This window comes from Bufo bufo, chromosome 11 (genome assembly GCF_905171765.1).
Source record: "Bufo bufo chromosome 11, aBufBuf1.1, whole genome shotgun sequence".
NCBI lineage: Eukaryota > Metazoa > Chordata > Amphibia > Anura > Bufonidae > Bufo > Bufo bufo.
In genome coordinates this window covers 99,040,481-99,105,547 of record NC_053399.1, presented here as the reverse complement: position 1 = coordinate 99,105,547, position 65,067 = coordinate 99,040,481, and the positions used below count along the sequence as shown (strand labels likewise).

The 65,067-nt window shown below is 44.9% G+C and overlaps 1 protein-coding gene across 3 annotated transcripts; it reads right to left on the bottom strand.

Moving 5' to 3' along the window:
- Nucleotides 1-8,082: 8,082 nt before the first annotated feature.
- Nucleotides 8,083-39,048, bottom strand: LOC120982344 (toll-like receptor 2). Of its 3 annotated transcripts, XM_040412411.1 has the most exons (5): nt 38,969-39,003; nt 38,593-38,728; nt 38,341-38,507; nt 13,294-13,400; nt 8,083-11,976 (listed from the first exon to the last, which is right to left on the bottom strand). In XM_040412411.1, the coding sequence occupies exon 5, from the start codon at nt 11,957-11,959 to the stop codon at nt 9,500-9,502; it is 2,460 nt and encodes an 819-aa protein (XP_040268345.1). In that variant the 5' UTR covers nt 11,960-11,976; nt 13,294-13,400; nt 38,341-38,507; nt 38,593-38,728; nt 38,969-39,003; the 3' UTR covers nt 8,083-9,499. The 3 variants fall into 3 exon arrangements, with proteins under 3 accessions (XP_040268345.1, XP_040268347.1, XP_040268348.1); XM_040412413.1 differs by lacking the exon at nt 38,341-38,507; XM_040412414.1 differs by lacking the exons at nt 38,341-38,507; nt 38,593-38,728 and having other exon boundaries at nt 38,969-39,048.
- Between the last annotated feature and the right edge of the window lie 26,019 nt (nt 39,049-65,067).

The following is a 65,067-nucleotide window of genomic DNA, read 5'->3' as shown; positions in this document are numbered from 1 at the left end:
TTTACTGCACATGTAACGCATTTCAGGGGCGTGCAGCCCCCTTCATCAGATGCAATCAATGCATGGAAAGGAGCAGAATTTATACAAGCATGGATAACATACAAAACCTAGACTGGACAATAATACAAAATGTAATAAAACACATAGAAATGTAAAACCGTACAGAAATAATTAAAATAAACTGTAACCAGGAGAAAAGAGTAAATACAGCAAAGTAACGTATTGTCTGACTCCTTCATTAGTCTCATCGAGACCCTCCGGCATCCAAGTGCACAGTCAGAAGGTCCAAAAGGCCTCCATATTGACGAGCCTTATATGATTCCTGCCGATTTCTGGGATCTTTTCAAGAATTGTTAATCTTAATGAAGATGGATCCTTATTATGGACATTTGCAGAATGTTTTGAGACACTGTGATTGATTTTCCCTATATGAGTATTGCTGCAATGTCTTTTCTTCATAGGTGTGTGTCCAATGTATTGTAATGTCCATGAATAGGAGATAAATGGTATGAGCAGACGAGCAGTTCCCATGTCCTCTAATCTTTTACATTTTTCTGCTTCATGCATTGATTGTGCCTGATGAAAGGGGCAGCACAGCCCTGAAACGCACTACATATGCAATAAAGAAATTAGAAAGTAACTGTCACGTCCTGGAGGACCGGGCAGACCTCCGGAACGTCATGCAAACAGGACAAAGGCAGATAACAGACCAGAATCCAACAGAATACTTTATCACACATGTAATAAATGAACATGACAGTAATGCAGGACAAGCAGGTTAGGCAATAGTGGTAGCACTACCACTGAACCAAGTGCACCGGTAAGCTACAGGCAAACACCAGAGGGCGAAGAGCCAATGAGAACCGTTCTACACAGAGCCCCTGCTGGTGGGGATGAACTTGGCTGAAGGCTCCCTGGTCGCACCTACAGGATGGTCCCAGTACACTTGGCCACTACCTGTAAAGAACCATGCTGGTGCAAGCACCAGCGGAACAGGCAACGACAGAAGAACTGAAACCCAAACAAACTCAGGACATGGATCAGACAAGACAAACAGGAACCAGGACATAAGCAGATGGAACGGAAGCATGACGGTCACAGGCAGAGCTGCACTCAGACTAGATGTCCTCCCTCCGGAGAACGCAGGAGCCCTCTCATGAAGGCAGGACATACACAGGACAGGAACTGAAGCAGTAAGGCACTGCCAGGCAAGACTTGGAGCAGACAGGATCAGAGGCCGTAGAGCACTGGAGCAGACAGGATCAGATTCAGTGGAGCACTGGAGCAGACAGGATCAGAAGCAGTGGAGCACTGCCAGGCTATACATGGAGCAGACAGGATCAGAAGCAGTGGAGCACTGCCAGGCTATACATGGAACAGACAGGATCAGAAGCAGTGGAGCACTGCCAGGCTATACATGGAGCAGACAGGATCAGAAGCAGTGGAGCACTGCCAGGCTATACATGGAACAGACAGGATCAGAAGCAGTGGAGCATTGCCAGGCTATACATGGAACAGACAGGATCAGAAGCAGTGGAGCACTGCCAGGCTATACATGGAACACACAGGATCAGAAGCAGTGGAGCACTGCCAGGCTATACATGGAACAGACAGGATCAGAAGCAGTGGAGCACTGCCAGGCCATACATGGAACACACAGGATCAGAAGCAGTGGAGCACTGCCAGGCTATACATGGAACAGACAGGATCAGAAGCAGTGGAGCACTGCTAGGCCATACATGGAACACACAGGATCAGAAGCAGTGGAGCACTGCCAGGCCATACATGGAACACACAGGATCAGAAGCAGTGGAGCACTGCCAGGCTATACATGGAACACACAGGATCAGAAGCAGTGGAGCACTGCCAGGCTATACATGGAACAGACAGGATCAGAATCAGTGGAGCACTGCCAGGCTATACATGGAACAGACAGGATCAGAATCAGTGGAGCACTGCCAGGCTATACATGGAACAGACAGGATCAGAATCAGTGGAGCACTGCCAGGCTATACATGGAGCAGACAGGATCAGAAGCAGTGGAGCATTGCCAGGCTATACATGGAACACACAGGATCAGAAGCAGTGGAGCACTGCCAGGCTATACATGGAACACACAGGATCAGAAGCAGTGGAGCATTGCCAGGCTATACATGGAACAGACAGGATCAGAAGCAGTGGAGCACTGCCAGGCTATACATGGAACAGACAGGATCAGAAGCAGTGGAGCACTGCCAGGCCATACATGGAACAGACAAGATCAGAAGCAGTGGAGCACTGCCAGGCTATACATGGAACAGACAGGATCAGAAGCAGTGGAGCACTGCCAGGCCATACATGGAACAGACAGGATCAGAAGCAGTGGAGCATTGCCAGGATATACATGGAACAGACAGGATCAGAAGCAGTAGAGCACTGCCAGGCTATACATGGAGCAGACAGGATCAGAAGCAGTGGAGCATTGCCAGGATATACATGGAACAGACAGGATCAGAAGCAGTTGAGCACTGCCAGGCTATACATGGAGCAGACAGGATCAGAAGCAGTAGAGCACTGCCAGGCTATACATGGAACAGACAGGATCAGAAGCAGTGGAGCACTGCCAGGCCATACATGGAACAGACAGGATCAGAAGCAGTGGAGCACTGCCAGGCTATACATGGAACAAGACACAGAGCAGGTACAGAAGATCAGGTAAGGCTTGGACAAGGATACATCAACACTTTACCAGGCGACACCACACATAAGGACAGATGGCAAAACCCCCTGAGTCAGCAGCAAGGGGCTACACCCAGCAAAGCACAAGACAAGCCCCACAGCTCACTGATAGAAATAGCTGCATCACAGAACCAGCATACATGGAACACACACAGCTAGTACGGCACCGGTGACAGGAACCACAGAGATATGGATGTGGAGAGACACAAACACAAGCAACAGTTCACACACAACACCGCAGCCAGCATACAGCCCTAAGCAACCAGCAGACACAGGAGTCAGCCTGCAGCCAGTACGCAAGAGAGCATGCAGCCAGCCTACACGGCCACTCCTGTCAAAGTGAGCTGCACTATGACAGTAACCCACGGCCCTCAAGCCTGCATCTTTCTGGTTTTATCTACGCTGACTTTGGGTACAAGATAATGATATAGACACTTGGGTACAGGATAATGACACTCTGGGTACAGGATAATGACACTGACACTTGGGGTACAGGACAATGACACTGACACTCGGGGTACAGGATAATGACACTGACACTCGGGGTACAGGATAATAACGCTGACACTCGGGGTACAGGATAATGACACTCGGGGTACAGGATAATGACACTGACACTCGGGGTACAGGATAATGACACTGACACTCGGGGTACAGGATAATGACACTCTGGGTACAGGATAATGACACTCGGGGTACAGGATAATGACACTGACACTCGGGGTACAGGATAATGACACTGACACTCGGGGTACAGGATAATGACACTCGGGGTACAGGATAATGACACGGACACTCGGGGTACAGGATAATGACACTGACACTTGGGGTACAGGATAATGACACTGACACTCGGGGTACAGGATAATGACACTGAGACTGGGGGTACAGGATAATGACACTGACACTTGGGGTACAGGATAATGACACTGACACTCGGGGTACAGGATAATGACACTGACTCTCGGGGTACAGGATAATGACACTGACACTCGGGGTAAAGGATAATGACACTGACACTCGGGGTACAGGATAATGACACTCGGGGTACAGGATAATGACACTGACACTTGGGGTACAGGATAATGACACTGACACTTGGGGTACAGGATAATGACACTGACACTTGGGGTACAGGATAATGACACACTGACACTCGGGGTAAAGGATAATGACACTGACTCTCGGGGTACAGGATAATGACGCTGACACTTGGGGTACAGGATAATGACGCTGACACTTGGGGTACAGGATAATGACACACTGACACTCGGGGTAAAGGATACTGACACTGACACTGGGGGTACAGGATAATGACGCTGACACTTGGGGTACAGGATAATGACACACTGACACTTGGGGTACAGGATAATGACACTGACACTTGGGGTACAGGATAATGACACACTGACACTTGGGGTACAGGATAATGACACTGACACTTGGGGTACAGGATAATGACACACTGACACTTGGGGTACAGGATAATGACACTGACACTTGGGGTACAGGATAATGACGCTGACACTGGGGGTACAGGATAATGACACTGACACTGGGGGTACAGGATAATGACGCTGACACGGGGTACAGGATAATGACGCTGACACTGGGGGTACAGGATAATGACACTGACACTTGGGTACAGGATAATGACACTCGGGTACAGGATAATGACACTGACTCTCGGGGTACAGGATAATGACGCTGACACTGGGGGTACAGGATAATGACGCTGACACTGGGGGTACAGGATAATGACGCTGACACTGGGGGTACAGGATAATGACGCTGACACTCGGGGTACAGGATAATGACGCTGACACTCGGGGTACAGGATAATGACGCTGACACTGGGGGTACAGGATAATGACGCTGACACTTGGGGTACAGGATAATGACGCTGACACTCGGGGTACAGGATAATGACGCTGACACTGGGGGTACAGGATAATGACGCTGACACTTGGGGTACAGGATAATGACACTGACACTGGGGGTACAGGATAATGACACTGACACTCGGGGTACAGGATAATGACACTGACACTCGGGGTACAGGATAATGACACTGACACTCGGGGTACAGGATAATGACACTGACTCTCGGGGTACAGGATAATGACACTGACACTTGGGGTACAGGATAATGACACTGACACTCGGGGTACAGGACTGAGGGTAGCAGTGGTTTTCTCGGCAGTATTCTCTGCTTCCTCTTGTTTGTCACATTATTTCGCCGGCGTGTTACGTAGAGAGTGCAGATAAGCTTGTTTACCTTAGGAGTGGTGGGAATGAACAGCATCGCCTCTCTCTATGGGACCCAGAAAGGCTCTGCACAATGGGGTACTGATAAGGAGCAATATTGCATTAATTGAAACCGAGCGGAGATGTATACTGAAGACCGTCAGCTTGACTACACTTCCTGAATTCCTGGTCGGAGTTGTCACCTTCCAGGAGGCTGCTCGAGGAGCCAACTATCCACTGCAGACACGGAGGGGAGGCCCCTGCTCACCACAACCTTTTCCTTGTTTATCTGTCTCCTGCTCACAAAAGAAAAGCTCTGACGCAGCGACTCTGCCGGGCTCTGCCCAATCTCCTAGTATCTGGCAACAGACTCCATCTTAAAACACAATCCTCAAATGTTATCACTGAGGCGATGATGTGTGCTCACTGCAGCATCCATTAGCCTGGTCCACAGATTGAGGTGTGAAGCTCCAGCTGTGACACCCCAGACACTCAGGCCGGGAATTGTAGTCTTGTAACCGCTGGAGGGGCCACAGGTTGGAGATCACTGTTCCACAGATGCAAGCGTACATCTCAGACCAGGCTAATCTATTCTGTAGATCCCATAATCATCTCCTTTAAAATTTAACAGCTGAAAATTTCACAATTTTACCAACAAATTTTTAGACAATGTACGAGGACGCAGGGGTGGAGGATTTTACAAATTTTTTAAATAAAAGATAAATATACTTACAAACATGTAACAGCAGATAATTTATACGTTATACACAGAACTAGAAGATGTGTCCTTCATATCACCGCGCTGTAATACTGGGCATTAACCATCTTATGTGGGAGGGGAGTAGGGGTCACCCAACTTCCCAGATACAAAAAAACATACCACTCCAGGACAGAGATGTCGGAATGAAGCTTTATCTGTTTGAATGTAATGATGATACATGTACGGCCTCTAGCCTAGATACAAGTTGAGATACCGCCTCCAGCTTGGATACAATATGAGATACAGCCACTAGCCTGGATACACGATGAGATACAGCCTCTAGCCTGGATACAAGATGAGATATGACCTCTAGTCTGGATGCAGGATGAGATACGGCTTCTAGCCTCGATACAAGATGGGATACAGCCTCTAGCCTGGATACAAGATGAGATACAGCCTCTAGCCTGGATACAAGATGAGATACGGCCTCTATCCTGGATACAAGATGAGATACAGCCTCTAGCCTGGATACAAGATGAGATACAGCCTCTAGCCTGGATGCAGGATGAGATACGGTTTCTAGCCTGGATACACGATGAGATACAGCCTCTAGCCTGGATACAAGATGAGATACGGCCTCTAGCCTGGATGCAGGATGAGATACGGCTTCTAGCCTGGATACAATATAAGATACGACCTCTAGCCTGAATACAAGATGAGATACGACCTCTAGCCTGGATACAAGATGAGATACGACCTCTAGCCTGGATACAAGATGAGATACGGTTAGGCATGGAGGTATACAGGTTCCTGGTATCCTGCAGCACATTTGCCCACAGATGTTGAAACTGGGCCTGTAGATCCTGCAGACTCTTAGGTTTCTGAAGCTGGTCCCCTAAATGCTCATTTGTGATAAATCTGGTGACCGGGCAGCCGAGGAAGTGTAATCTGGAGGAGACATTCCTGGAAACCCCATGCTGTGTGCGGGTGAGCATTATCCGGCTGATAAATGGAGACCCTGCCATGAGAGGACACATGTGTCAGCAGGATGTCCTGCATATATCACTAAGCTGTTAGTGTCTCCTCGTATCAGTACTAGGTTGACTGACTGTCGTATGTAATGCCTCCCCAGATCAGGGGTGTAACGAAGGTGCCACTTGTGTCTGGATGGTGGACAACGAAACTGTGGGAGCTGCTCGTGCTTGTCAGTGATCAAACAATCCTCTCTACTGGTGGTTTGTCTGGGCCGTCCAGAGACTGTTAACTGTGTGTGCATGCCCCCAGGTAACCACTGCTCACAACACCTCTAAGCTAAGTCAGAATGAGCAGCCAGCGCTCTCTCACCAAGAGGTACACTACTCAAAAGTAGCTTCTGAGAGCCTTTTAATAGGGCAGTGATGGAAGCACTTTTACACCCTCTTGTGACAAGACCCAGTGTCTAATCAGACTGCAACTGGAATCATTTACATATCTGCTGAGGCATAACTGCAGAACGAGTTTTGCAACAATCCGACATTTCTATCCGGGGGCGGTATTTTACTTTTGTCAATGAGTGTAGCCAAACAGACACAATTTATGAGCCGATATATCGGGCAGCTTTACCATTCAGGAGTCTTAGGAAGCTGGGTGACCACAGTGACTTTCGTGAGAGCTGTCATCCAGCCTATCCAGAAATAGAGTTAATACATGCAGGTTACATAATACAAAAGTGAATAAAAACCCAAATAAAAGAGTGGGCAGCATACAATTCCCTCAAAAAAGGAGCCAACTCAATACTAAACGAGCAGACCTATACAAAAAACAACTTAGTCTCAAATGGCTCAAAAAGTAACAAGAATCTTTACTGGTCACATATATACAACATGATAAAAATCGAGATGAAATACACCAAAGTAGATAGAGGGATAATATAAATCTTTAGTCAACACAGAGGCGATAAATAGTAATCGGACATTAATCAGTTAGTATAAGGGTATAAAGACTTGTGTCTATTACATCTAATACTCTCGACTCCTCACTTAGACAATAAACAAATAGTGGATAGACCTAATCCTTATATACCCATAGGTAGAGTAGTCACCCCAGAAGATTCGCGCACCCTGACGCGCGTTTGGGGCGCGGCTCTCCTTGAAAATGTGATCTATTTAAATGCGCAACTCACCAATCAAGATCAAGTCATTAAAATCGAGTTTTCCCCTGTGTTTGGATAGCGTCATGACGTGCGTCTGGAACCGCCATCATACCTATGCGCCGCCCGTGTCCAACCGGAAGTGCGCAGCGGGCACGTGATGGCCAGTCCTATGGGTATGTAAGGATTAGGTTTATCCACTATTAGTTTATTGTCTAAGTGAGGAGTCGAAAGCATTAGATTTAGATTTCATCTTGATTTTTTTCATGTTGTATATATGTGACCAATAAAGTCTATCCAGAAATCGAGGCAGATCTGGGAACCGGCTGAATAGAAAAAACGACTCAGGGATACAGGTGATAATTATTTTTTTTGGGTGAAATGCTACTGGTCCCCGACCTATGACCTAGGGCCCTGTCACCCAAGCTCGTTCATACCCATACACTTTGCCTATTACATCTTTGTTTGTATGAGAGATGTGCTTCCAACAACTATGCTTTTTATGTCCCTATAGAAGAGGTGATCAGCAAATAACAAGCATTTGCTGATCGCTGGCCCTATGTATACTGGGCAATGATCGGGGGAAAATAATTCATTTGGCCAACCATAGGCCTTTATGTAGACAATCATCAGTCGTTTAACAGATAACAATAATGTTAAAACAATACATATATACTGTACATTCACAGCATTATAAAGTGTTCACATACAACGATGGCTCTGTCTGCCACCAGCAGGACACACAGAGTGATCCATTGTGCTGAAACTATAATATACTTCGACCACCCTGCCTTTAGTGGGCATCACTGCATGGCAGAAGTTATTTTACTGGCAGACGTGAGCTCCATTTAGCTTTGGAAAAATCTGATTAATACAGCTCCTTCTCTGCTCTCAACTAGACAGTTCTGCCTTGGAGTGAGGCCCCCAGGCATGTCTGTAGAAACCAGATTGTCACAAACAATACTTATCCGGCAATATTGATATCATGTGAGTCCCCAGCTCGGCCAGCGTTATTAATCAGATTTCCTGGAAAATGCATTTTGGTGGAAAGCTCCACTCCTCTAAAGCTGCAGACACTTGTACTTGTGCAGAAGCTGGAGGATCATGTTGACAAATGCAATGATAATAATCCATCTGTAGACTGAAAGTAAATGTATAGAAAAGGTTAATTCACAGTAGACACAAGAGACCAGACAGCCTCTGCAGGAAAAAGGTCCCATAAACTCACGGATGAGCTCCACTTCTCTCCATTATTGTATAGGTTAAATCTTTGTAAATACTTTCTTTGCATAATGTCTGATACTCCATTCACATCCAAAGCTGCATTCAAACTGGTGCCAGCTAAGCTGGTCTCCATGAAAGCAATGCACTTTACTTTCACCCACAATACAACGAAACAGAACATGTTCTTGATCAAAGACTGAATCAACGGGAGTCAACAGTAAAGTATTAAGTCTGGCATCCTGAGCTTAAACCTGCAGAATTAAGAATGCAGCTCTGGATGTGTCAGGAGTTTAAACCATGATCTAACTGAGGATCTGTACCAGAGAAAATTTGCACCAATGCTAGAGGTTATCTGTAAAATCAACCTGTGAAATGGTATCCAAGTGAGGATCTATGAGACACTAGCAACACTAACCACCCACCATGTGGCTTCAGGTACAGGGGGACAGGTTTAGGTTGCTCTTTGTGGTCATAGTTATCTCTTACTCTGAATTTCTGTCTACGCCTACATCAATAGTTTCATTTATCATTGACATGTTATCTAGCACAGATAGACTTTTGCTGCCTTTACCCAAGATGCTCTTGAGTTGGAACCAAAAGAACGGTTGCCGGTTCTCCTCTAAAGGCCACTCAAGATAGGTCTTAGTGCTAAGCAGTTTTCTCAGTCTGCAGAACCTTTTCGGCAGGTCCTCCATTTTGATGTTCTCCTTGACCACCAGAATGACGTCTCCAAAAGAATGGCCAATGGCCCTCTGATGGGCGAAGTAGAGCTCGTAGTTACACCATTCACTGTTGACAAAGTTGTGAGACAACACAAAGATGATCTTCTGACTGTTCTCAATGTTCTCTATTATGTTGTCAATAATCCATCTCCCCGGGAGGAAGTCTCTCTCATGAATACAAACTCTGTATGGTGGGTTGGAGTTTTCTAGATGAGACAGTAACACTCCTCTTACCCAATCCGAATCCGAGTAGCTATAGGAGATGAAGGCATGGAAGGCATATTCTCTTGTTTCTTGACTGTTTCTGGCCCGGTATTTGGATTGAATTATCTGACATGTTGCTCTCAAATACCAGGGAATATCAAACTTGAGGCAAAGCAGCATGCCGATGATGAGTACAAAAGCTGTCACCGAGACAGAAACAGCCACCACTAAGCGGACATCACATTCCAGCCTCCCTGGGCTAAAGGATTCAATCCTGGTGTCCAGCATGTATGTCGGATGGTAGCAATAGTATTTTTCTGGCCAGTCAGAGAGCGATAAGGACCCCTCCTTAAGAGTATCTGTGATGAAAGCATGGAGGTCACATGTGCAATGATAAGGATTGTTTCCTGCAGTCAACTCTTTCAATTGAACCAGATTTTGGAAAGAACCTTGATCAATGACTCCAAAAGAGTTCCCTTCAAGTGCTAGGACCTGGAGGTTAGGGCTGTTCCAGCCTGCTGGGATGAACATGATTTTATTATCTTTTAGAATAAGCTTTGTTAGGTTTGTAGCTTGGTCAAAATAACTAATATTCAAGCGTTCTAAATGGGAATTAGACATGTCAAGATATTCCAAGGATACAGGAAGGCACCGGAACACATCCACCGTGAGCATATTGTTCCGTAAAATTAAAATTTTGATGCGGATATTCCACACACAAGACTCAATGATGCTCCCAATGGCATTACTCGCAAGGTCTAACTGGGTGAGCTTTGGCCACTTAGCTGTCAGTAATGAGATGGTCCTCAGACTGTCTATTTGGTTATGGCTAACGTTGAAAGTCTCAATGTTTGGAAGCACATTCTGCTGACACTGTAAGTTGTAAAGGTATGCAGCAAATAGCCTGTTATTCGATATATTTAGTGAGACAACATTAGCCATTTGGCCCCAAGCATCACAGGGAACAAAGTTAAAGTTGACGTTGATGATGCTCAGATAAGTGACTTTGCTGAACCAAGTGAAGGTCCAGTCAAACCTCAGGATATCTGGGTTAGTGACATCCTGTATGACCAAGTTCTGTAAAACCAAGTCATTAATGGTCTTATTCAAGGTATTGTGCGTCACAGAACGAGCAAAATCTACAGACAGCAGTAAAAGGTTTTTGATCTTAGAACTCTGAACATTCTTCAAGACCAGACGGAGAAGATTCTCGTTAAATTTTCCCCTATAGAAGATCAGATCTCTTATATTAATGTCAGGCAAGAAGGAGAATATATCCAACACATGTTCATAATAAGAAAACTCAAATAAGTTTCGGAAACGGAGAGTGGTCAAATTTTTTCCTGCCAAGTCCTTTAACATATCATTTAACATACTGGCATTGCTATCCAGAGCGATGTCCAGCCAGAAAACCTCGGTGTTCAGCACCGAGAAAGCCCCATGCTCATAGTACTCCAAACTTGACTTTGTCTTTAAAGCAAACTTTTGCAGACTGATGTTCTGGATGACTGCAAAATCGTATTTTAGTACTCTAGAAATCAATGGACCGCCTATGGATAAAACCTGTAATTTCACCAGTTTGTAAAACTCTTTCCCCAATGTGGAGAATCTGTAGAAGTTATTGGACAAGTCAAGGATTTGCAAGCTTTTAAGATGTTCCAGGGATGAAGCTGGGATCTCCTCAAGGGAATTATTAAATAAACTCAGGTTCCTTAGGAGCAGGTTGGCCTCGAATGATCCATTGTCTATGTGAGAAATGTTATTGAAGCTCAGGTTTAGTGTATTTAAGGAGGGGTATCGAGAAAAGCTTCCTCTGTTCAGTTCTGTGATTTTATTAAAGGACAAGTCCAGATACTCCACTTTCTCCGACAGATTCTGAGGAACATAATTCAGGTATTCTCCTTTACAGTAGACATATTTTTCGTCTGTACTGATGTCACATACCGATTCACACAACTTGACTACTCCGAAGAATGAGATGAGGTGCAACACCAAGTACACAATGTGGTGACACATTCCTAAATCCTTCACATCTAAGAGAAACGAGAAAAAAGTCAAAAGAGTTAGCATATCTAATTTATCAAGTCAGCTTATAAGGTGTGATAAAGTCTTAGTGAACCTCACGTACTCCATCTGCTGTAGAACTTAAACTGTCCCTACACCTGTCAGAAGGCTATTCTTCCGGACCCCATACATGTGAATCTTGGGTTCGACTGTCAGTGCGTCTTAAATGGGGAGAGGGGAATCAGATGTTACTAGACTTACCTCTCCCTGGAACAAAGGTTTGGGCATGTGGGATCCTTCTTGCGTCTGCTTTCTGGAAAAAGTTGGGGTTATCCCAGCTGGACATTTATGGCATAGCGATAGGATGTGCCATAGATGCCCGATATATGTGAGTCCTGTCCTCAAGAACGGGAATCCCAGAATGAATGAAGAGCACAGCATACATGGACTGTCCTCTTCATTTACTGCTAAGGGACATCTGAAGAAAGTCAACCTGCCCATGTTGGACATTTACTATCAGATATACGCCTGTTTTGTGGCGTATAGATCTGTGGCTTTTCCCCGCTCACGCCAGGTCTAAAAAAGGGGGCGGGCCGGGAAGCCCGTCTTATTCATCATTTTCTATGTCTGTTTTAGGCATAGAAAATGTTCTAAATGTACGCCAGCAAGGAAGCTCGGTGGATACGCCGAAGTTATGTAGAGGCCAGCGCCATTGCTAGCGCAGGGGTTATTAAGACTGGTGTGTAAAACGCCAGTCTTAATAAACAACCATTTTTGTTTTTAAATTAATCAAAAAAGTTATACACAGAGTTCTGAAGCCTTTCTGCTCCAGGGCAGCCATTACATCCTCCCCACCACCACCACTGCAGCGATGACATGCGCATATACCGGACCTAACACGTGCCCGCTGCAGCCAAACTAGACCGAGAGACGGCTCCTTGCCTCCTCCAGAGGTGACATGAAACACGAGTGCATCTCCTCCCTGGGAAAACCCTCTCTTCTGGATGTCAGATGGACAGCACATATTATACACATTTAGGCTCCATTCACACGTCCGCAAATGGGTCCGCATCCGTTCCGCAATTTTGCGGAACGGGTGCGGACCCATTAATTCTCTATGGGGACGGAATGGATGCGGACAGCACACAGTGTGCTGTCAGCATCTGCATTTGCGGAGCGCGGCCCCGATCTTCAGGTCCGCAGCTTCGCAAAAGATAGAACACGTCCTATTCTGGTCTGCAGCTTGCGGACAAGAATAGGCATTTCTATAGGGGTGCTGGGCGGGTGTGTTGCGGGTCCGCAACACACCACGGACGTGTGAATGGAGCCTTATTCACAGAATTTACCTCACAGCATTCATTATTGTGGATCTCACAGGCATCAGATCACATGACCGTGGAGTTATTACAAAGCTTCTGTGCCGGAACATTCATCTTAATCCAGGAGTCGGTACCTAAAATGGAGAAGGGAAATAGATGTCAGCCAGATCACCAGACCCTCAGTAACATTCAGACAAGGCCTTAAGCTGGCCATACACGTTAGTCTTTTATCATCCAAACACACAGAGAACAGCGGTGTGTTTGAGGAGCTCCCAACACCGCCTTGGGGGAGAGGATTGGGCTAAACGAATTATTTTGCACGATCATTTTGTCCTCCAGGGAGATAGACTCTGACAGAAACTTCTGGCAGCAGTTTTTCTCTGCTTTCCCCATAGAATACCTGTAGTGCCCTGGGGCAAGGGTACTTTGGAATATGGGCATTTGCCCCTATTCCTACTTTAGTCTCTTGAAAGGGCTATCTTGCACTGTGATTTATGTTATTGTGTGCCCTTATACAATTTCATATTGGTGAACTGCAGTTATATGTTTATTGTAATATATCCTGCTCATTTGCGCTGTATTGTATTATATCTGCACTAGTGAAAGGTTTACTGCTCAGCCAGCTAATACTCAGAGACTTCAGGACTTTCTATCTGTGCACTGAGAAGTAAAGAAATCTTCTACAGTTATTATACAGGAGTATGCAAGTTTTGGAAGGGAAAAAAAACAACACACTGACCTTCTGAAGACTTGTTTAATAACACTATGCAAGTCTATAGCAGACTGAAATTACAACATTGTTTCTGTTTAGGCTGTGCATCTCCAATCACCGCTCCCACTAGAAGGTTCTACTTCAGTTCTAGTACAGTTAGATTGTTCGTCTGACAGCTATTGGATGTGTATAAGCACATTAAGGCATATAAATTGGTCAACAAGTTACTGCCTGTATATCATGTCTGAGAGGTTGTCACAGCCCCGCCCCCTGCTGTTGACATCACTGATATAATGACATGTGATCAGACATGAGATCCACACATCTTATACTACAGGAACATCTATTACTGCTGACAACCTGCCTGTATATCCTGTCTGAGAGGTAGTCACAGCCCCGCCCCCTGCTGATGACATCACTCATATACTGACATTGTGATCAGACATGAAATCCATTTACCTTCTCGGTCTGTGGGCGCTTTAAGGGGCAGGTGGCAGTAAAAAAAAAAAGACATGAGACATGACTCTCTCCTGCATAAAGCAGCCATAACGCAGCAGTGCCTTTGGCAATTAACCTCTTCCTCCCTGTAGTGAATCATTTATAGGAATTCAGAGTGTGTGCAGTCGGGCCACAGTGAGTGACAGCCCCAAGAGAGAGCAAGAAGTCAAACAAAAGCTAAACTGGAAATGCCTGTTTGTTATCCATCACAAAACAGGGTGGACGGGGCTCAGGAACTGACCATTGTCTGGGGCTAACAGACCCAGAGTAACTCACCATACACCGGCAGTATGGTCACATACTGGCCTGGCCAAGCGTGCATATGTCTGCAATGGGGGTGTGGGGTGGATGACAGACTCCTGTCCCCCTCTAGACTCCCCTGTCCCCCTCCAGACTCCCCTGTCCCCCTCCAGACTCCCCTGTCCCCCTCCAGACTCCCCTGTGTCCTACAGACTCCTCTGTCCCCCTCCAGACTCCTCTGTCCCCCTCCAGACTCCTCTGTCCCCCTACAGACTCCTCTGTCTCCTACAGACTCCTCTGTCTCCTACAGACTCCTCTGTCTCCTACAGACTCCTCTGTATCCTACAGACTCCTCTGTCTCCTCCAGACTCCTCTGTCTCCTCCAGACTCCTCTGTCTCCTCCAGACTCCTCTGTCTCCTCCAGACTCCTCTGTCTCCTCCAGACTCCTCTGTCCCCCCTAGACTGCTCTGTCCCCCCTAGACTTCTCCGTTTCCTCCAGACTCCACTATCTCATCCAGACTTCTCTGTCTCTTCTAGACTCCTCTGCACCCCTCCATTCTCCTTTATGTCTTCCAGACTTCCCTGTCCCCTCCAGACACACAGCACTTGAAATCCTACAACCAGTCCTTATCTCCCCTGACATCTGCCATTGTTGGAAGACCCCCATACACATTAGATTTTTTTTCATTTAAATCATTTTTATTATTCAATAATATATTACAAAATATAAAATTTCACACGAAACATAATATATTTTAGCCCTGTATTTGGAAACCACCCCCAACCCAGCAAACCCTCAGGCCGAACTGGATGGACAAATGTCTTTTTTCAGCCTTATGTACTATGTTACTTAACCCGAACGAGAGAGAAAAAAACCGAAAAAACACCCAAATATTATGCATCCTTGTTCAACCAGCGGTTCTACAGTTTGAGAAACAAAACATTTTTACCCCTATTATCATATATTATATGGTCCACCGCTCTCTTCCACCCTGTCACAGTGGGGGGATCTTTTTTAATCCATCTTCTTAAAATGAGGAGTCTTGCTTGAAACAATAATTTACAAAGTATTAGTTTAGCCATTTTTTAGATCCGCAGATGCATCATACCTCCTAATATACAAGCCTCTATTTGTACTCCTATAGTTGTTTAATAATAAGCGCTATCTCTGACCAATATGGGAACAATTTAGGACATCTCCATAGCAAATGGAAGAGGCCTGCTTGCTCCTCATCACATCTAGGGCATTCACCTGTGGGCTTTATACCCATCTTTTTAAGTAATATAGGAGATCGAATACAAATATAGAAAGGGGGTATGTGAAGGTATACGTCCAACATAATTAGTACCGCAAACAAATATCAAAGAGGGCGTTAAAAGCTAAAAAATTTAAAAAAATGGTTTATTCGTTTTATTGTCATTAAAAAGAGGGGAATAAAATCCAAATCATGAAATGTTATAGACCAAATAAATCGTTATGTGTTACAGGCCAAATGGAGGTGAATATACGTTGTTCACAATTAACTACACAGGTGTTAAATACTGCACACCATAGGCATGTGTGTGAGTCACGTGAACTGTTCCTCTGGGTGTCTATTTGCAAACAGACACACAGATCACTGCTGGAAATATTGACTGATACTGTCCATGCACACAGTGGACTATGTAGATGTCGCCTAGACTAGCACTGCGCATCAGATGGAAGCTATCAGTCAATAAGATCAATGTGCCTGCAGTGAACGTATCCACAACAGGCTCAGTCAGAGCAACAGTGTTGCAAATGCATACAAAAGAGTCACTCAGATGCTGGCCATGCACTTAGCCATTAAACCGAGGACTCCTAGTAATTAGTGCTACACTCAGGACCAGTATGGTGACAGACTGATATAGCTCATATACAGCCAAACATCAGTGATAACTGGCAAGAGTGATAAAATGCTTGACGCGTTTCAATGCATCCCATTTGCGCACTTCCTCAGGAGCAAACTTCTTAAGCACAAATTGAATTGCCTGCCTAAAGCCGCGCTCCTCTAGTTTGAGAGCCGGCATTACTAACAAAGGGCTCTGGTGTGAGCCTCGGCACTATGACGGCCGCGAAGTGGACTCCTATGTGCCGAGATTTAAAGGGATGACACCCGGCCCCAGGGGTGTGCCTCCGCTCACACAGCCAACCCGGAGGGAGACACAGCTCTGACATCGCCGGTCAGCTGGTGAGCTGAGGAACCAATGTACCACCCGGGGAAGCGCAGGGCTGCAGAGCGGTAATGACTTTTTTACAACAGAGGGGTGAACATCTAAAACGACATAACTGTCACGGCGGGCAGGATATAAGATACACAAATAACAAAACAAACAAGTTTTCTAGGCGAGAAGCTGGGGATAAGGTCTCCTCCTAGCAAATCCCTAACTGCTCTCCCTATTCTGCTTTGCCCACATTCAGACCCTGAAGGTGGGAATAATGTGTCCTCGTGCCTGGGCTGAGAATACCCTAGAATCCCTGAGATGGTGAAAGGGGAAAAAGGGGCAGCCTGCTCCCTCAGAACCAGGAGGGGACAGACGACACACAAAAGCCTAGACAGCAAACCAAAGAAATCAGAAACCAACTTATCTTATCTGAGCAGGAAAAGCCAATCCTTCACTCCTTGCTTCCACAGCCAGACAGAAGCTATAACCCGCACGGCACCCTGGGAGTGAGAGTAATTTAAACCAACGACCCCACCCAGAGCACCTGAAGGGAGGCGGATCTAGCACGACTCCAAAACAAAACAAATGACTAGACACGTGCTGCTAATCTGGCAGACCTCCGCACATCGTCTGAGCAGGGCATGACAATAACGCATTCTTGATGGAACTTTTGGAGTTTATTTTGACACACAACCCACCTCAGGGGAGTTGCACTGGGGAGCCCCCGTGCCCCAACTTTTGCAAATATCTACCTGGGCTGGTGGGAGAGAGAATTTGTATTCTGCGATGACCTGGAACGCTTTACATCATCGATCCCATTATGGATTAGATACATCGATGATGTGTTGGTCCTGTGGATGGGCGATAGGATGCTGTTCCAGGAGTTTGTCATAACCCTTAACAAATCTCATTTCTGGATCTATCCATTTCCCTTAATACGTCCAGTCAACTCATCACCAATATTTTCAGGAAGCCCACTGCGACCAATAATCTCCTAAAATGGGAGAGTGGACATCCAGCGGCACTCAAAAAGGGCATCCCGAAAGGGCAGTATTTAAGGGACAGGAGAAATTGCTGCCAGTTATCAGATTTCAGATCTGCTGCAAATGAATTGCAACAAAGATGTATTCACTGTGGATACCCACACAAGGTTCTCAGGTATGCATACCACCATTCCCTGAGTACCAATAGAGACCGGCTACTCTGAGGATGTGCGAATCATAGGGACGTATGACAGGGCACACGAGGAAGTTAACCTATCTGCCAATACCTTAGCTAGTAACTTAATATCAGTATTCAACAGCGACCCTGGTTTTAATAGGTCCTTTTCAGCTTTAGAGATCAAAACTACAGTGGCTTCTTCCAATTTTTTTGATCCCTTGGCCTCAATAAGGGTCTCCGTTAATTCCGGGAGAAGGACTGAACTAAATTCCTTATATACCTCAAACAGGAGCCCATCCCCTCCCGGTGATTTTTTATATCGTTGGTTGAATTCAGGGCTCTCACTAATTCATCCAACTGTATATTATCTTCTGAACTTCATCAAGCTTCCTGAAGGGAATACCATCCAAATATGGATATAATTCTTCCCTTTTGTACCCAATTTTAGATTTATAAATATTTATTGAATACAGAACTGATCTGTTCCGGAGATTTAACTATTTGTCCACTATTATTTTTTACTGGGCCTATCCAACTTTTTTTTTCTGTTGATTAGTAATAATGTTTGCCAAAAGCTTACCCACTTTTTCCCCCTCCGCAAAAGACCTGACCCCCCTGAAAAACAGGGATGTTTGAGTTTTTTTCCATATGAACTTCTTTAATCCCTTTTCACTAATTTCTCAAATTTTCCAATGAGGGGTCTTCTGCACAAAGTTTTTGGGCATCCATTAATTTCTGTACTAGACTCTGAGTTCTACCATTTCCTTTTTTTTACATAATATCCCCCTCAGGAATCCATTGCCTATTAGCAGAATCTCTATTCTTATCCTTAACAACTTGAACCAATGAGGATTAAATGTAAAAGCCCTTGAGCTCTGTTTTTTCAAGGACCCAAGCTCCATTACAATTGTGCAACAATCTGACATCAACATGGGGACATACCCAATGCTTATTTTATTCGTTTCCAACAATTTCTCGTTACCGAGGATCGCACCTATCCTAGACCAGGACTGATGTGTCCTTGAGTAGCAGGAAAATGCCTTTTCTTCAGGGTTATATAAACACCATATATCTATCCAACCAAACTGCAGTAACAACCTGGCAAAATTAGTGATATAAAACGTTACCCTTAGCCCAGTCTGTCTATACTTGGGTCCATCGCTGTATTATAATCCCCCGCTGCCAACAATACACAATTTTGTCTTTCGGTCATATAATTATACAACGTCAGGTTTATACGGAGGTGGTATATATATATATATATATATTGTGATAGTCCGTTATTTAGCTCACCTTTCCAGAGGTGAAACGGTAGTGGGATTGGTCAGATTATTTTGCACAAGGAGACCTCAGGAGACCTATTTCACAGGTCGCATTAAAACACAAAACATAAACGGAACACCTAGCCTTGTCCAGGCTCTAACTAAACAATAGGTCCCTCTCTAGGACGTGGCTGAGCTATCCTCAGTCCACCCAAAATAAGCCCGCTGTCTGAACAGCAACCTGTGATACTTGCAGTTTGCAGGCTCTGGACCTTCAGTGAGATGTGGCTTCTCTCACTCCCAGGAAGTTCTGAGCAAGTGTGTTGTCAGCCCCGTTATCTAGCAACTCCCCAGGTGCAGCTCATCAGGACCCAGGCTTAGTTTTTTTTTTAACCCTTTCCTAAATAACTTTCTTCAGCATATGCTAAGAACCTGGGAGACACATATATACCCTCAATGACTTCACCCTGTGAGACACCACAATATATGTATATATATCTTTGCTATTACCATCAATAAGTCATTAACTCTACAAGGTAAGAAGAGATATCTGCCGCCATCATCCGCCTTATATGAAATAAACTCAAATTGTACTTTATTGTGTACTAATAGACTCTCCTTGAGTATGATGTATATATTGAATGGTAACTTGCTCCAATCCATCTTTTATCTAACCCATATCTTTATCCATGTGTGTTTCCTGAAGGCAGATGATGGCCGGCAAGTGCCTCCCCAACCAATCAAAAATAGCAAATCTTTTAAACCTCTCTCTTAACCCATGTACATTTTTTTTATTTTAATTATTCTTTATTCCAGCATTAAATATACAAAACAAACATTAAAACAAGCATATATATATATATAAGTTTTAGAAATAATACCCACCCCCCAATCCCACCCACCCCCAGAGAGCAAGAAGGAATGACAGAAAAAGAATATACTTTTTATCCATTAACCCCTTCCCGACCTTTGGCGTACTGTTACGTCATGGGAACGTCTGAGTTCCCACAATTTGATGTAATAGTACGTCATAGTGATCGGGCGGGCACCGGAGCGGTGCGCGCGCGATCACTGCAGTGGCCCAGCAGTCCGCGGCTGTAAAAGCCGATGCCGGTGGATTAACCCCTTCTATGCCGCGGTCAGCGCTGACCGCGACATAGAAGAGGTTTGTGTCGGGTGAGTGATCGCATCGAGTCCCCGCGCTGCTGTGGCGGGGACCCGATGCGGCGACACAAGGCAGCCCGATGCCATGCAGAGGCTGCCCAATGCCTTGCACGGCATCGGGAAATGCCTTCTACGGGAGCCGAGGAGATCCAGCCTCAGGCCCGTCTCCTAGGCAACCTGTCCAGCCTCAGGCTGTGTCTCCTAGGCAACCTGTTAGTGTATCACTAAGTGTAATACACTAACAGGCAATGCATTACATTACAGATGTATTGTAATGCATTGCAGAGGGGATCAGACCCCCAAAAGTGAATGTCATAAATAAAGTAAAGTATAAAAAGTAAAAAAAAAAGGGTTTGTAATAAAATTAATAAAGTAAAAAAGAAAGAAAAAGCCCCTTTTCCCTTATTTTATAATAAAAAACTGAAAAAAACAAAACAAAAACACACATATTAGGTATCGCTACGTCCGTAATGACCGGCTCTATAAATATATCACATGATCCAACCTGTCCGATAAACACCATAAAAAAAAAAAAAAAAAAACTGTGTAAAGAAAAGCCATTTTTGTCACCTTACATCACAAAAAGTGCAACACCAAGCGATCAAAACGGCATAGGCCCCCCAAAATGGTATCAATAAAACAGTTACCTCATCCCGCAAAAAATGAGCCCCTACCTAAAACAATCACCTAAAAAATAAAAAAACTATAGCTCTCAGAACATGAAGACACTAAAACAGCATTTTTTGTGTGTCAAAACTGCTATTATTGTGCTAAAGTGAAATACATAAAAAAAATATACATATTAGGTATCGCCACGTCCGTAACAAACAGCTCTATAAAAATATCACATGACCTAACCACTCAGGTGAACACCGTAAAAAAAAAAAAAAAAAAAAGCCATTTTTGTTACATTACATCACAAAAATTGCAACAGCAAGTGATCAAAAAGGCATATGACCCCCAAAATGGTACCAATCAGACCGTCACCTCATCCCGCCAAAAATTAGACCCCACCTGAGATAATTGGTCAAAAAATAAAAAAGCTATGGCTCTCAGACTATGAGGCACTAAAATATCATTATTTCGGTTTCAAAAATGCTATTATTGTGTAAAACTTAACTAAATAAGAAAAAGTAGACATATTAGGTATTGCCACGTGCGTAACGATCTGCTCTATAAAAAAATCACATGACCTAATCCCTTGGTTAAATGCTGTAAAAAACAAATAATTTAAGCGGTGCCAAAACATACATTTTTTTGTTACCTTGCCTCACAAAAAACGGAATATAGAGCAATAAAAAAAATCATATGTATCCCAAAATAGTACCAACAAAACTGGCACCTTATCCCGTAGTTTCCAAAATGTGGTAACTTTTTTGAGTTTGTACTGTAAGGGTGCATCAGGGGGGCTTCAAATGGGACATGGCATCTAAAAACCAGTTCAGCTAAATTTGCCTTCCAAAAACCATATGGCACTCCTTTCCTTCTGCGCCCTGCCGTGTGCCCGTACAGCAGTTTATGACCAGATGTGGGGTGTTTCTTGTAAACCGCAGAATCAGGGTAATAAATATTGAGTTTTATTTGGCTGTTAACCCTTGCTTTGCTACTGGAAAAAATGGATTAAAATGTAAAATCTGCCAAAAAAGTGAAATTCTGAAATTTCATCTCCATTTTCCATCAATTCTTGTGGAACACCTAAAGGGTTAAGAAAGTTTGTAAAATCTGTTTTGTATACCTTGAGAAGTGTAGTTTCTAAAATGTGGTCATTTTTGAGTGGTTTCTATTATGTAAGCCTCGCAAAGTGACTTCAGACCTGAACTGGTCCTTAAAAAGTGGGTTTTGGAAATTTTCCAAAAAATTTCAAGATTTGCTTCCATACTTCTAAGCCTTCTAACGTCCCCAAAAAATAAAATGTCATTTTCAAAATGATCCAAACATGAAGTAGACATATGGGGAATGTAAAGTAATAACTATTTTCGAAGGTATTATAAAAGTAGAGAAATTGAAATTTGGAAATTTGCAAACCCTAATTTTTTCATGAATAAAAATGTTTTTATTTTTTTTACTTATTTATACCAGTGTCATGAAGTACAATATGTGACAAGAAAACAATCTCAGAATGGCCTGGATAAGTCAAAGCGTTTTAAAGTTATCACCACATAAAGTGACACTGGTCAGATTTGCAAAAAATGGCCTGGGCAGGAAGGTGAAAACAGGCCCGGGGTTGAAGGGGTTAAACTTCTCCATAAATATCTTCCATTTGCTCCATGCATTTTATTTGTTTTAATATAACCAGCTTTCTCAATGGAACTATAAAGACTCATCATATTCATCCACTCTGTAACAGTGGGCACATCTGTTCTCATCCACCTTCTGGCCACTAATATCTGGGCCATACACCAGTCCGATTCACTTTTGATAGATTATACGGGGTTTCACCCAATACACAAATAAAAAAATCAATCACGATAGATTAAAACCAACAATATCTCCAATCACTTCGATGAGACCCTGCCAAAATGGTTGTATTTTAGGGCAGCGCCACCACATATGGATAATATCTGCTTTAGAGTTTTCACATTTTGGACATACAACTGCGCTGGATTCCTCAGGCACCGACTCACTGGCCAGTACCTCCTCCATTGTTCCTCCTCAGTTATTGGGCCTAGATCCTTTTCCCATGCTATCTTACTAGTGCAACCCCCCCCCCCCCTCCCCTCATCTATGACTACTCTTAATTATTTTTTATATAATATTGACACCAATCTATAATGACCCCCCCATTCTAAAATAAAATCATATCATGTGTACATAATGCCCTAGGTAAATATATCAAAACACACTCTGCCTATCATCACCTAAATTCCCTAGTATCTCTCCCTTTGACCTCAATGCCCCATCCTTAACATATTGTGATAAATACAAAAATTTTAAATTGTTGTCCAATATTTAGCCTCTCGAACAAAAGTGCTATCCCCCAAAGTGTTATTATACCAAAAAGGAGTCATTCGTGTAAAACCCTCCAGACCCAAATGTTGTTTAAGCGTGGCCCAAGAACCCACCAGGGATTTAACCAATGGAATCTTATATGCTCCTTTATATAATTGTTCTGATTCAAGGAGTACAAAAATATTTGGCAATGAACCTACACTATTATTCACTAAGTGCTTTAAGAAATCCACCTGCTCCCATTTCATATCCGGGACTTCCAAACCTCCATAATCATAAGCCCTAGTAAACACACTGAATTTCTTCCTAACTCCCTTACTGCCCACAAGAGATCATTAAACAGTTTTTCCATTTCTTTAAAGACAGCTTTGCCTAAATAAATAGGACAATTCCTAATAACGTACAGTAATTGGGGTAGTAAAACCATTTTAATTAATCCTATCTGCTTTTTTTATGGGTAGTTTATTCTATATCTTATCCGATCTTTAATCTTTCGAAACAGCGGTGCGAAATTTAATTCTATAAATCTAGAAACATCCTTTGCTATTTCTAACCCCAAGTATTTAAAACTATCCTGATGGCCCATCCATTACCTCAATCTTTTCACACAACGGAAGCAGTATTGATTTATTCCAGGTAATTGTTATACCCGAGAAACTACCAAATTCATCCATCAGTGCCATAACATGACTGAAAGCCCCATTGGTATCACCCCAAAAAAATAAAATTAAAATCATCCGCATAGAGTGATATTTTGTCCTCGCTTCCCCTCACTCCAAATCCCTGAAAACCTGAATCCTGTCTGATCTTGGCTGCCAATGGTTCCACCACTAAGGCAAAAAGTAGAGGAGAAAGGGGGAAAGGGGGCATCACTGCCTCATGCCCCTCTCAGAACAAAAATTCTTAGACAATTGACTGTTGACAGATAGCCATGCTCTCGGATCATTATAAATAATCTTCACCCACTTGATAAACTCAGAGCCAAAACCAAAATAACCCAAAGTTTCTCACACTCTATTAGAATATGAGAAAACTTCCATCTGTTCACCCAAAACTCTGTCTCTTTGAATTATCATTTTTTTCTCCATATTTCCCAATGTTAACTTGAAGTCATCTTCCTTCTTCTTAAACTCTTTTTTTTCGTTCTATAATCTTTTTGTTTAGTAGTCCTCTCACATAAGCCTTGGCAGCATCCCAGACCACATTTACCCCAGCAGAGTCCTTATTTATCTCAAAGAAAGAAATCAACTCTCTTTCAAAATGAACCTCCTGTCCCATTAGGTTAAGCCAGATAGGACTAACCGAGTAAGTGCAAGTACCATTCACAGTTCCTACCCTTTGTACCCACCTGGTCTGAGATGCACCTTGGCTCATACGAGACCACCACACTACTCTGAAGGGTCATCTGATTTCCAAATACCAAATCAATCCTAGAAAGAGAGTCATATGTTTTACTATAACAAGAGTACTGTCAATGATGGATTATGAGTCCTCCATATATCCCACCAACCAAACTCTGGAGTTAACTTCATTAATGATGTAGGCCTTACTTTTTTTTTTACTTATCTTTTTTAGTCAATCTATCCAAATCTTCATTCATTGTGTAGTTGAAATCTCCCGGCAATTTTATTTATCCTGCAAAAAGTCATTAAGTTTTAACAGCACCTCATGCCTGTAAGGTGGTGGGATAGAACTCCCTGCCGCTACCCATCTTACTTTCTCAAAGCATCCAAACAGGAAGACAGAACGCCCCTCTGCATTGAGAAATAACTGAGCATGATCTATCTTTATGGATTAGAATACTAACCCCTCTACTATACCCACTGTAAACAGAGTGAAAGTGATAAGCTATCCATTTTCTTTTAAAAAGACCCAATCTGTCTTTTAATATATGGGTCTCCGTTAAAAATACTATGGCTGGAAGATATCTACCCATTACACTAAACATGGCAACATTCTTCATTTTCTCCCCCAATCCTCTTACATTCCAAGATAAAGCTTTAATCACTGATGTATTTTTTATCAATATCCTTTATATCAAAACCAATCCCGAAAAAAAATAAAAAAATATATAAGATTTCCCCCATTCCCTCTTGCTTTCTCCCATCCCTCTCCCTCTGGTGTATCACTCCCACTACTGACGCGAAGTCCACCTCCCATCCCCTTCCCTATCCGCTTCTCTCAAACATCAATAGCCTGCTACACCTTGTTTCACTAGAATACCTCATAGCAAATCATAAACCCACAGTTTCCAACCATTTATTCACATCCTGAGATGAGGAAAAAAATCTAACCTGGTCTTTATATACAATTCTAAGTTTATCAGGATACAAAAGAGAGTAAGCCATGTCCGCCTGATGGAGTCTACGTGTAACATCAAAACATTTCTCTCTCTGTTTGTGTTGTAGAAGAATAGTCCGGATAAACGGATACTTTTGATCCATGTATTTACACATTACAACCTCTTTGTCCTTAAACGGCATAATTATTGCTATTATTGTTCTTGGATAATTACCCACTGCATTCTTCATCGGTATCCTATGTGCTCTCTCAACTGTAAATAAGTTAGAGAGACTTTCCCCACCAACCACCTTGGTAATCCAATTTTGAATATATTGTGCACAATTTGCACCCTCCATTTTCTCAGGTATACCTATGAGTCTAATATTTGATCTCCTATCCCTGTCTTCCAGTTCTGTGATTTTCGTGCTAAGGGGCCACATTCTCCCGTTTCAGGCTCTTAAGTGTCACCGCCAGTTCTGTGAGAAGGTCTGGCAGACGTTCTTCTCTACCTCTTGCATGACGTTCTTTGTTTTGGTTTCACTTTGTCATCTCCTTTCCTTCTCCCAGGTGTCACCTATTTAGTCTAATTGTCTCCCTTTATATTCTCTCCCATACTGCCTCACTTTGCGGTTTATACTACTTCCTGGATGAGGTGTTCACTGCTGGAGGCTTCTGCTGCTGTTTGCTAAGATAAGTCTTTTTCTTTATTTGTGTTTCCTTGCTGGCTTGATTCTAGGTGACCCTGACTCCGTCCGTATTAAGTGCCGGTGGTCGTGTCCCCTCACTATTATAGGGTCTTCAGGTGTCACACAGTCTTAGGTACGTGGGCATGCAATCGTCTACCTTCTTACAATCATCTCTAATCAATTGTACTTCAGATTTTAGTTCTCCCATTTGTTTCATTATGATCTCCAACACTAAATTGGATTTAGACACTGCTGACATAATGTCAGATAATGTAGGAGAATATACAGTATCTGTTGGGGATGATGACGCCACCTCAGAATCTTCCATATCCTCCCACTCCCCCCAGGTTTTTTGTTTGGAGGTTGGACTTATTCTGCTTGTAGAAATCTACCCATTTTTACTTCCCGATCTCCTTTTGTTCTCGTCACCTCTTGTCTGGGAGAGGCATACACTCCAGACCTCCTCTGCTCCGTCCCTTTCTCCTTATCCTCCTTAACCATTGTTACCTCCAAAGTATTACCTCCTTCCACAACAAACTCCTTTCTTTTTTCTCATTTTTTTCCTCCCTTCCCTTCTTCCTCCTACCTTTTCCCCCTTCCCCTTTCCTTTTTGAATATCAAGTCTCAATTAATACAATTAACGATCCCATAAATCCTCCATATTTGAATTTGTGGCAACAATGGAAAGAAAAAACAAAAGAAAACAGAGAATATTCTTTAGTGAGTCTCTCTTAGTGAAAAGTTAAGTTTAGTCCAACATCGCCTCAAACAAGACCCTTCATTCCTCAGTTGTACGTCGTTAGGCAATAGAATTCTTCCATGGACTCCAACTACACATTAGGATGGTTAATAATTATTTCATAGATATAAGTCAATGTAGGCAGAAGTCCAGAGTTAGTGTACTAGAGACCAGATGGAAGGTGATAAAAGTTCTTCAGCGGGCATTAACTGCACCTAAGCAGTAGTTATTAGTAGTATAATATTTATGCCATGAATAGTAGTTATTATAAACACCACAATCATAGATACAGTTAGGTCCATATGTATTTGGACAGAGACAACATTTTTCTAATCTCTGTTCTGGACATCACCACAATGGTAGAAGTTTAGACTTTCAGCTTTATGTCAGTCGGTTGAACAAAATGATTGCATAAAAATATGAGGAACTTGTCATGGTCTTACCTGCTTGCTGCTCTCCTTCGTTTGACATGTGCTGGCGGCCATCTTGGGTTCTGGGTTTCTTGTAGCCTTCCACCCTGCGGCTCCTCCTTCCCCTGGGAGGAGCTGGATGCCTAGCTCATATATATAGGAGGTCTGTGGCTTCAGTTCCTTGCTTGGTCCTCCTGTGTTCACATGCTTCTAGACTGCTGCTGCTTCTGGTTCCTGATCCTGGCTTCGTCTGACTACCCTGCTGGTTCCTGATCCTGGCTTCGTCTGACTACCCTGCTGGTTCCTGATCCTGGCTTCGTCTGACTACCCTGCTGGTTCCTGATCCTGGCTTCGTCTGATTACCCTTCTGGTTCCTGACCTCTGGCTTCGCAAAGACTCTGCTCGGTTTCACCATCCGTTTGGACTTTTGCTTTACAGCTTTATTTTCAATAAAGCCTTCTTCTTTTTCACTTATCTCTTGTTGTACGTCTGGTTCATGGTTCCGTGACATTAGGACCAAGCCATGAATTCTGACGGTACAGGGCCATCCTCGCTACCCACGCTGGTTGCCAGACTTGATCAGCAGGATCACCTGTTGGGTCGGTTCGCTGTGGAGTTGCAAACCCTGCTTGAACGCACGGCTCATTTCGCTCCCGTTGCCGATGGGTCGGTTGTCGCTCCTGGGCTCGCTCCTACTGCCGCTCCGGTTGTTGCGCCAGAGTCTACCCCGACACCTGTTGTTGCGCCTGCGGTGTTTCGGGGTATGACCGGTTCTGCCCCTCTTCCACAGCGCTTTGGGGGAGAGCCAACTCAGTGCCGAGGTTTCCTTAACCAGGTGGGCATTTATTTTGAGTTGCTGCCACATGCCTTTCCTACTGAGAGATCAAAGGTGGGCTTCTTGATCTCGCTGCTCTCGGACAAGGCCTTGGCCTGGGCCAGCCCTTTATGGGAGAACAACAATCCGGTGGTTGCCGAGTTTTCCGGTTTTGTTGCTTCTCTTCGGAAGGTATTCGATGTGCCGGCTCGTGCTGCCTCTGCTGCGAAGCTCCTTATGTCCATCAGACAGGGTTCACGATCCGTAGCTGAATACGCCATTGAGTTTCGTACCCTGGCAGCAGAGGTGGGCTGGAATAATGAGGCTCTGGTCGCTGCTTTCTCTCATGGTCTCTCGGATGCCTTGAAGGATGAGGTTGCAGCTAAGGACCTACCAGTTGTGCTCGAGTCTCTTATTTCTTTCCTGATTTTGATTGACACCAGACTCAGGGAGAGACCTTCCTTTAAGGAGAACCTGCGGAGGTCTTCTAACAGATTGGTGCCTACGTTTGCTGTCCCACCCGTGCCTCCTTCTCCTCCCACGCCTCCTGGGGATGACTTGTCTGGGGGTGAACCCATGCAGCTGGGGTTTGCTCGCCTGTCCGAGGGGGAGAGGGCACTCCGGAGACGCGAGGGCCGATGCATGTACTGTGGTCTCGGTGGGCATTTTCGGTTGGCATGTCCGAACCGTCCGGGGAACGCTCGTACCCTGAGATCCTGTCGGGGGCAGATCTTGGGTGGAGTCTCCTCGTCCCCGGTTTCCCGTGTTGACAAACCACTGATCACTGTTGTCCTCTCCTGGGTCGGGGGCTCGGTGACGACCCAGGCGTTGGTGGACTCTGGTGCTGGTGGTTTGTTCATTGATAGTGTGTTCGCTGCCGCCAATTCCATTCCTCTGCAGGCTCGAGGTTCCCCACTGGCTCTTGAGGCGATAGACGGCAGACCCCTTCTGCCGCCACACGTGACTCATGAGACCCTTCCAGTGGGGATAGCCATTGGTGCCGTTCACAGAGAGTCGGTCTGCCTCCAGGTTATTTAGTCTCCACACTACTCGGTGGTCTTGGGGTACCCCTGGCTCCAGAAGCATAATCCGACTTTCGATTGGAGATCGGTCGAGATCCTCTCATGGTCACCGCAGTGTGGGGCTAGTTGCATCCATGGGTCTGTCAAGTTGCTGTGTACTTCCTCGGACTCTCTGTTGCCTCCTGAATATGAGGAGTACCGGGATGTATTCGATAAGGTGCGTGCGGTTGCCCTACCTCCGCACCGCCCATACGATTGTGCCATAGAGTTACAATCTGGTGCCGTTCCTCCTCGTGGCAAAGTCTATCCACTGTCGGTAGCGGAGAATGAGGCCATGGAGGAGTACGTGAGGGAGGCGCTTTCACGCGGACACATTCGCAAGTCTTCGTCCCCGGCAGGGGCTGGATTTTTCTTTGTGAAAAAGAAGGGCGGTGAGTTGAGGCCTTGCATCGATTACAGGGGTCTCAATCGCATCACGATCAAGAACGCTTACCCGATACCCTTGATTTCCGAGCTGTTCGATCGCCTTAAAGGGGCCACGGTCTTTACCAAACTCGACCTGAGGGCGGCATATAACCTGGTAAGGATCAAGGCGGGCGATGAGTGGAAGACCGCGTTTAACACCAGGACCGGTCATTACGAATCCTTGGTTATGCCCTTTGGGTTGTGCAATGCGCCCGCAGTCTTTCAGGAATTCATCAACGATGTTTTCCGTGACCTGTTGCAGCAGTGTGTGGTAGTCTATTTGGATGACATCTTGGTATATTCTGAATCCATGGAGGCCCACATTCTGGATGTCAGACGAGTGTTGCAACGGTTACGAGAGAACAAGCTGTTCGGTAAGCTTGAGAAATGCGAATTTCACCGATCCCAGGTAACCTTCTTAGGTTACATCATTTCCGCTGAGGGGTTCTCCATGGATCCTGAGAAGGTTTCGGCTGTCTTATAGTGGCCCCAGCCCAGTGGTCTTCGTTCCCTGCAGCGCTTTTTGGGCTTCGCCAATTATTATCGGAAGTTCATCAGGGACTTTTCCATGCTGGCCAAGCCTCTCACGGATCTGACCAGGAAGGGCAGTAATTCCCAGGTCTGGCCGCTCGAGGCCATCCGAGCTTTTGAGGCCCTAAAGTCCGCCTTTGTGTCGGCTCCGATTCTGTCGCATCCCAACCCTGGGTTGCCCTTTGTCCTCGAGGTGGACGCGTCTGAGACGGGAGTAGGCGCCCTTCTGTCTCAGCGTAGAACACCAGAGGGTCCTCTGCTTCCTTGTGGGTTTTACTCCCGGAAACTGTCTTCCGCGGAGTGCAACTATCAGATTGGTGACAGGGAGTTATTGGCCATCGTGCAGGCCCTTAAAGAATGGAGGCACTTGCTCGAGGGTTCGGTGGTTCCGGTTCTCATCCTGACGGACCACAAGAATCTGACCTACCTTTCTGAGGCCAAGAGATTGACACCACGTCAGGCCAGATGGGCTCTGTTCTTGTCACGTTTTAATTACGTGGTCTCCTACCTACCCGGTTCCAAGAACATCAGGGCGGATGCCTTATCACGGCAGTACTCCGAGCTGTCCAGGGAGGAGTCGATTCCGACTTCGGTCATACCCCCGAATCAGATCCTGGCCGCCATTCGCACCAGCCTGACCTCTCCCCTGGGTGAGCAGATTTTGGCGGCTCAATCTGGTGCTCCCTCTGGGAGACCCAACGGCAGATGTTTTGTGCCTGAGGAGTTGCGCACTCGGTTGTTGCGAACCTACCATAACTCCAAGACCGCGGGGCATCCTGGAAAGAATCAGCTGTCCTGGGCTGTTTCACGTCTGTTCTGGTGGCCTTCCCTACGTTCCGACATCGCCGCATATGTAGCGGCATGCTCCGTTTGTGCCCAGAGTAAGTCCCCTCGGCACCTTCCGTTGGGCCTTCTGCAACCCATAGCCACCGGGGAGCGCCCATGGTCACACCTGGGGATGGATTTCATTGTGGACCTCCCTGCATCCCGAGGCCATACGGTCATTCTCATGATTGTGGATCGGTTTTCCAAAATGTGCCACTGTGTTCCTCTCAAGAAGTTACCCTCTGCACAAGAGTTGGCCACGATTTTTGCCAGGGAGGTCTTCCGGTTGCACGGTTTGCCTAAGGAGATTGTGTCGGATCGGGGGAGTCAGTTTGTGTCCAGGTTCTGGCGCGCCTTTTGCTCCCAGTTGGGGATTCATCTCTCCTTCTCCTCGGCCTACCACCCTCAGTCCAATGGGGCCGCAGAACGATCCAATCAGGCCTTGGAGCAATTCCTTCGTTGCTATGTCTCCGATCACCAAGACAATTGGGTTGACCTCCTGCCTTGGGCTGAGTTTGCCAGGAACACGGCGGTGAACTCTTCCTCTGGGACGTCTCCCTTCATGGCCAATTATGGGTTCCAACCTGCCGTGTTACCGGAGGTATTCTCTCCCCAGGATATTCCGGCTGTGGAGGATCACCTTTCCGTCCTACGTGCTTCTTGGGTACAGATCCAGAAGTCCCTTGAGGTCTCTGCGCAGCGCCAGAGACTCCAGGCTGATCGCAGACGAGCGCCTGCTCCTTCCTACCAGGTCGGAGACCGTGTATGGTTGTCCACCCGCAACCTCAACCTTCGAGTGCCCACTCCCAAGCTGGCGCCTCGCTTTGTTGGTCCCTTCCGAGTGCTTCGCAGGGTAAACCCGGTAGCCTATGCCCTTGCGCTTCCTCCTGGCATGCGGATCTCCAACGTGTTTCATGTCTCCCTGTTGAAGCCACTGGTGTGTAATCGTTTCACTTCCTCGGTTCCTCGGCCTCGTCCGGTCCAAGTGGGCAATCGTGAGGAATATGAGGTGAGCAACATCCTGGACTCACGCCTGGTCCGCGGTCGGTTGCAGTTTTTGGTCCATTGGCGTGGTTATGGTCCAGAGGAGCGTTCCTGGGTTCCCTCCGCAGATGTCCATGCTCCTGCCTTGCTCCGAGCCTTCCACGCACGCTTCCCTCAGAAACCGTTTTGTGCTCCGCGGAGGAGGGGCCCTTGAGGGGGAGGTACTGTCATGGTCTTACCTGCTTGCTGCTCTCCTTCGTTTGACATGTGCTGGCGGCCATCTTGGGTTCTGGGTTTCTTGTAGCCTTCCACCCTGCGGCTCCTCCTTCCCCTGGGAGGAGCTGGATGCCTAGCTCATATATATAGGAGGTCTGTGGCTTCAGTTCCTTGCTTGGTCCTCCTGTGTTCACATGCTTCTAGACTGCTGCTGCTTCTGGTTCCTGATCCTGGCTTCGTCTGACTACCCTGCTGGTTCCTGATCCTGGCTTCGTCTGACTACCCTGCTGGTTCCTGATCCTGGCTTCGTCTGACTACCCTGCTGGTTCCTGATCCTGGCTTCGTCTGACTACCCTTCTGGTTCCTGACCTCTGGCTTCGCAAAGACTCTGCTCGGTTTCACCATCCGTTTGGACTTTTGCTTTACAGCTTTATTTTCAATAAAGCCTTCTTCTTTTTCACTTATCTCTTGTTGTACGTCTGGTTCATGGTTCCGTGACAGAACTAAAGCGTTTTTTTAAACTCAATCCCTTCATTTCAGGGGCTCAAAATTAAATAATTGTAAATAAAATGTTAATTTCTAATGTTCCCCCTTTCTTGGCAGTGACTGCCTGAAGTCTTGACCTCATGGACATCACCAGACGCCGTTTCCTCCTCTTTAATGCTCGGCCTTTACTGCCGCATTTTTCAGTTGCTGTTTGTTTCTGGGCCTTTCTGTCTGAAGTTTAGTCTTTAACCAGTGAAACGCTCTGTTGGGTTCAGATCCGGTGACTAACTCGGCCATTCTAGAATATTCCACGTCTTTGCAGTAATAAACTCCTGGGTCGCTTTGGCTTTATGATTTGGGTCATTGTCCATCTGTATTATGAAACGCCGACCAATCAGTTTGGCTGGATTTGAGCGCACAGTATGTCTCTGAAAACTCCAGAATTCATCAGGCTGCTTATGTCCTGTGTCACATCATCAATAAACATGAGGGCCCCGGGGCCACTGGCAGCTATGCATGCCCAAGCATCACACTGCCTCCTCCGTGTTCTACAGACGATGTGATATGCTATCCATTAGCTGTACCGTCCCTTCACCATACTTTTTTCTTTCCATCATTCTGGTAGAGGTTGATCTTGGTTTCATCTGTTCAAAGAATGTTCTTCCAGAAGTGTGCTGGTTTTTTAAGATGTTTTTTTAGCAAAGTCCAATCTAGCCTTCTTATTCTGGAGGCTGATGAGTGGCTGCACCGTGCCGTGAACCCTCTGTATTACTTTCATGCAGTCTTCTCTTTATGGTAGATTTGCATATTGATCCGCCTATATCCTGGAGAGTGTGGTTCACTTGGTCGGCTGTTGTGAAGGGGCTTCTCTTCACCATGGTAATTATTCTGCCATCATCCACCACTGGTGTCTTCCGTGGGCGTCCAGGTCTTTTTGCATTGTTGAGGTCACCAGAGCTTTCTTTCTTTCTTAGGATGCACCAAACTGTAGATTTTGCCGCTTCTAATAGTGCAGCAATTTCTCGGATGGGTTTTTTCTGTTTTCGCAGATAAAGGATGGCTTGTTTCACCTGCACGGAGACCTCCTGTGACCGCCTGCGAAATCTTCAAAATGCAAAAACCACACCTCAAATAAACTCCAGGCCTTTTATGTGCTTAATTGAGAATAAAATAATGAAGGAATTGCCCACACCTGCCCATCAAACAGTCCATTGTCCAATTACTTTTGGTCCCTTTAAAAACAGGGTGCCACATGTAAAGGATCCGAAACTCCTAAACCCTTCATCCAATTTTAATTCGGACGTGGCGATATGTGATATGTTTATTTATTTATTGTTTATATATTTCATATGGGGGTGATTTATAGTTAATATTTTGGTGTGTTTTCTTTTTTCCTTTTTTATTTAATTTTTTACTTTTTATATAATAACTATTTCCCCCCTTAGGGGCTAGAACCTGGGATCTTTTAATCCCTTGTCCTATTCACCTTGATAGAGATCTATTATAGGGTGAATAGGATCTTACACTCTCCCTGCTGACCTGGGCATAGTACACACAGCAGCAGGGAGATTACCTTGGACGGCTTCAGTAGTGTCCTGGCAGCCATGGTAACCGATCGGAGCCCTGAAATTTCACTGCTGGGGCTCCGATCACAACTGCCACATTACCACCAATGAGGAGGAGGGGACCCTGTGGCCACTGCTACCAATGATTTTAATACTGGGGGGGAGGGGAGGGCGCACTGCACCACCAATGTTTTTAATACTGGTGGGGCGCACTGCACCACCAATGATAATTAACGTTTAATACAAATACAGCCGGCGGCAGAAACACATTGGCGGCACCAGGGCCGGTGCTATAATAAGGCAGACCAAGCGGCTGCCTTAGGGCGCAGACGGGGGGGGGCTGAAAAAATTTTACTTTTTTTTTTAAAATACCCTGTATTTTTCGCCCCTGGGTCTTATGGGGCAAATACTAATGAAGCATTTTGGAAGCACTTCATTAGTACCGAAGGACTGGGAAGCGGTGAAGGATCTGTACTCACCGCTTCCTGGTCCTCCGCTCTGCTGTCTGCTGTAAAGGGCTGCGCACCATTTATCCTCACTGTGCGCAGCCTTCACAGCTGACGGACGAGAACCAGGAAGAAGAGAGAGAGCGCTGGTGGTGAGGAGCGGCGGCGTCCAGGAGCAGGAGAGGTAAGTTATTTTTTTTATTTTATTTGCACTGATGGCTGACATAGGGGGGGGCATGATGGCTGACATGGGGGGGCATGAAGGCTGACATGTGGGGGCATGAAGGCTGACATGGGGGGGCATGAAGGCTGACATGGGGGGGCATGAAGGCTGACATGGGGGGGCATGAAGGCTGACATGGGGGGCATGATGGCTGACATGGGGGGGCATGAAGGCTGACATGTGGGGGCATGATGGCTGACATGGGGGGGCATGATGGCTGACATGGGGGGGCATGATGGCTGACATGGGGGGGCATGATGGCTGACATGGGGGGGCATGAAGGCTGACATGGGGGGGCATGATGGCTGACATGGGGGCATGATGGCTGACATGGGGGGCATGATGGCTGACATGGGTGCACGATGGCTGACATGGGGGCATGATGCTTGAAATGGGGGGCTGATCTGAGGCATTAGGGGGCTGATCTGAGGTCTGATTAACATTGGGGGTCTGATTACTGGTCTGACCTGAGGTGCAATGGAAAATATGTTTTTCTTATTGTCCTAAAACCTAGGTGCGTCTTATGGGCCGGTGCGTCTTAGAGGGCGAAAAATACGGTCCTCAATCCAGTGATTGTCTGAAGCAGAGAGAAGATACCAGGACCACACAGAGGAGAAGCCAGCTGCTGCAGACGGGACCAGGGCCAGGTAAGGGGGGGGGGGGGCGCCAAAATGTAGCTTCGCTTGTGTTGGCAAAAATCCTTGCACCGGCCCTGGGGTTAATTGCTGTGGACACAGCGCCCTGTCAGAGGTCGGGTGCCGCCAATGTGTTTCTGCCGCCTGTATTTGTAATGTAGTAAACATTAGTTATCGTTGGTGGCACAGTGCGCCCTCCCCTCCTCTTCGTTCCCATTGGTGGCAGCGGCAGCACAGGGGGGAGGGAGAGACTGCGTCCTTCTCCCTGTGCTGCTGAGGGAACATGTCGCACGCTGAGAGCAGCGCGATCCATGTTCTCTGATACTGGGCTGTGCAGTAGCACAGCCTAGTATCGATAAAAGGGAAGACCCGATATTGCATCGATACCGGGACAAAAGTATTGATTGGGTATCGAAAATTCGATACCCGAAACAACCCTACCTTCTTCTATTCTGGTTATCTGCCAAACTTCATCCACCCAGCATAGAACCCACACTCCAACTCCCCTGAATCTCACAAGGACCATGCGGTACCCCCCTTATCACAAGAGAGAAAAATACAGCTTCACCCAGGCGACCCTCCTCATCCGGGCAGACATACAGAACTCCTCTTTCCCCCGCTGTCCACCAGATAGCAGTCTCTCCGTCCTGCCTCGTAGCCGCCACCAGCTGATCACCATAAAGCGGCACGCAGAAACAGGCTTCCATTAAAGGAGCAGAGTACAGGCGAACGGGAGCATTCATCCCATTCAGAGATAAAGCGCGTGGCTCCCATGCCAGGCGGTGGCAGGCGCTTCAGACAAGCTCGCTCATCGCGGGGCAGGGAAGGGAGGTGAAGCTACAGCCGGACGTGCTACAGCGTCCACGTCATGTCGGCGCACCGCCCCCCCCCCCCCCCCCAGCATGTGCCAACCCACGTACATTGACAGAAATAATTCTTATCATTCAAATAATAATAAATAAACCTAATCCCACCCCAACCGCTCCCCCAACCAGTACTATTTTTAAGGCAGGCCCTTTAAATCTGCCTGTTCACATGCTTCTTCAGGGGACTGAAAAAATACAGTTTTATCCTGATATACTCCCCGGAGTTTAGCTGGAAAAACCAAGCCCCCCCGCCAGCCTCAATCTCTTTTTTGAGCGCTGGTAGCCATTGAAAACCCCGGGTACACACTTATTTTTGTCCCATCTATTTGAAACTTCTCCGAGGCTCTGACCTCCTTCCAGGCAGCCTCCCCATCTCTGCAGGATACAAACTTAGTCAGCATTGTTCTTGGATATTCCCCCGGCTATCCTCTTTCATTGGGGACTCTGTGCGCTCTCTCATTGGCTATGGAACTCAGAACCGTCTCAGATGTTCAGTTCTCCAATATCCGACACAATCCGAACCTTCCTTTCCTTCAGGTATCTCCACCCATCTCAGATAGTTTCTTCTTGCTTGGTCTTCCAAATCTGTTTACTCATTCTCCATGGCAGCATTCGTTTGTTTTAGAGATATTGCCTCTTTCTCCAGTTTAAACAATAAATCTTCCACCGGTGACGGTCTACTTTCCAAGTCTCTCACCTTGGTAAAATCCTCTCTAATTAACGTGACATCTGTTTGATTGCCCCCCATCTGTGTGACCACCTTCCCCATCATACTCTAACCTCGTAACCGCACAAAAGATTTATTTCACCATTTTTGGGTCAGAATCTCCTTTTTCTCCCTCCACGGCCATCTAAATACGTATTTTCTTCCAAACCAAGCTCTACCCCTCCCCCTATCTCTTTCCTAGGGTTAGGGGGTCTTCGTGGAAAGATGAGGAGGTCAGATCTTTACTTAAAGCATTTTGTTTTTGTCTTGAACGCCTGTTAGCATTATTAGTATTGGACCCATGTTGGTCCTCTCTCTTAGTCCGAGTCTGGTAATAAACTGGTCAGGGAGTTGGCAGTCCAGAGTTACTACACCAGTAATCGGAGGGCAGGTGAGGAAGGTTACGGCAATTTATGGAGGGGCCTCAGTCCCAGATCCGAGTTAGTATCTCCGGAATTAGGGGGTAGAGGATAGAAAGTTATTTGAGGGTCCAAACGCAGTAGTTAGAGGGGGGGGGGGGGCTGGATATGTTGAAAGAGACAGATAAGAAGTATAAAACAATGCTGCTCTCTTTCTTGCTCACATCCAGAGATAACTTTATCCCAGCTCTCTTCCTTGTCAACACTCCCCCACCGTCAGCCCCACTCTCACCAATCCTCCTCAGGAGAAACCGAGTGCCAGCTGCAGTGCCTCCAGATTGCCACCATCCAGAGCCACCAGAAGGACCAAAGAGCGCGCAGGAGACCGGGACAGACAAGCGCTAACTGCATTCAGCAGACCCTGGGAGAGCGAGCCGCACCAGCTCACCCACGCGGCGTCCCCACCGGCTTCTTGAGCGCCCCGCACACTCGGGATCCGGGAGGCAGGGAGGGGGAACGGAGCTAGTGTCACACGCCAGACACAGACGTGACCACACATTACATAACTTAAAGGATTTGCCGGTCAGGAGTCTGGGAAAGCTGGGACAGGCCTTATGTAATGGTGAGCAGCGCGGTTCTCACCTAGCTTGAGAAACAGAAGAAGTAGTAGCCCAGAAAAGAACTCCAGAAGGGCAGGATCTTTACAGCCCATCACATCCGGAGTCTCTTGGCTCTTGTCCCAGATTCACGGCAGAATTTGTAAAACGTCTCATGTTTTACAACCACAACTGGTGACATTACAACGCGTCCTACAAATCCGAAAAAAACACACTCAGCGACAACTCCAAAGAAAGGTCTGCTCCACCTGCAGAGCCCCTCACACCCAGCAATTACCTGCAGATTTATCCTACCTACGTCTTCAGGAAAACAGGAGGCCACGGCTCGCCAGGCTCTGGGGCAGTCCCATGCAAGTCACAGTGTCAGGCTCTGGGGCAGTCCCATGTAAGTCACAGTGACAGGCTCTAAAGACCTACACAGAAAGAGTAGAGGAGTGGAGGTCGAATTGGTCGGTGGCCAGTTATCTGCCATATTCATTCAAGAAAGTTCTCCTGAGGCGCATTGTACTACGTAGAGGTGACGACAGGAGAGCTCACCGATTATACACGTATAATGGACAGGCGATGACTGATTACAGCTGCTACACAACTACAACTCCCAGCATGTCTGAGCACCGATTCATAGTAACATACAAGCTGTGCTGTGTACTCACCCCCCAGACACCGGGACCGAACTGCTGGCCTCCTGCAACACATAGTATCAGAGGCTCCTGAGCAGTCACTCCCATCATCCAGCCCACAACATTAACCCTTCACAGCCTGCAATCACCACCCCATTGTATGCTGTCATAACTTCCAGGGACAGTGTATCTAATCCTATCCTATGTAACACTGTCTGCTGAGCTGTGTATCTAATCCTATCCTGTGTGATACAGTCTGCTGAGCTGTGTATCTAATCCTATCCTGTGTGATACAGTCTGCTGAGCTGTGTATCTAATCCTATCCTATGTAACACTGCTGAGCTGTGTATCTAATCCTGTCCTGTACTAAACTGTGTATCTAATCCTGTCCTGTGTGATACAGTCTTCTGAGCTGTGTATCCCATCCTATCCTGTGTGATACAGTCTGCTGAGCAGTGTATCTAATCCTATCCTGTGTGATACTGACTGCTGAGCTGTGTATCTAATCCTGTCCTGTGTGATACTGTCTGCTGAGCTGTGTATCTAATCCTATCCTGTGTGATACAGTCTGCTGAGCTGTGTATCTAATCCTATCCTATGTAACACTGTCTGCTGAGCTGTGTATCTAATCCTGTCCTGTGTGATACTGTCTGCTGAACTGTGTATCTAATCCTATCCTGTGTGATACAGTCTTCTGAGCTGTGTATCTAATCCTGTCCTGTGTGATACAGTCTGCTGAGCTGTGTATCTAATCCTATCCTGTGTGATACTGACTGCTGAGCTGTGTATCTAATCCTATCCTGTGTGATACAGTCTGCTGAGCTGTGTATCTAATCCTATCCTGTGTGATACAGTCTGCTGAGCTGTGTATCTAATCCTATCCTGTGTGATACAGTCTGCTGAGCTGTGTATCTAATCCTGTCCTATGTGATACCGTCTGCTGAGCTGTGTATCTAATCCTATCCTGTGTGATACAGTCTGCTGAGCAGTGTATCTAATCCTATCCTATGTAACACTGTCTGCTGAGCAGTGTATCTAATCCTATCCTGTGTGATACAGTCTGCTGAGCTGTGTATCTAATCCTATCCTGTGTAATACTGACTGCTGAGCCGTGTATCTAATCCTATCCTCTGTGATACTGTCTGCTGAGCTGTGTATCTAATCCTATCCTGTGTGATACTGACTGCTGAGCCGTGTATCTAATCCTATCCTCTGTGATACTGTCTGCTGAGCTGTGTATCTAATCCTATCCTGTGTGATACTGTCTTCTGAGCCGTGTATCTAATCCTATCCTGTGTGATACTGTCTTCTGAGCCGTGTATCTAATCCTATCCTGTGTGATACTGTCTGCTGAGCTGTGTATCTAATCCTATCCTGTGTGATACAGTCTTCTGAGCTGTGTATCCCATCCTATCCTGTGTGATACAGTCTGCTGAGCAGTGTATCTAATCCTATCCTATGTAACACTGTCTGCTGAGCTGTGTATCTAATCCTATCCTGTGTGATACTGTCTGCTGAGCTGTGTATCTAATCCTATCCTGTGTGATACTGTCTGCTGAGCTGTGTATCTAATCCTATCCTATGTAACACTGTCTGCTGAGCTGTGTATCTAATCCTATCCTGTGTGATACTGACTGCTGAGCTGTGTATCTAATCCTATCCTGTGTGATACAGTCTGCTGAGCTGTATCTAATCCTATCCTGTGTGATACTGACTGCTGAGCTGTGTATCTAATCCCACCCTGTGTGATACAGCCTGCTGAGCTGTGTATCTAATCCCATCCTGTGTGATACAGCCTGCTGAGCTGTGTATCTAATCCCATCCTGTGTGATACTGTCTGCTGAGCTGTGTATCTAATCCTATCCTGTGTGATACAGTCTGCTGAGCTGTGTATCTAATCCTATCCTGTGTGATACTGACTGCTGAGCTGTGTATCTAATCCCATCCTGTGTGATACAGCCTGCTGAGCTGTGTATCTAATCCCATCCTGTGTGATACAGCCTGCTGAGCTGTGTATCTAATCCCATCCTGTGTGATACTGACTGCTGAGCTGTGTATCTAATCCCATCCTGTGTGATACTGTCTGCTGAGCTGTGTATCTAATCCCATCCTGTGTGATACTGTCTGCTGAGCTGTGTATTTAATCCTATCCTGTGTGATACTGTCTACTGAGCTATGTATCTAATCCTATCCTGTGTGATACTGACTGCTGAGCTGTGTATCTAATCCTATCCTGTGTGATACTGTCTGCTGAGCCGTGTATCTAATCCTATCCTGTGTGATACTGACTGCTGAGCTGTGTATCTAATCCTATCCTGTGTGATACTGACTACTGAGCTGTGTATCTAATCCTATCCTGTGTGATACTGACTGCTGAGCTGTGTATCTAATCCTATCATGTGTGATACTGTCTGCTGAGCTGTGCATCTAATCCTATCCTGTGTGATACTGACTGCTGAGCTGTGTATCTAATCCTATCCTGTGTGATACAGTCTGCTGAGCTGTGTATCTAATCCTATCCTGTGTGATACTGTCTGCTGAGCTGTGTATCTAATCCTATCCTGTGTGATACTGTCTGCGGAGCTGTGTATCTAACCCTATCCTGTGTGATACTGACTGCTGAGCTGTGTATCTAATCCTATCCTGTGTGATACAGTCTGCTGAGCTGAGTATCTAATCCTATCCTGTGTGATACAGTCTGCTGAGCTGAGTATCTAATCCTATCCTGTGTGATACTGTCTGCTGAGCTGTGTATCTAATCCTATCCTATGTAACACTGTCTGCTGAGCTGTGTATCTAATCCTATCCTGTGTGATACTGTCTGCTGAGCTGTGTATCTAATCCTATCCTGTGTGATACTGTCTGCTGAGCTGTGTATCTAATCCTATCCTGTGTGATACTGTCTGCTGAGCTGTGTATCTAATCCTATCCTGTGTGATACTGACTGCTGAGCTGTGTATCTAATCCCATCCTGTGTGATACAGCCTGCTGAGCTGTGTATCTAATCCCATCCTGTGTGATACAGCCTGCTGAGCTGTGTATTTAATCCTATCCTGTGTGATACTGTCTGCTGAGCTGTGTATCTAATCCCATCCTGTGTGATACTGACTGCTGAGCTGTGTATCTAATCCTATCCTGTGTGATACTGACTACTGAGCTGTGTATCTAATCCTATCCTGTGTGATACTGTCTGCTGAGCTGTGTATCTAATCCTATCATGTGTGATACTGACTGCTGAGCTGTGTATCTAATCCTATCCTGTGTGATACTGACTACTGAGCTGTGTATCTAATCCTATCCTGTGTGATACTGTCTGCTGAGCTGTGTATCTAATCCTATCCTGTGTGATACTGACTGCTGAGCTGTGTATCTAATCCTATCCTGTGTGATACTGACTGCTGAGCTGTGTATCTAATCCTATCCTGTGTGATACTGTCTGCTGAGCCGTGTATCTAATCCTATCCTGTGTGATACTGACTGCTGAGCTGTGTATCTAATCCTATCCTGTGTGATACTGACTACTGAGCTGTGTATCTAATCCTATCCTGTGTGATACTGACTGCTGAGCTGTGTATCTAATCCTATCATGTGTGATACTGTCTGCTGAGCTGTGCATCTAATCCTATCCTGTGTGATACTGACTGCTGAGCTGTGTATCTAATCCTATCCTGTGTGATACAGTCTGCTGAGCTGTGTATCTAATCCTATCCTGTGTGATACTGTCTGCTGAGCTGTGTATCTAATCCTATCCTGTGTGATACTGTCTGCGGAGCTGTGTATCTAACCCTATCCTGTGTGATACTGACTGCTGAGCTGTGTATCTAATCCTATCCTGTGTGATACAGTCTGCTGAGCTGAGTATCTAATCCTATCCTGTGTGATACAGTCTGCTGAGCTGAGTATCTAATCCTATCCTGTGTGATACTGTCTGCTGAGCTGTGTATCTAATCCTATCCTATGTAACACTGTCTGCTGAGCTGTGTATCTAATCCTATCCTGTGTGATACTGTCTGCTGAGCTGTGTATCTAATCCTATCCTGTGTGATACTGTCTGCTGAGCTGTGTATCTAATCCTATCCTGTGTGATACTGTCTGCTGAGCTGTGTATCTAATCCTATCCTGTGTGATACTGACTGCTGAGCTGTGTATCTAATCCCATCCTGTGTGATACAGCCTGCTGAGCTGTGTATCTAATCCCATCCTGTGTGATACAGCCTGCTGAGCTGTGTATTTAATCCTATCCTGTGTGATACTGTCTGCTGAGCTGTGTATCTAATCCCATCCTGTGTGATACTGACTGCTGAGCTGTGTATCTAATCCTATCCTGTGTGATACTGACTGCTGAGCTGTGTATCTAATCCTATCCTGTGTGATACTGACTACTGAGCTGTGTATCTAATCCTATCCTGTGTGATACTGACTGCTGAGCTGTGTATCTAATCCTATCATGTGTGATACTGTCTGCTGAGCTGTGCATCTAATCCTATCCTGTGTGATACTGACTGCTGAGCTGTGTATCTAATCCTATCCTGTGTGATACAGTCTGCTGAGCTGTGTATCTAATCCTATCCTGTGTGATACTGTCTGCTGAGCTGTGTATCTAATCCTATCCTGTGTGATACTGTCTGCGGAGCTGTGTATCTAACCCTATCCTGTGTGATACTGACTGCTGAGCTGTGTATCTAATCCTATCCTGTGTGATACTGTCTGCTGAGCTGTGTATCTAATCCTATCCTGTGTGATACAGTCTGCTGAGCTGAGTATCTAATCCTATCCTGTGTGATACTGTCTGCTGAGCTGTGTATCTAATCCTATCCTATGTAACACTGTCTGCTGAGCTGTGTATCTAATCCTATCCTGTGTGATACTGTCTGCTGAGCTGTGTATCTAATCCTATCCTGTGTGATACTGTCTGCTGAGCTGTGTATCTAATCCTATCCTGTGTGATACTGTCTGCTGAGCTGTGTATCTAATCCTATCCTGTGTGATACTGACTGCTGAGCTGTGTATCTAATCCCATCCTGTGTGATACAGCCTGCTGAGCTGTGTATCTAATCCCATCCTGTGTGATACAGCCTGCTGAGCTGTGTATTTAATCCTATCCTGTGTGATACTGTCTGCTGAGCTGTGTATCTAATCCCATCCTGTGTGATACTGACTGCTGAGCTGTGTATCTAATCCTATCCTGTGTGATACTGACTACTGAGCTGTGTATCTAATCCTATCCTGTGTGATACTGTCTGCTGAGCTGTGTATCTAATCCTATCATGTGTGATACTGACTGCTGAGCTGTGTATCTAATCCTATCCTGTGTGATACTGACTACTGAGCTGTGTATCTAATCCTATCCTGTGTGATACTGTCTGCTGAGCTGTGTATCTAATCCTATCCTGTGTGATACTGACTGCTGAGCTGTGTATCTAATCCTATCCTGTGTGATACTGACTGCTGAGCTGTGTATCTAATCCTATCCTGTGTGATACTGTCTGCTGAGCCGTGTATCTAATCCTATCCTGTGTGATACTGACTGCTGAGCTGTGTATCTAATCCTATCCTGTGTGATACTGACTACTGAGCTGTGTATCTAATCCTATCCTGTGTGATACTGACTGCTGAGCTGTGTATCTAATCCTATCATGTGTGATACTGTCTGCTGAGCTGTGCATCTAATCCTATCCTGTGTGATACTGTCTGCTGAGCTGTGTATCTAATCCTATCCTGTGTGATACAGTCTGCTGAGCTGTGTATCTAATCCTATCCTGTGTGATACTGACTGCTGAGCTGTGCATCTAATCCTATCCTGTGTGATACTGTCTGCTGAGCCGTGTATCTAATCCTATCCTGTGTGATACAGTCTGCTGAGCTGTGTATCTAATCCTATCCTGTGTGATACTGACTGCTGAGCTGTGTATCTAATCCTATCCTGTGTGATACAGTCTGCTGAGCTGTGTATCTAATCCTATCCTGTGTGATACTGTCTGCTGAGCTGTGTATCTAATCCTATCCTGTGTGATACTGTCTGCGGAGCTGTGTATCTAACCCTATCCTGTGTGATACTGACTGCTGAGCTGTGTATCTAATCCTATCCTGTGTGATACAGTCTGCTGAGCTGAGTATCTAATCCTATCCTGTGTGATACAGTCTGCTGAGCTGAGTATCTAATCCTATCCTGTGTGATACTGTCTGCTGAGCTGTGTATCTAATCCTATCCTATGTAACACTGTCTGCTGAGCTGTGTATCTAATCCTATCCTGTGTGATACTGTCTGCTGAGCTGTGTATCTAATCCTATCCTGTGTGATACTGTCTGCTGAGCTGTGTATCTAATCCTATCCTGTGTGATACTGTCTGCTGAGCTGTGTATCTAATCCTATCCTGTGTGATACTGACTGCTGAGCTGTGTATCTAATCCCATCCTGTGTGATACAGCCTGCTGAGCTGTGTATCTAATCCCATCCTGTGTGATACAGCCTGCTGAGCTGTGTATTTAATCCTATCCTGTGTGATACTGTCTGCTGAGCTGTGTATCTAATCCCATCCTGTGTGATACTGACTGCTGAGCTGTGTATCTAATCCTATCCTGTGTGATACTGACTACTGAGCTGTGTATCTAATCCTATCCTGTGTGATACTGTCTGCTGAGCTGTGTATCTAATCCTATCATGTGTGATACTGACTGCTGAGCTGTGTATCTAATCCTATCCTGTGTGATACTGACTACTGAGCTGTGTATCTAATCCTATCCTGTGTGATACTGTCTGCTGAGCTGTGTATCTAATCCTATCCTGTGTGATACTGACTGCTGAGCTGTGTATCTAATCCTATCCTGTGTGATACTGACTACTGAGCTGTGTATCTAATCCTATCCTGTGTGATACTGACTGCTGAGCTGTGTATCTAATCCTATCCTGTGTGATACAGTCTGCTGAGCTGTGTATCTAATCCTATCCTGTGTGATACTGTCTGCTGAGCTGTGTATCTAATCCTATCCTGTGTGATACTGTCTGCTGAGCTGTGTATCTAATCCTATCCTGTCTGATACTGACTGCTGAGCTGTGTATCTAATCCTATCCTGTGTGATACTGACTGCTGAGCTGTGTATCTAATCCTATCCTGTGTGATACAGTGTGCTGAGCCGTGTATCTAATCCTGTCCTGTGTGATACTGACTGCTGAGCTGTGTATCTAATGTTATCCTGTGTGATACAGTCTGCTGAGCTGTGTATCTAATGTTATCCTGTGTGATACAGTCTGCTGAGCTGTGTATCTAATCCTATCCTGTGTGATACTGTCTGCTGAGCTGTGTATCTAATCCTGTCCTGTGTGATACAGTCTGTCAGCTGTGTATCTAATCCTATCCTGTGTGATACTGACTGCTGAGCTGTGTATCTAATCCTATCCTGTGTGATACTGTCTGCTGAGCTGTGTATCTAATCCTATCATGTGTGATACTGACTGCTGAGCTGTGTATCTAATCCTATCCTGTGTGATACTGACTGCTGAGCTGTGTATCTAATCCCACCCTGTGTGATACTGACTGCTGAGCTGTGTATCTAATCCCACCCTGTGTGATACAGCCTGCTGAGCTGTGTATCTAATCCCATCCTGTGTGATACAGCCTGCTGAGCTGTGTATCTAATCCCATCCTGTGTGATACTGTCTGCTGAGCTGTGTATCTAATCCTATCCTGTGTGATACAGTCTGCTGAGCTGTGTATCTAATCCTATCCTGTGTGATACTGACTGCTGAGCTGTGTATCTAATCCCATCCTGTGTGATACAGCCTGCTGAGCTGTGTATCTAATCCCATCCTGTGTGATACAGCCTGCTGAGCTGTGTATCTAATCCCATCCTGTGTGATACTGACTGCTGAGCTGTGTATCTAATCCCATCCTGTGTGATACTGTCTGCTGAGCTGTGTATTTAATCCTATCCTGTGTGATACTGTCTACTGAGCCGTGTATCTAATCCTATCCTGTGTGATACTGTCTGCTGAGCCGTGTATCTAATCCTATCCTGTGTGATACTGACTGCTGAGCTGTGTATCTAATCCTATCCTGTGTGATACTGACTACTGAGCTGTGTATCTAATCCTATCCTGTGTGATACTGACTGCTGAGCTGTGTATCTAATCCTATCATGTGTGATACTGTCTGCTGAGCTGTGCATCTAATCCTATCCTGTGTGATACTGTCTGCTGAGCTGTGTATCTAATCCTATCCTGTGTGATACTGTCTGCGGAGCTGTGTATCTAACCCTATCCTGTGTGATACTGACTGCTGAGCTGTGTATCTAATCCTATCCTGTGTGATACAGTCTGCTGAGCTGAGTATCTAATCCTATCCTGTGTGATACAGTCTGCTGAGCTGAGTATCTAATCCTATCCTGTGTGATACTGTCTGCTGAGCTGTGTATCTAATCCTATCCTATGTAACACTGTCTGCTGAGCTGTGTATCTAATCCTATCCTGTGTGATACTGTCTGCTGAGCTGTGTATCTAATCCTATCCTGTGTGATACAGTCTGCTGAGCTGTGTATCTAATCCTATCCTGTGTGATACTGACTGCTGAGCTGTGTATCTAATCCCATCCTGTGTGATACAGCCTGCTGAGCTGTGTATCTAATCCCATCCTGTGTGATACTGACTGCTGAGCTGTGTATTTAATCCTATCCTGTGTGATACTGTCTGCTGAGCTGTGTATCTAATCCTATCCTGTGTGATACTGTCTTCTGAGCCGTGTATCTAATCCTATCCTGTGTGATACTGTCTGCTGAGCTGTGTATCTAATCCTATCCTGTGTGATACAGTCTTCTGAGCTGTGTATCCCATCCTATCCTGTGTGATACAGTCTGCTGAGCAGTGTATCTAATCCTATCCTATGTAACACTGTCTGCTGAGCTGTGTATCTAATCCTATCCTGTGTGATACTGTCTGCTGAGCTGTGTATCTAATCCTATCCTGTGTGATACTGTCTGCTGAGCTGTGTATCTAATCCTATCCTGTGTGATACTGACTGCTGAGCTGTGTATCTAATCCTATCCTATGTAACACTGTCTGCTGAGCTGTGTATCTAATCCTATCCTGTGTGATACAGTCTGCTGAGCTGTGTATCTAATCCTATCCTGTGTGATACTGACTGCTGAGCTGTGTATCTAATCCCACCCTGTGTGATACAGCCTGCTGAGCTGTGTATCTAATCCCATCCTGTGTGATACAGCCTGCTGAGCTGTGTATCTAATCCCATCCTGTGTGATACTGTCTGCTGAGCTGTGTATCTAATCCTATCCTGTGTGATACAGTCTGCTGAGCTGTGTATCTAATCCTATCCTGTGTGATACTGACTGCTGAGCTGTGTATCTAATCCCATCCTGTGTGATACAGCCTGCTGAGCTGTGTATCTAATCCCATCCTGTGTGATACAGCCTGCTGAGCTGTGTATCTAATCCCATCCTGTGTGATACTGACTGCTGAGCTGTGTATCTAATCCCATCCTGTGTGATACTGTCTGCTGAGCTGTGTATCTAATCCTATCCTGTGTGATACTGACTGCTGAGCTGTGTATCTAATCCTATCCTGTGTGATACTGTCTGCTGAGCCGTGTATCTAATCCTATCCTGTGTGATACTGACTGCTGAGCTGTGTATCTAATCCTATCCTGTGTGATACTGACTACTGAGCTGTGTATCTAATCCTAAATTCGCCATTAAAAGTGTCCTGTCTGACCCAGGAAGAAGTACATCAGCGACTTAAAAAAATCAAAATAGACAAATCGCCAGGACCGGATGGCATACACCCCCGTATCCTAAGGGAATTAAGTAATGTCATAGCCAGACCCTTATTTCTGATATTTGCGGACTCTGTACTGACAGGGAATGTCCCACAGGATTGGCGCATGGCAAATGTGGTGCCAATATTCAAAAAGGGTCCAAAAACAGAGCCTGGAAACTATAGGCCGGTAAGTTTAACATCTGTTGTGGGTAAACTGTTTGAAGGTTTTCTGAGAGATGCTATGTTAGAGCATCTTATGGGAAATAAGCAAATAACGCCATATCAGCATGGCTTCGTGAGGGATCGGTCATGTCAAACTAATTTAATCAGTTTCTATGAGGAGGTAAGTACTAGACTTGACAGCGGCAAATCAATGGATGTCGTGTATCTGGACTTCTCCAAAGCATTTGACACTGTACCTCATAAAAGGTTAGTATATAAAATGAGAATGCTCGGACTCGGAGAAAACGTCTGTAAGTGGGTAAGTAACTGGCTCAATGATAGAAAACAGAGGGTGGTTATTAACGGTACATACTCAGATTGGGTCACTGTCACTAGTGGAGTACCTCAGGGGTCAGTATTGGGCCCTATTCTCTTCAATATATTTATTAATGATCTTGTAGAAGGCTTGCATAGTAAAATATCAATTTTCGCAGATGACACTAAACTGTGTAAAGTAATTAACACTGAAGAGGACAGTATACTACTACAGAGGGATCTGGATAGATTGGAGGCTTGGGCAGATAAGTGGCAGATGAGGTTTAACACTGAGAAATGTAAGGTTATGCACATGGGAAGGAATAATGCAAGTCACCCGTACATACTAAATGGTAAAACACTCGGTAACACTGACATGGAAAAGGATCTAGGAATTTTAATAAACAGCAAACTAAGCTGCAAAAAACAGTGTCAGGCAGCGGCTGCCAAGGCCAATAAGATAATGGGTTGCATCAAAAGGGGCATAGATGCCCGTGATGAGAACATATTCCTACTACTTTACAAATCACTGGTCAGACCACACATGGAGTACTGTGTACAGTTCTGGGCTCCTGTAAACAAGGCAGACATAGCAGAGCTGGAGAGGGTCCAGAGGAGGGCAACTAAAGTAATAACTGGAATGGGGCAACTACAGTACCCTGAAAGATTATCAAAATTAGGGTTATTCACGTTAGAAAAAAGACGACTGAGGGGAGATCTAATTACTATGTATAAATATATCAGGGGGCAGTACAGAGATCTATCCCATCATCTATTTATCCCCAGGACTGTGACTGTGACGAGGGGACATCCTCTGCGTTTGGAGGAAAGAAGGTTTGTACACAAACATAGAAAAGGGTTCTTTACGGTAAGAGCAGTGAGACTATAGACTCTTTACTGTAAGAGCAGTGAGACTATGGACTCTTTACTGTAAGAGCAGTGAGACTATGGAACTCTCTGCCTGAGGAGGTGGTGATGGTGAGTACAATAAAGGAATTCAAGAGGGGCCTGGATGTATTTCTGGAGTGTAATAATATTACAGGCTATAGCTACTAGAGAGGGGTCGTTGATCCAGGGAGTTATTCTGATTGCCTGATTGGAGTCGGGAAGGAATTTTTTATTCCCCTAAAGTGAGGAGGATTGGCTTCTACCTCACAGGGTTTTTTTTGCCTTCCTCTGGATCAACTTGTAGGATGGCAGGCCGGACTGGATGGACAGATGTCTTTTTTCGGCCTTATGTACTATGTTACTATGTTACTATCCTGTGTGATACTGACTGCTGAGCTGTGTATCTAATCCTATCCTGTGTGATACTGTCTGCTGAGCTGTGTATCTAATCCTATCCTGTGTGATACAGTGTGCTGAGCCGTGTATCTAATCCTATCATGTGTGATACTGACTGCTGAGCTGTGTATCTAATCCTATCCTGTGTGATACTGCCTGCTGAGCTGTGTATCTAATCCTATCCTGTGTGATACTGACTGCTGAGCTGTGTATATAATGTGTATCCGTGCACCCACTGACTTTAATGGGTCGATGTTCCGGAAGATACGGCCAGACTTAGGACCAGTGCAGCCACGCGGATCCGGAAGCTCAGGGAATCGCGTCAATGGGTCCGCCCGCGGCGAGTTCGTGTTTTGTGGATCAGCGGTTCCGTAATCAGGGGGCACTACAAGCAAAGACATATCCATGAGATCCAGCAGGGAAAGCTAAGAATCTGACAACCTGCTTGTATATCCTGCTGACAACCTGCTTGTATATCCTGTCTGAGAGGTTGTCACAGCCCCGCCCCCTGCTGATGACATCACTGATACTGTGTGTGAATAATAAGGTATTCTTCCTGTAGTATATTTCACAACATTTTTATTGATATCAAAGGGGTAACAGGTTACAATGTATACACATAGAGCCCAATAATGTGATGATCAAAAATAAATACAATGTATAGAAACATTACAATAGAAGCGTTCGACACAATCACTAGTAGTCAGGTTACGTGTAAACAGTTGTCGTATAGTTACCGAGGGAAGGGGTAGAAGGGTATGAAAGGAGAGGGGGAGAGGGAACAGAAACAACAATACAACACAGCTGTGCCGGAGAAGAGCAAAGCAATGTTAAGAGGAGCAAAAAACATAATGGCGCAGGTGAGCCAGATATACAGGTGAAACTCAAAAAATGTGAATATTGTGCAAAGTTCATTTATTTCAGTAAAGCAACTTAAAAGGTGAAACCAACATATGAGACTTATTACATGCAAAACGAGATATTCCAAGCCTTTATTTGGTATAATTTGGATGATTATGGCTTACAGCTTATGAAACCCCAAAGTCACAGTTTTGAGGTCCCCTTTGCTCAGGGGGTATGGATTAATTAGCTGACTAGAGGGTGACACTTTGAGCCGAGAATATTCAACCTTTTCACAAAATTCTAATTTTAAGCTGCATTAAGGCAATACCTTTTCATTTGCATTACTGAAATAAATGGACTTTTGCACGATATTCAAATTTTTCGAGTTTCACCTGTATAACAAGGTATTTCAGTTCGGATATACTTTCCGCTACTTATTCCAATACTGCAAATAGGAATCGTAAGAACCCCTACTGGACCCTCCATTGCGCAATTATAGCCTACCCTGCGTATTATATCATGAAGTGAAGGAATTTTGGTGGAACGCCAATGTTTAGCTATTAACGTCTTTACTGTTGTAGGATTATGAAATATTATGACCCTATCGACTCTTGGAAAATCCTCAGTCCCTATAAGTAATAAACAGAGAGCAGGATCCTTGGGCTTAGAGGTGCCCAAAATCCTGTTCAGTAATGATAGTGTTTTATGTCACCCATCGCCTTCTCACATCTCCAGCAGGTTGCTGATACATCTGAGTATGGTTAGCTAAGCGTTGAGGTGTCATATACCACCTATATGGCATTTTACGTGTGTGTTGCACAGCTCGAGAATTTCTTTGCTGCAGTAAATGCCAAATTTGTTCATCATTAGGTAAATCCAATTCAGATGTCCATCTCACCAACCCTGACACCTCATCGGTGGAACTGTGTTCCAGAAGTAGTTTATAAACTTTTGACAAACCTTTAGTACGGTCAGATGTGCCAAAAAATACATCTCAAAAGTTGAAGTAACGAGTCTCTGGGTTTTTGAAAGGGAGCCCAAAAGGGATCTTAGCTGCAAGTATTTATAGAACTCTTTATTGGATATCTGAAAGGAACTAGCCAGGGTTGAGAAGGGACCAACTGTCCTGAACTCCAAATCTGACAGACTTTGGACATTCCCGCAGCTATCCAATTTGAAAAAGAGATATCTGGTATTAGCCGTTCCACCATATGTAAGGTGATGTCAAAAATATTCCATGAAACCAACTGTTTCTTTATCTCGTTTTACGCCATGAACCTGAACTTGCTTTCATCGGTGGCAATGACTGAGTCAGTAATGAGTTTTTTTAAGGATTGCCAATAGATAGTCCTTTAAGGGTGTAGGCCCAATAATATCTTTTTCCATCGGAACCCATTCTGGTACATTATCCCCTTGTAACTAGCACCTTACTTGATACAGTATTGCAGCATGGTAGTAACAAAGAAAATTAGGAAGGCCCAAACCGCCTTGCGCCTCAGATTTGTATAAAGCTACCCTAGGCTCTTTATTATTCCAAACAAAGGCATTCAATAAGGACTGTAAGCCGGCGATGTATTTTTTGGGTATACAATAGGGAGGTTCCTAAAAAAGTACAGTATTTTGGGCAAGAGCATCATTTTAGCAGTTGCTACCCTTCCCACCCAAGATACCTCCACCTTTGAATAGGCGGCTATATCAGATTTGATTATCATATTCAAAGGAACATAGTTGCAAACAAACAATTCTGTAGAAGGGAATGTAAATGTTATTCCCAGGTACGGCAAACCTTCATGTGACCACTTAAACGGGTATTGAGGTGTTAGATGAGAAGCTGACCTGGGAGAAAGTCCCATATTTAACATAAGGGACTTGTTAGCGTTAAGCTTATAATATGAAATGTCACTGAATTGCGAAAGAAGGTTCATAACTTTCGGAAGAGACTTCTGGGCATTGGTTAAAGCTATAATGACATCATCAGCGAATAACGCTATTCTGTGGTCTACCCCATTGATGTTAATGCCTGTAATCCCTTTTGAGGACCTGATAGCCTCAGCCAGAGGTTTCATGACCAATGTAAATATTAAAGGGGAAAGGGGACACCCTTGTCTCGTCCCGTTAGTAATATAGAATGAATCTGATAAATGACCAGAGGCCAGTACCTTCGCTGATGGGGTAGAGTATAGTGCCAATATGTCTTTGTGGGCCATGCCAACGATCCAAAAATTATTTAGTACAGCTTCTAGATATCCCCAATGTACTCTGTCAAACGCCTTCTCCGCATCAAGGGAAAGCAGCAGAGAAGGCGTTCGTCAGGTCTCCACCCTCCCACCAGGTCCAGAAATCTCCTTGTGCCATCTACTGGTTGCCTACTCTTGACAAATCCCACTTGATCACCATGAATCAGTTTAGGAAGGATATCCTCCAATCTAGTAGCCAATATCTTTGCATAGAATTTCAAATCCGTGTTCAGAAGAGAAATCGGGCGAAAATTCTCAGGTTTGTCCGGCGTTTTTCCAGGTTTAGGTAATGTAACTATAGTTGCTGAAAGTAATTCTTCGGGGAAGCACCCCGAGTCACAAACATAATTAACCAATCCTCAAAGGTATGGCACCAAAATGGGGGAGAATTGTTTATAATAATCATTGGAGAGACCATCTGGACCCGGAGTTTTATTGGATTTGAGATATTAAATGGCCGCAGTAATTTCTGCAAATGTAAACTCTGATGATGAGATTTCCAATTGAGATACATCAATTAGTGGGAGAGTTTCACTGAATTAAGGAACATTTCAATGACTTTGGAATCAGGTTGGGATGTATTTTTGGCCTCCTTCAAATTATACAATTTGGAGCAAAACCCGGCTCTGGAGTCTGCTATCCCTTTTGGGTCAAAAATCTTATTCCCTTTCGAGTCATATATATATAGGATATCTTGGATTTAGCCTGTAAGGCCTTTAATCTAGATGCCAAAAGAGAGGTGGCCTTGTTTTTATGGCCATAGTATGATGCTTTACGTCTTCTTAAAGCTAGCTCATACTTATGAAGCTGAAGAAGATGTAACCTGTGGTGCAAGTCCTTAAGTTCTTTTTCTCTTCCCTGGTCATAATATTGTTTATTCATTTGGGTGAGCTGTATAATAGAGTCAGTAAGCTGCACACACTTGGCCTCCTGTTCTGCTTTCTCCTGAGACGCTTTACTAATATAATGACCACGAATAAAGGCTTTATGAGCACACCAAATCAGAGCAATGCCCATATCTCCCTGATCATTAAAAGAGAAGAAGTACTCTTCAAGAGTCGTTTTGGACTGGGGTAGGTATTTTGAAGAATGTAAAGTCCTTCCATTAACTCTCCAAGGTTTGGTGGGAGGATAGTTATACTGCTCAGAGATCGTAACGGAGATAGGGGCATGGTCCGACCATTCTATGTGCCCTATCGTGCAGGATGTCACCCTTCGATAGGTGTTATAGTCCATCAGGAAGAGATCTATTCTAGAATAGGTTTTATGAGCAGAGGAGAAGAAACTAGAATCCCTTTCAGTGGAGTCTTTCAACCTCCATACGTCGAATAATTCTTCTTTTTACCTTAGGCAGAATACCGTAGAGGGGTGGGTTGCTTTAGAGATCGCCAAGGAATCTCGTCAGGCCACATAAGTTAGTTGAAATCCCCCATGTAAAGAAGGGACCCCTTCCTCACCGTCCCCACCCTCGCGATAGGGTTGATTCTTATTGGGAGCATATACAGCTACTGGAGTGTATACCACTTTATTAAGTTCACAGATTAAGATCACGTATCTGCCCCCTTCATCTGTGTAAGAATCTATTAGCTTGAATGCTATAGTACCTCTTTTTTGAGTCTGCAGTTGCTGAGATTATAACAGAAAAACGCTTATGTTTGAGTCTGGGAAGGTCCCCTGCGAGCAAATGTGTGTCTTGTACACAAAGAATGTCAGATTTAGTTTCAATGGCCTCCCGCCATAATTGAGATCTCTTGAATGGGCTATTTAAGCCTTTAGCATTAATTGAAGTAAACGTAAGTACCATTCTAATGTACCAGTATTACCGCTAGTTGGCGACTTTCACCCACCCAAATCACTGGCGACCAACAAATACATAAACATTAAGCTGTAGGTCAAAAAACATGGGTCCCATCTCAAGGAGCGCCTAGATCAGATGGAAAGTAGCATTGCTAGGAGGGGAGATACAAAAAGTCCCAGATTTGGCCAAACAGGCCTGAGACAATGAAGGATTATTCCCTAAGGAAAAAAGAAAAATAACAAAGAGAAAAGCTTATTTGCTAACGATTAAGTTCAGTCATTTGGAGAATTCCTCTGCCTGACTGTGGTCCATTCTTCTTCCACGTGTGTAGGAGAGGCAGGTTTTGGCGGAGTCACAGATCCACGAGGTGGAGATAAGTTGTAGAGCTTCTGACGGAGAGGATGCCACCAGCTTGCCTCCTTTTCTGGATATCAACCATTTAGCTGGAAAGCCCCATCTATATGGAATTCTGTGTTCTCTCAGGATTTTCGCAGCTTCCTGGAACTCCCGACGTCTACTAAGAGTAGCTGCGGACAAGTCCGTGTAAAGAGAGACGGGGCGAAATCTTTCTGGCACTACCGGATTATTGCGTGCAGCAGCCATTAGGTTTTCTTTAAAATGGAAGAAAGTAATGTGCTCTATTACATCCCTAGGGATGCCTGCTGGCTATCTTTTAGGTTTCGGTATTCTGTGAGCCCTATCAATGAAGAGCTCGGTTGGAGATGCAGTAGGTAAAAGAACCCTAACAAAGTCTGTCAAGAATTCGTGCAGCTGGTCAGGTTTCACAGCTTCCGGAATCCCACAGAATCGTATATTGTTGCAACGAGACCCATCTTCCAGGTCACCTCCTGTGGGGGCAAAGACCCCTTACTCTTATTTATGCTGAGTTCCAAATCATCATTGCCCATAGATTCAGTAATGGGTACCCATGTAAAATTGATTGACCGACACTCAGTGATCAAGTCTCTGTTTATTAAAAGACAAACTGTATATCTTATACTGTTAATGGGGGAGGAAAAGACCCTCCCACACATGTCTCATAAAACTCATGATCACATTTGCTTACAGAGCAAAAAGTATTACACAATTATAATCTGCAGAGATCGGCTTCACCACAAATTAGGAATTTAGCTCCTTGGAAAATTATAAGAGGAACTGAAAACTGCCAGTTCATTAAAAAAATGAAAAAGACAGAAGAGGAAGTATGTGAAACATGTAACCATTATTTTACAATAGTCACAAGAACTTCAGCATCTTCCTGTCTTCCACACCGCCAACTCCTCATCTTTTTCATTGGTGGTGTCCGCCAACTCCTCATCTTTTTCATTGGTGGTGTCCGCCAACTCCTCATCTTTTTCATTGGTGGTGTCCGCCAATTCCTCATCTTTTTCATTGGTGGTGTCCGCCAACTCCTCATCTTTTTCATTGGTGGTGTCCGCCAACTCCTCATCTTTTTCATTGGTGGTGTCCGCCAACTCCTCATCTTTTTCATTGGTGGTGTCCGCCAACTCCTCATCTTTTTCATTGGTGGTGTCCGCCAACTCCTCATCTTTTTCATTGGTGGTGTCCGCCAACTCCTCATCTTTTTCATTGGTGGTGTCCGCCAACTCCTCATCTTTTTCATTGGTGGTGTCCGCCAACTCCTCATCTTTTTCATTGGTGGTGTCCGCCAACTCCTCATCTTTTTCAATGTTGGTGTCCGCCAACTCCTCATCTTTTTCATTGGTGGTGTCCGCCAACTCCTCATCTTTTTCATTGGTGGTGTCCGCCAACTTCTCATTTTTTTCATTGGTGGTGTCCGCCAACTTCTCATCTTCTTCATTGGTGGTGTCCGCCAACTCCTCATCTTCTTCATTGGTGGTGTCCGCCAACTCCTCATCTTCTTCATTGGTGGTGTCCGCCAACTCCTCATCTTCTTCATTGGTGGTGTCCGCCAACTTCTCATCTTCTTCATTGGTGGTGTCTGCCAACTCCTCATCTTTTTAATTGGTGGTGTCCGCCAACTCCTCATCTTTTTCATTGGTGGTGTTCACCAGCTCGTTATGAGCTTTAGCAAATTCAGACATTTTATTCTCTAAATGGGATGTGCGATTTCCCACTTTTGAAATTTCCTTCTGCAAAGGTGTTAACATAGTACGAAAGTCCGCTTGTAAAGAGGACCTCAAGTCACTCATTAGCGATTCTGTAACTGGTCTATCTGTGCCAGTGTTGTTAATATTAGAATAATGCTGTGGGTACATTGCGTTTGAAGTGGCACTGCTTGTACTAGGGGTCTCCCATCAGTTGTAAAGAGCTGCCCTAGAGAGGACTCATGGCTGACACGTGCTCCCTGTATAGTATTAAGGAGCTGCGTCCCTGAGCTGTTGGGGGAGGAAGCAAGATACTGCGTCAAGGGCCCCTGTGTGGGAGATGCGTGTGGCTGGATACCTGCAGGAGAGCCTGCTACACGTGCTGCCTCCTCTTGCCTTCTCAGCACGCTACCGCCGCCATCTTGTGGAGCGCTTGTTGCGAAGAAAAACTCTGTTAACTTGCCTGTGGCCTCCTTTCTCATGACCGGATGAGTCAGTGCTTGTTTGCCTAGGTGCAGGCAGTTTTTGAGCGGGGATGATATGCTGTGAGCCGCCGTCTGAGAGCTGAAGCGCCGGAGCCGCTGACTCTATGCGCTGCTGGCCACGCCCCCCTTTTTCCTGTATTATAAATCCCCGCACCACGTACTGACAATACTGGGCCTGCCCTAATACACAGTATGGGATCTAAACAAGTTAAGCTGTAGTATAAAGCATGGGGAGGAGATAGAGCTGTAGGGAGCCTCCAATGAGACTGGAGTCAGCCGGGAGGGTACAGTCGGGGTCTTGGTGGCCCCTCACCCGGCCATTCATTCATCTCATTCTCCAGCAGAGTACAGAATCCCACTCACCTCCCGGCCCTCGCCCTACCTACAGCGCAGCAAATCCTTAAAGGGGCGCTCCAGTCTGAGAAATTATCAGACTCTGCATTTCAAACCCTTACCGTTTTCAAGGTCTCTGCTTGCTGTCAGTAAGGGCTAATGCCCACGATGCAATGCACAGGCACAGACCGTGGGGCAGCCGCATGCCGATCGCAGACCCATTCACTTGAATGGGTCTGCGATCTGTGATGCGGAGTGCACGCGGATGGTGCCCGTGTATTGCGGACTTGCTGTATGAGGGCCGCAATAAGGCCACGGGGGGCACACGGTCATGTGCATGAGCCCTAACTGTAAGCAGGTCTCAGTCTTATTAACTGGTAACTGATTGAGTGCAGTAGATAGGAGATAGAAGAGAGTCGACCGCCATCAGGGCTTCACACAGCGGCGGCTGGGGTACCGTAATTATCTATCTATCTATCTATCTATCTATCTATCTCTCTATCCCTCTATCCCTCTATCCTTTCCTTCCTGTCTCTCTTTCTTCCATCCTCTCCAGCTCTACATTGTGGTGGGGGGAGGGGGGCTCCTGATGCTGTGTGTGGGGGGGGGAAGAGGTCGCACATACTTTCCTTCTACTTCTGCTGTTCAGAAATTTCAGTTATTCCCAGGTCCTCTTTGATTTAAAGGGACACACACATCATTTTATATAATTGTAATAAATGTCATGTTGTAGTATGGAAACTGTACTGCACAGAGACAGAGAGTGGCCCTGCAGGGCCCCAGTGCTCCTGCGGAGATCCAGTATGAGCTGGACCTACGTCCCCAACACCTCTATGTTATTGGTATAGTTTGTGGAGGGAAGTGATGCTGGAGTGGCAGTGGAAAGTGAGGGTAGTTGTCTGAGATGTATCTCTGCAAGTCAGTGGTGTGCCCCGTCATGTGAAGACTGTCTGACTCCCTGGTGGCCGGTGCTTGTCGTGTGGCGGTGATATACGTCCTGGTGTCCAGTGGGTGATCCAGGAGACGACATACACTGACGAGCAGAAGGGTAACAATGTTTGGCACTTGTGACTTTGGGGACTCGACAGTCTATCTGCAGTTGTTTGTGGTGCTCCCCCATTCTCCTTACCAGTGCCGGGATCTCCTCCGCCATCTGCAGCTCGTATGGTCTCCTTCACCTGCTGTCCTGGTCGGGGCAGGGTTCCAGGCTGGGTGGATTCACCGGTCTCCTGCAGCTTTCCCTTTCCAGCTTTGCTGCTTGTACCTGCAGATGCATCTGCTGAGGCTTGTTCACACTTTGCAGTGTTTGCAGACATGGGATGTTTGGGAACTCTTTGAGACATTGCTGCAGATCTTGTGCGGCCTTGGTAGGCCAGGCTGGAAACAACAACTTGTTGTTTTAAGTTCTCTTGCAATGTCTGTTTCTCCAGTGACGTCCGTCTCTGTCTGTGTGCAGGAGAGGGAGCTGCTCACCTGCTACATGGCCTGTGCTCATCACCTCTGCACCTTGCTACCTGGGCCTGGAAACTGCTGCAATCTTCACTGCACTCACCTCCTTGTCTTCTTCTTCTTTCTTCATAACAACAATGTTACTTCCATTATTTTCCTTCTGCTGCTGACTGGAAACTTTAGGATTTACATCCACTTTAGGAATACTTTGGGACTTTTCTCCCAGTCTAGGCCTGGAAGCCTGGGCCTTGCTGAGGGAAGTTCCCCGCCCAGGGCTTGCTCCAGACATCAGGAGAGCGCTAACACACGTCCTCACAGCTAGTAGCAGTATTATAGTAGTTATATTCTTGTACATAGGAGGTAGTATTATAGTAGTTATATTCTTGTACATAGGAGGCAGTATTATAGTAGTTATATTCTTGTACATAGAAGGCAGTATTATAGTAGTTATATTCTTGTACATAGGAGCAGTATTATAGTAGTTATATTCTTGTACATAGGAGGCAGTATTATAGTAGTTATATTCTTGTACATAGGAGCAGTATTATAGTAGTTATATTCTTGTACATAGGAGCAGTATTATAGTAGTTATATTCTTGTATATAGGAGGCAGTATTATAGTAGTTATATCCTTGTACATAGGAGCAGTATTATAGTAGTTATATTCTTGTACATAGGAGGCAGTATTATAGTAGTTATATCCTAGTACATAGGAGCAGTATTATAGTAGTTATATCCCTGTACATAGGAGGCAGTATTATAGTAGTTATATTCTTGTACATAGGAGCAGTATTATAGTAGTTATATTCTTGTACATAGGAGGCAGTATTATAGTAGTTATATTCTTGTACATAGGAGCAGTATTATAGTAGTTATATTCTTGTACATAGGAGCAGTATTATAGTAGTTATATTCTTGTATATAGGAGGCAGTATTATAGTAGTTATATCCTTGTACATAGGAGCAGTATTATAGTAGTTATATTCCTGTACATAGGAGGCAGTATTATAGTAGTTATATTCTTGTATATAGGAGGCAGTATTATAGTAGTTATATCCTTGTACATAGGAGCAGTATTATAGTAGTTATATTCCTGTACATAGGAGGCAGTATTATAGTAGTTATATCCCTGTACATAGGAGGCAGTATTATAGTAGTTATATTCTTGTACATAGGAGCAGTATTATAGTAGATATATTCTTGTACATAGGAGCAGTATTATAGTAGTTATATTCTTGTACATAGGAGCAGTATTATAGTAGTTATATTCTTGTACATAGGAGGCAGTATTATAGTAGTTATATTCTTGTACATAGGAGCAGTATTATAGTAGTTATATTCTTGTACATAGGAGGCAGTATTATAGTAGTTATATTCTTGTACATAGGAGCAGTATTATAGTAGTTATATTCTTGTACATAGGAGCAGTATTATAGTAGTTATATTCTTGTACATAGAAGCAGTATTATAGTAGTTACATTACTGTACATAGGAGCAGTATTATAGTAGTTATATTCTTGTACATAGAAGCAGTATTATAGTAGTTATATTCTTGTACATAGGAGCAGTATTATAGTACTTATATTCCTGTACATAGGAGCAGTATTATAGTAGTTATATTCTTGTACATAGGAGGCAGTATTATAGTAGTTATATTCTTGTACATAGGAGGCAGTATTATAGTAGTTATATTCTTGTACATAGGAGCAGTATTATAGTAGTTATATTCTTGTACATAGGAGCAGTATTATAGTAGTTATATTCTTGTACATAGGAGGCAGTATTATAGTAGTTATAGTCTTGTACATAGGAGCAGTATTATAGTAGTTATAGTCTTGCACATAGGAGCAGTATTATAGTAGTTATATTCTTGTACATAGGAGGCAGTATTATAGTAGTTATATTCCTGTACATAGGAGTAGTATTATAGTAGTTATATTCTTGTACATAGGAGGCAGTATTATAGTAGTTATATTCTTGTACATAGGAGGCAGTATTATAGTAGTTATATTCTTGTACATAGGAGCAGTATTATAGTAGTTATATTCTTGTACATAGGAGGCAGTATTATAGTAGTTATATTCCTGTACATAGGAGCAGTATTATAGTAGTTATATTCTTGTACATAGGAGGCAGTATTATAGTAGTTATATTCTTGTACATAGGAGCAGTATTATAGTAGTTATATTCTTGTACATAGGAGCAGTATTATAGTAGTTATATCCTTGTACACAGGAGCAGTATTATAGTAGTTATATTCTTGTACATAGGAGCAGTATTATAGTAGTTATATTCCTGTACATAGGAGCAGTATTATAGTAGTTATATTCTTGTACATAGGAGCAGTATTATAGTAGTTATATTCTTGTACATAGAAGGCAGTATTATAGTAGTTATATTCTTGTACATAGAAGGCAGTATTATAGTAGTTATATTCTTGTACATAGGAGGCAGTATTATAGTAGTTATATTCTTGTACATAGGAGCAGTATTATAGTAGTTATATCCCTGTACATAGGAGCAGTATTATAGTAGTTATATTCTTGTACATAGGAGGCAGTATTATAGTAGTTATATTCTTGTACATAGGAGCAGTATTATAGTAGTTATATTCTTGTACATAGGAGCAGTATTATAGTAGTTATATTCTTGTACATAGGAGCAGTATTATAGTAGTTATATTCTTGTACATAGGAGGCAGTATTATAGTAGTTATATTCCTGTACATAGGAGCAGTATTATAGTAGTTATATTCTTGTACATAGGGGGCAGTATTATAGTAGTTATATTCTTGTACATAGGAGCAGTATTATAGTAGTTATATTCTTGTACATAGGGGGCAGTATTATATATTCTATTACATAGCTCTATATTATAGTAATTGTATATTATTTTAAAGGTTGAAAGAATATCTACTTTGGGAACTCTTTGATTACCCAGGGGCTCTGTGAGTCAAGTGATTTCTGAAACTGTTTGTACAGAGAAAGCGGCAGGATGATGAATGGCTCCTGGCATAAGGTACAATTACATTAAGTAACTTGTTTCCGCATTGACCACTAGGTGTCCGTGTTGTACAGGCAGCGACAACAATCTGCTCAGCCACAGTTGTAATTATTTCTATTAGGCCTCATGCACACGACCGTTTTTTTTTTGTGGTCCGTTGCTTATAGCACAGACCTGTCACTTACCAGTAGGAGGAGCGACTGGCCGGTCACAGACAGCGTAGGTAAGCATAATGCTTCGAAAATTGCTAAGTATCCATGGCAGCCAGGACTGCAGTAGCGTCCTGGTTGCCATGGTTACCGATCGGAGTCCCAGCGATTAAACTGGGACTCCGATCGGAACTCTCCGCTGCCACCAATGATGGGGGAGGAGGGATTTTAATTCGGAGGGGGGGGAGAGGGGAGGCCGCACTGGCCACCAATGAATTTAATACTGGGGAGGGAGGGGGGGCCGCACTGGCCACCAATGAATATAATACTAGGGAGGGCCGGCCGCACTGGCCACCAATGAATGTAATACTGGGGAGGGAGGGAGGGGGGGCCGCACTGGCCACCAATGAATTTAAAACTGGGGAGGGAGGGGGGTCTGCTGCCTGGCAGCACCTGATCTCTCACAGGGGGCTATGATACGCACAATTAACCCCTCAGGTGCGGCACCTGAGGGGTTAATTGTGCAGATCACAGCCCCCTGTAACAGATCGGGTGCTGCCAGGCAGCAGGGGGGCAGTCATGTACACAGTTCTTAGTATATTCTAACTTGAAGCGTCCCCATCACTATGGGAACGCCTCTGTGTTCGAATATACTGTCGGATCTGAGTTTTCACGAAGTGAAAACCCAGATCTGAAAAAGCTTTTATGCAGACGGATCTGCGGATCCGTCTGTGTGAAAGTAGCCTACGGACACGGATCACGGACGCGAATGACAATCTTGTGTGCACCCATGTTTTTTCACGGACCCATTGACTTGAATGGACAGGAAACATGGATCACAGACGCGGATGAACAACAGTGCATGAAAGTCAATGGGTCCGCAGAAAATCACGGAAAACGGAAAAACGGACACAGATGCACACAACAGTCGTGTGCATGAGGCCTTACATAGTGTTGTATGTTTATCATTGTGCTCTCTGAGGCTGTAATAAAATATTGAAACAAAACAGGAAAGTCCTCACCTGTAAGATACAAAATAACTACACTGAGGATCCTATTATGTGTAAACTTCCTTTTACTTGAAAATATCAACTTTATTTTCTCGTATTTACCACCAGGTGTCAGTATATGTTCATATTTGAATAGGACAGTGACCTGGGCAAGCAACGCCTGTGCCACAGGTACCCTGGGGAAGGATGCTGATAAGACATTTTTGCCCTTGCCAGGGTATTAATATACAGGTCAAGGACAATGGACGAAACCTTCACTTTGGGTGAAGGAAAAAGTAGCTACGACCATGAAATGTTTCGTTTTTTGCTGTGCGTTGTTGTCAGCCATTTCAGGCCGGGAAGAGGATGACTGTAGGACAGGAGAATACAGTCTATTGCCCCCTGTTATCAGCCATTTCAGGGGAGAGGATGACTGTAGGACAGGAGAATACAGTCTATTGCCCCCTGTTATCAGCCATTTCAGTGGAGAGGATGACTGTAGGACAGGAGAATACAGTCTATTGCCCCCTGTTATCAGCCATTTCAGGGGAGAGGATGACTGTAGGACAGGAGAATACAGTCTATTGCCCCCTGTTATCAGCTATTTCAGAGGAGAGGATGACTGTAGGACAGGAGAATACAGTCTATTGCCCCCTGTTATCAGCCATTTCAGGGGAGAGGATGACTGTAGGACAGGAGAATACAGTCTATTGCTCCCTGTTATCAGCCATTTCAGGGGAGAGGATGACTGTAGGACAGGAGAATACAGTCTATTGCCTCCTGTTATCAGCCATTTCATGGGAGAGGATGACTGTAGGACAGGAGAATACAGTCTATTGCCCCCTGTTATCGGCCATTTCAGGGGAGAGGATGACTATAGGACAGGAGAATACAATCTATTGCCCCCTGTTATCAGCCATTTCATGGGAGAGGATGACTGTAGGACAGGAGAATACAGTCTATTGCCCCCTGTTATCAGCCATTTCAGGGGAGAGGATGACTGTAGGACAGGAGAATACAGTCTATTGCCCCCTGTTATCAGCCATTTCAGGGGAGAGGATGACTGTAGGACAGGAGAATACAGTCTATTGCCCCCTGTTATCAGCCATTTCAGAGGAGAGGATGACTGTAGGACAGGAGAATACAGTCTATTGCTCCCTGTTATCAGCCATTTCAGGGGAGAGGATGACTGTAGGACAGGAGAATACAGTCTATTGCTCCCTGTTATCAGCCATTTCAGAGGAGAGGAT

Coding starts and splice junctions, on each gene's coding strand:
- LOC120982344 (XM_040412414.1), bottom strand. CDS start 11,959: ATGTGTCACCACATTGTGTACTTGGTGTTGCACCTCATCTCATTCTTC.